This window comes from Leptodactylus fuscus, chromosome 6, assembly GCF_031893055.1.
Source record: "Leptodactylus fuscus isolate aLepFus1 chromosome 6, aLepFus1.hap2, whole genome shotgun sequence".
Lineage (NCBI taxonomy): Eukaryota > Metazoa > Chordata > Amphibia > Anura > Leptodactylidae > Leptodactylus > Leptodactylus fuscus.
In genome coordinates this window covers 144,001,455-144,073,543 of record NC_134270.1, presented here as the reverse complement: position 1 = coordinate 144,073,543, position 72,089 = coordinate 144,001,455, and the positions used below count along the sequence as shown (strand labels likewise).

General features: G+C 43.0%; 1 protein-coding gene across 1 annotated transcript; it reads left to right on the top strand.

Annotated features, from left to right (window-relative positions):
• Positions 1-33,387: 33,387 nt before the first annotated feature.
• On the top strand, positions 33,388-58,865 carry LOC142208770 (BPI fold-containing family B member 4-like). Its single transcript, XM_075277468.1, has 16 exons — positions 33,388-33,436; positions 34,597-34,736; positions 37,557-38,091; positions 38,824-38,928; positions 39,211-39,354; positions 39,439-39,502; positions 40,574-40,634; positions 42,623-42,714; positions 44,410-44,595; positions 47,028-47,081; positions 47,922-48,092; positions 49,102-49,169; positions 52,462-52,504; positions 54,402-54,465; positions 58,576-58,652; positions 58,842-58,865. Exons 2-16 carry the CDS (start codon positions 34,613-34,615, stop codon positions 58,863-58,865), a joined length of 1,812 nt encoding a protein of 603 aa, XP_075133569.1. The 5' UTR covers positions 33,388-33,436; positions 34,597-34,612.
• Positions 58,866-72,089: the final 13,224 nt, after the last annotated feature.

Sequence of the window (72,089 nt, the reverse complement as noted above, 5' to 3'; positions counted from 1 at the left end):
GCGGCACGTAACTCCGTGTGAACCCGGCCTAAATGTTTCTTATTTTTCCACACCTCCCTTTGCCTCCACCTATTATACTCTGGGTATGAAAAGCATATTTCACGGCACTTTACAAATCAGAGAGATTATGTACAGACAAAATTAGACATTATAGAGTACTAAATAGGAACATGTGACACAATGTAGAGAAAGAATATTATGTTATTTATTCTATGTATGTATTTATTCAATGCAAAATTTATTATGTAAAAAATTGGTGGTTTTTTTTTTTATACCCTTCTCAGAAAGGTCTAAGCACCCCAGTAAGGTGTCACTGTAAATATATATAACGTCTACAACAAAACACAACTTCTCAATCAGCTACAATGACATAAAAATAATAAAGTTATAACTTCTGTCTAGAAAAATTGCTGAGCCTTAAAGGGGTTGTGCCTTTAGGGACACTTATTCCCTATCTTCAGAGCAGACAATAAATGTCCAATCAATGGACGCCCGACCACCTGGTCCCACAGTGATCAGGAAGTCCCACTAAATCCTCCTTGTGAATGGAGAGCCAGTGCACTTGAGTGACTGGCGCTGCATTCACTTCTATGGGGCTTCCAGGACTGTAATCTCCAATCACATTAGCGCATTGATGCTCCATTCACAAGGAGTCTTTAGGGGACTTTTGTTCCCCTGATGTGGGACCCAGCGGTTGGGCCACATGCAATCAGATACTTATCCCTTGTCCTATGGATAGGAGAGTTGTTCATGATAGCACAACCAAAACTAGCTGCACCCTTAAGATGATGTCTGGGAATTGTTTTTTATGGCCTATTGATTTAAAAGTGAGCTAAGCTGCAGCAATACCCCCGACCTCTATACAGTGTACAGAGCTATGTGATTATGGCTCCATTTACTGTTCAATACGGGGATCCAAGGCAGCCCCAAACAGCTGACCTATGCAAGGGCCCACAAAGAAAATTCCAGGAAAATCTCTTTAGGTTGAGGCTCCACATTACAGAAATGCAGCTTTTTTTTGTTGCTGTGTTTTTTGTGAGACGAAGCCAAGAATGGTTACAAAAGGAATGGTAAATACGTAGGAGATACTTATACTTCGACCTTCTGCTCAATCCACTCTTGGCTCCTGACTTTGGCTCAAAAAACACAGCAAAATCTGGAACAAAAAAGCTGAATTTTCGCGATGTGGGGCCTTAGTCTTAAAAAGTTAAAGTTAAAACCATGGCAATGAGCTTCACATTCAGAATTTTTTATCATGGTAAGTGAACCTATAACGGATTAAAACAATGAGCACAAGCCTTACAGCGATTGAACAAAAGTTCTCTACACCATTACCAACAGGGTCATGAAAAAGTCATTATGGAGCCCAAACAATAATCCCAGAGTCCCTATTAACATGAAGGGAGAAGCCGACCATGTGTAACTACTATCAATCCTGGATTTAGTGATAATTATATGAATATGTTTATTTTTTAGACTTATACATGTCAATGCTCAAAGCAACAGTGCTTGATATTTCTTTATTATGCTGTAGGTTCTCAATGGAGTATGACAGATGGACAAACGGTCCCATTGCCAGGTTCTAGTTGGACCAAAACTTGGAGTTCTGGCATGAAAGATGGAGCACCGAAAACAATTAACATGGAATCAGAGTCTACTTGGAGTACTATTGAGGATTCTGATGAAATTATTATGACTTATACTTGGGAAACTAATTCTGACAGTGGAATGCTACAAGATGGTTTCACTGGTGGAGAAAGTGAATGGTTTTCATCTATGGGGCAGGATGGAAATGTTGATTCGGCTGCCTGGTTTATGTCTGGAGGAAGTGATTTTAGTATGGCTGGTGGCAGTGATGGTGGATTCAGTACAGGGAGTAGCAAAGGGCATCATGGCAAAGACAAAACGGGTGGCGGAGGTGACCATGTAGAAGGAAACACGCATAACAGCAAGCACAAGGACCATAAAGATTCAGGACATGTATCTGGTGGAAAGAAAGGTGAAACTGGTCATAAAGGTGGTCAGGCAGGTGAATGGTTTTCATCTACGGAGGAATATGAAAATGTTGAGTTAACCACCTTGTTTATGTCTGAAGGAAGTGATTTTAATATGGCTGGTGGCAGTGATGGTGGATTCAGTACAGGGAGTAGCAAAGGGCATCATGGCAAAAACAAAAAAGGTGGTGGAGGTGACAATGTAGAAGGACACAAGCATAACAGCAAGCACAGGGACCATAAAGATTCAGGACATATATCTGGTGGAAACGAAGGTGAAACTGTCAATAACGGTTGGCAGACAGGTGAATGGTTTTCATCTATGGAGGGATATGAAAATTCTGAGTCAACCACCTTGTTTATGTCTGAAGGAAGTGATTTTAATATGGCTGGTGGCAGTGATGGTGCATTCAGTACAGGGCATTACGGCAAAAACAAAAAAGGTGGAGTAGGAGACAATGTAGAAGGAAACAAACATAACAGCAAGCACAGGGACCATAACGGTTCAGGACATGTATCTGGTGGAAAGAAAGGTGACGTTGGTCAGAAAAGTGGTGGCAATCTTCTAGGTGGTGTATTAAGTGGTGAAGGACTGGTAGGAGGTGGTGAAGGAGGACTCTTGCATGGACTTCATAGGGATGCAGGACTGACAGGAGGACTTCTTGGTGGTGTTAGTAATGAAGGGTTTTTGGGAGGAGCTCTTGGTGGTGGTGATGGAGAAATGTTGGGAGGAGTTCTTGGTGGTAATGGAGGACTGTTAGGAGTTCTTGGTGGTGGTAATAATGAAGGACTGTTGCAAGGAGCTCTTGGTGGAGATGGAGGACTGCTGGGAGGACTTCTTGAAGATGATAGAATAGGGGAAGGACTAGTTAGTGTTGATGTGGTGGGAGTATTTCTTGGAGATAATGGACTATTTGAAGGTCTATTTGGTGATGATTTACTGGAAGGTGTTCTTGAAGATAAAGGATCAGTAGGAGGACTGCTTAGTGTTGATATGGTGGGAGGAGCTCTTGGAAATAGCGGAATGGTTGGAGAACTATCTAGTGTTGATATGGTGGGGGGACTAGTTAAGGATAAAGGACTAGTGGGAGGACTAATTAGTGATAATATGGTGGGGGGACTTAGAGATTATGGAATAGTGGGAGGATTAAATGGTGGTGATGTGGGGGGAGGACTTCTTGGAGATTATGGAAAAGGGGGAGGACTACTTGATTTTGATTTGGTGGAAGGAATTATTGGAAATGATGGACTAGTTGGAGGACTAGTTAGTGTTGATATGATGGGAGCACTAGTTGCAAATGATGGAATAATGGAAGGACTAATTAGTGTTGATGTAGTGGAAGGACTTATTGGAGAAGGTGGACTAGTTGAAGGACTACCTAGTGTTGATATGGTGGGTGAATTAGTTAGAGATGATGGACTAATGGGAGAGCTAATTAGTGATAATATGGTGGGGGGACTAATTGGAGATTATGGAATAGTGGGAGGACTAAATGGTGGTGATGTGGGGGGAGGACTTCTTGGAGATTATGGAAAAGGGGGAGGACTACTTGATTTTGATTTGGTGGAAGGAATTATTGGAGATGATGGACTAGTTGGAGGACTAGTTAGTGCTTATATGATGGGAGGACTAGTTGCAAATGATGGAATAGTGGAAGGACTAATTACTAGTGTTGATGTGGTGGGAGGACTTATTGGAGATGGTGGACTAGTTGAAGGACTACCTAGTGTTGATATGGTGGGGGAATTAGTTAGAGATGATGGACTAATGGGAGGGCAAATTAGTGATAATATGGTGGGGGGACTAATTGGAGATTATGGAATAGTGGGAGGACTAAATGGTGGTGATGTGGGGGGAGGACTTCTTGGAAATTATGGAAAAGGGGGAGGACTACTTGATTTTGATTTGGTGGAAGGAATTATTGGAAATGATGGACTAGTTGGAGGACTAGTTAGTGTTGATATGATAGGAGGACTAGTTAGAGATGATGGACTAATGGGAGGGCAAATTAGTGATAATATGGTGGGGGGACTAATTGGAGATTATGGAATAGTGGGAGGACTAAATGGTGGTGATGTGGGGGGAGGACTTCTTGGAAATTATGGAAAAGGGGGAGGACTACTTGATTTTGATTTGGTGGAAGGAATTATTGGAAATGATGGACTAGTTGGAGGACTAGTTAGTGTTGATATGATAGGAGGACTAGTTAGAGATGATGGACTAATGGGAGGATTTAGTGGTGATATGCTGGGTGGATTTCTTGGGAATGATGGACCATTGGAAGCACTTCTTGGTGGTGATGTGGTGAGTGATCTACTTGATGATTTGCTAGGACGTTTTGGTGATGATGGATTACTTTTGGGCACACTTCTTGGAGATGATGGACTATTGGGAGAACTTCTTGATGGTGATTTGCTGGGGGATCTACTTGATGTACTTAGTGGTGATTTGCTGGGAGATCTACTTGATGGTGATTTGCTGGGAGTACTTCTTGGAGATGATGGATTATTGGGAGGACTTCTTGGAGAGGATGGACTATTGGGAGGTCTACCTTTGCTGGGAGATCTACTTGATGGTAATTTGCTGGGAGGAATTCTTGGAGATGATGGACTATTGGAAAATCTACCTTTGCTGGGAGAGCTACTTGATGGTGATTTGCTGGGAGGAATTCTTGGAGATGATGGACTAGTGGGAGGACTACTTGGTGGGGATTTACTGGGAGTTCTTGGAGGTGATTTGCTGGGAGATTTACTTGATGGTGATTTGCTGGGAGTACTTCTTGGAGATGATGGACTATTGGGAGGAATTCTTGGAGAGGATGGACTATTGGGAGGAATTCTTGGAGAGGATGGTCTATTGGGAAATCTACCTTTGCTGGGAGATCTACTTGATGGTGGTTTGCTGGGAGGAATTCTTGGAGATGATGGACTATTAGGAGGACTTCTTGGAGGTGATTTGCTGGGAGATTTACTTGATGGTGATTTGCTGGGAGTACTTCTTGGAGATGATGGACTATTGGGAGGAATTCTTGGAGAGGATGGACTATTGGGAGGAATTCTTGGAGAGGATGGACTATTGGGAAATCTACCTTTGCTGGGAGATCTACTTGATGGTGGTTTGCTGGGAGGAATTCTTGGAGATGATGGACTATTGGGAGGAATTCTTGGAGAGGATGGACTATTGGGAAATCTACCTTTGCTGGGAGATCTACTTGATGGTGATTTGCTGGGAGGAATTCTTGGTGGTGATTTGCTGGGAGATATACTTGGTGGTGATTTGCTGGGCGGTCTACTTGGTGGTGATTTGCTGGGAGATTTACTTGGTGGTGATTTGCTGGGAGGACTTCTTGGTGGTGATTTGCTGGGAGATATACTTGGTGGTGATTTGCTGGGCGGTCTACTTGGTGGTGATTTGCTGGGAGGACTACTCGGAGGTGATTTGTTAGGAGGACTGTTGGAAGGAGACCTAATAGATGGAGTTTTTGGTGCATTAACTGGAGCACTTGGGTAAGTATTATCATTAAATAGACACTATTAATATGTACTATAAATATAATGCACTAATTATTTACAAATAAAACTAAAAATGTATATATTACACTGCATCCACATCTGCACTTTCCTATCTGTTCTTCTGGTCTGTAGCCAAACTAGAAAAATGGAAACAAAAGGGACAGCAATGGATTCCAAGGCACACATTGGCTATGAAAAACCCTGTTTTCGTGCAGTGATTTCTGACAGATCCCGATGTATATGTGGGCATAGCCTTATAGTAGATGTAACTGCTAAAGTATATTATACACTGTAGTCTTTTAGCTATAAGCAGTCTGAATTCATATTTGCCATGTGCTACTTAACAAGTACAAGAGTTCATACCCTGTTGGGAAGGAATTTCCACCTACAGGTGTTTACTGTAAGGGTTAATGACCTCAGTTCTACAGCAGTCTTCATCTTAAGAAATATATATATATATATATATATATATATATATATATATATATATGTGCTCAAAATATAGTTGAATAGTATTGTCTGTATTATGCACTAACCTAATGTAACCTCTGGAAATTATCTTACAGATCTGTTGAAATATGTTTCCCAAGTATTAAATTGACCCCATTGGACGAATGCTTGGGGTTTTTGATTGAGATTAAAGCTAAGGTTTCTGTGGGTGGTGAATCTGGGTAAGATTCTATTATATATGTATAATATGAAGAAATATCATGATTTGAATAGGCTGTGAATTCAGACCCATTTTCTTAAATGGTCATTAACTTTTCAGGCAACTTAGTAACATTTTATAGAACGAGTGATTCTGAACCACAATGTAATTGTTTTAATTAAAAATGAGGCTGCTTTCTGTCTGGAAAAACCTTTCTATAGTTCCCGCCAATGGGTGTCTCCCTTCTAGTTAACTAATTAACATTGTCCAGTGATGATCCATTTTCCCCTTTCCGGAAATGGATCGTCACTACTACTCTGCCGCAACCACACCATCATACTTACCTATCTTCTTCCTGTCTAGGCTTCCTTCCCTGGGGAACGGCTCCTCCTCCTTCCTTGACATCAGCACGCGCATGCGCAATAGAGCCAGATTCCTGGCTTAGCACTGAGGTCGACAGTACATCACTATTGTGCAAGCTGTGAGCCTGTGCAACAGAGATGTAGTGAAGACTACGGCACAGTGCTGTGTGTTCCCCACTGAAGGAAGACAGGAAGAAGACAGGTAAAGTATAATAGGGTAGGGGGTGGCCTGAGTGAGTTGGGAAGGGCTAGCAGTGGGAGGAATAGCTAGGGAGACAGGGAGGGAGAGTTGAGGGGGAGGAGTAAGAGGGAAATAGTGCGAGAGCCTACAACTACAGGAATGCATTGCAGCAGGAAGCTACACCATGTAAACAAATGCAGAAAATGCTAGGTGCTCCCAGAGACACTCAGAAATCACTCAAAACATGGCTAACCTTATATGGGTGCACTTATTAACCCATTAATAGCACTAACAGGCTTTTTTTTTTAAAAAAAAAATAATAATAATTTTTGTTTGGAATATCTCTTTAGGGAGCCTTCACACAGCGTAAGTGTGCCGCTCATTCTGAGCTGTACACGCGAGCGCTGCGGAACACTTCCCATTCACTTCAATGAGAGCGCTCGTAAAGCCGGCGTTACGTGCACTCCCATTGAAGTGAATTGGAAGTGTTCCGCAGCGCTCGCGTGTACGGCTCAGAATGACCGGCACGCTTACGCCGTGTGAAGGCTCCCTTAGGTTGAGGCCCCACGTTGCTTATTTGTTGCAGATCTCCTATATTATGGTCACTTGGGCTTTACTCAGATATTTGTTCACTATTGTACAGTTACTTCTGGCAGAATGGCTGAACACAGTTAGTAATAGTTGGGAGGGGAGGCAGACTGTTTCTTATTGTACACACCTACACCCTAGGAGAGGAATATAAACTGTGCTGCAGCCATAATGGGGATATGAGCAGCAGAAAAACTGATAGGACACTATGTATGAAGGCTTGTGCAGCCATAGCCCAGCAAGACCCTGCATATATTCCAACTTTTCGTGAAAACTCGAGTAAATCCAATGACGCTGCTAAAACTGGCTGAAATGTTGTACTGTATATACCATATTGAATCATTATTATATATTTTTTATTATTATGTCATGTTTTTATGTTTATATATTTTATTTCTTTATAGCGGAGGTTTAGGAGACATGTTGGGTGTCTGTGTTGAAATTGATTCAGAAGTAAAAGTCACCTTGGACGAAATGAAATTGGTTGTTGATAGCTGCGAATGTATCTTTACTGGAGTTCATATAAAGGGAATGTAAGTTTTTTTGGAATGTAATACTTTGAATGTAAAAAAAAAAAAAGTGTTATTTCATGTGGAAAATTCAGTATCTTATTTATAATAATAATAATAACTTTATTTATATGACACCAACATATTCTGCAGCTCTTTACAAGTCAGGACCTGCTAGCGATCAGCTGATCAGAGAAGGTCCAGTATCTGAGACCCCCGACAGTCCAAGCAGAGAATATGAATAGGGATTTGCCTCAGTTAGGACAAGCCTTTGTTAGTGAATGTTCACTATTCACACACCATTTTGTGAACAGATTCAGCATATGCAAAGATGCTGAACATATCGATAGGGCCCCATACACGCAGAATATTTACCGTACAGAAAAAGCGTAGTGTACAGTTCTTTCCTATACTGATTGATATATAATGAGTGAGTATATATACTAGTCCGGATTTACTAATAAAATAAGATAAGATAATAATCCTTTAATAGTCCCACCATGGGGCAATTCAGTGTGTTACAGCAGCAATGGATAATACAATAATAAAATACAAAATACGAGCACAAAAGTTCCAAGGTAGAGGTATTACAGTGACAGTAGGTACAGATAAAAAATAAAGGTAAAGAAGATAGTAGGAGGGAGTGATGAAACTAGGAATGGCGGGGCCCCGTGGCGAACTTTTGACATGCCCCCCACCCCTTCCTGACTAACAGTGAAGACTTCAACCGACCGACCCCCGCCACATTCCTGTGTGATCTATTATGCCCCATAGTGGCCCCTGCACACAGTATTATGCCCGATAGTGGCCCCTGTACACAGTAGTATGCCCTATAGTGGCCCCTGTACACAGTAGTATGCCCCATAGTGGCCCCTGTACATAGTAGTATGCCCATAGTGGCCCCTGCACATATTATTACACCCCATAGTGGCCCCTGTACACAGTATTATGCCCTATAGTGGCCCCTGTACACAGTAGTATGCCCTATAGTGGCCCCTGTACACAGTAGTATGCCCCATAGTGGCCCCTATACACAGTAGTATGCCCCATAGTGACCCCTGTACACAGTATTATGCTCCATAGTGGCCCCTGTACATATTATTACACCCCATAGTGGCCCCTGTACACAGTATTATGCCCATAGTGGCCCCTGTACACAGTAGTATGCCCCATAGTGGCCGCTGTACACAGTATTATGCCCATAGTGGCCCCTGTACACAGTATTATGCCCATAGTGGCCCCTGTACACAGTAGTATGTTCCATATTGGCCCCTGTACAAGGTATAATGCGCCATAATGAACAATTATTATACTCTGGGGTCTTTTCAGACCCCTGAGTATAATAATCGGAGACCCAGGGGGAGAAAAACATAGAAAACCACTGTCACTTACCTATCTCCAGCTCCGCTGCAGTCCTCGGTGGTGTCGGCCTTCTTTAATGGGAGGTCACACAACTAGGCCCGAAGCCTGCCCGGAGCGTGGAAAGGTAGGTAACACGTTTATTATGTTCCTTTACCTTTCCCGGGCCTCCGATCATTACACTCGGGGGTCTGAAAAGACCTCCGAGAATAATGATAGTGCTTGGGGGGCCCACAGCGTCACTTACTGATCCTGGCCCCTGCCAGGATCGGTAAGTAAATAGGGCCCGTTACTGGCTGGAGTAACTCCAGCCGGAAATGGCCTATTAAAAAAAGAAATAAAAACGCAGGGGTAGCATCTGTCGCCGGACCCCTAATGTCCCGGGCCCTGTGGTAGCTGCTACCCCTGCTACCCCGGTAATTACGCCACTGGTAGGAGGGATATCACAACTTAAGAATCTTTCAGTTCTCTGTATGGAGTGATCTATGTATAGCTCGGTGTTGTTTGTACAGCCTAATCGCAACGGAGAGGAAAGACTTCCGATCATAGTTAGACAGTGTAAACGTAAAGTAACATATCTCGAAAGTAGTACATGAACAGATCTTACGCTGCTTGTTAATGGCTCTCTAAGAAATGGGCCCCAAGTAGTGGATGTGGAAAGGGGTAGCGATATGTTTTCACCCAGTATCTAAGTGGTAATAATAAGTATACCTTTATATGCACTCATGAATATTTAACTCATTCATTCTAGAATGCTTGACATGGTCGAAGGCTTGGTCCACGATATGGCACCCGCTGCTGTAAGTAACATGTTATAATATAGAAAAATAATGTAATTTTTCCTTAGGGAGCATTCACATGGAGTTACGCCGTGCTTGTAAAAATACACATTGACTGCCGTAGACGCGAGCGCTACGGCAGGCTGCCGAACACTTCCCATTCACTTCAATGGAAGCACTCGTAACGCCGGCGTTACGAGTGCTCCCATTGTAGCATAGTGGAGGTTTTTTGATGGGCCCCATTTGCTATCTAAATACAGTGCCAGGACAGCAACCTGAATCTTTGCTCCCGGTTAAGAAAAAACTGTATCTGCTTCCTGATTTCCCATAATCAATTTCCTCTCAAGCACATATAATATACACTGTGTTCCAAATTATTATGCTAATAATATTTACTCATATTTTCAAAAATTACATATGTGAATTGCAGTCATTGTAATTTTCCAGTCATCAACTCTTAGAGTACAATTGAAAGGTTTTTGAACAAACTGCCTATGATAACAGTGTATTTTAATAAAAAAAATAAACACGAAATGCACTCAAAATGCATGTTCTAAATTATTATGCACAGCAGAGTTTTCAACCTTTTTATTTTTATAAAGAACAAAAAAATGGTCATTTGTGAAATTCTAAGCATTAGCAGGTTATTACAAACTGCAATCAAACAGTTTTCAAGTCAGAACTTTCTTCTAGGTGATGTTACATTTGCACATAGGACCCCTTGTTCGAAAGAAGCTTCTGAACTCTCTTGTCCATTGAATTTGTCAGGTTTTGGATGGTTTCTGCTTCAATTGTTTTGCATGACTACTGAATACCCTCCTAGAGCTGTTGCTTAGATGTGAACTGCCTCCTGCCATCATAGACACTCCTTTTGATGATGCTCCAGAAGTTCTCAATGGGGTTGAGGTCAGGGGAGCATGGGGGCCACACCATAAGTTTGTCCCCTTTTATGCCCATAGCAGCAAGAGATGCAGATGTGCTATTTGCAGCATGAGACATTGGTGCATTATCATGCATGAAAATGATCTTGCTGCAGAATGTACGGTTCTTCTTCTTGAACCATGGCAGGAAGTGCTGTTTGAGAAACTCCACATACATTATGGAGTTCATCTTTACCCCTTTAGGCAGGGGTGGGCAATTAATTTTCCCATGGGGCCGTATAAGAAATTGAAACTATGCTAGAGGGCCATGCCACGACAAATTTAGCTCCACCCACTTCTACGTTGACTCCGCCCATTCCCAATCATCTTTCCATGTGCCCCCACACAGTATAATCCTCCTACAGTCACCCGTACATTATATGCCCCCACATTATAATGTTCCCTTCCAACTGCCCCACAGTATTAGGTCCCTCTCCTGGTGCCCCAGTATAAACTGGTGGAAACTAGAGGGGACACAAAACTGGAGCAGCTGGAGGGGGACATTAAACAGTGGGGGTAGTTGGAGGGCGGCAATAAATTGACAGCTGGAGCGGGACATGAAACTGGGGGCAACTAGAGGGGGACATTAAAATCGGGAAGCTGGAAGCAGACATTAAACTGTAGGGGTAGCTGGAGGGTGACATTAAACTGGGGGCAACTAGAGGCAGACAGGTCCCCCTACAGCTTCCTCCACGGTTTAATGTCCCCCCAGTCTGTGCCCTCTTCATCTACCCCCAGTTTCATGTCCCCCCCCCTCCATTTCTCCCTCAGTTTCATATCCCCCTTTATTTTCCCCATTTCATGTCCTCCCTCCATCTCTCCCCCAGATTCATGTCCCCCCCTCCATCTGCCATCTCTGCCCTAGTATAACATTCCCCTTCCATCTCTGCCCCTAGGTTACTGAGACACACACACTCACACACACACACACACATAGACAGACAGACAGACAGACATACATATAGACAGGCACACATATAGACAGGCAGGCACACATATAGACAGGCACACATATAGACACATATAGACAGTCACACGTATAGACAGTCACACATATAGACAGTCACACATATAGACACACACACACATATACACACACACATATACACACACACTCTCTCTCTCCACCCTGCAGCTCACCTTACATCTCTCAGTACTTTATGACACGCTCCACATCTCCATCTTCGGCCGGCACTAAGACACGCCCCCCTAGACACGCCCCCTACACACGCCTCCCTAGTCAAAGCTGTGCGGGCCGGACTGAATCAGTCAGAGGGCCGGATATGGCCCGCGGGCCGGACTTTGCCCAGGTCTGCCTTTAGGGATCCTAAAGGGGCCGACAATCTCTCTCCCCATGATTCCAGCCCAAAACATTACTCCACCTCCTCCTTGTTGGCGCCGTAGCCGTATTTGCATGGGGTGTCCATCAACCAGCCATCCTCCACTCCATCCATCTGGACCATCAAGCGTTGCACGGCACTCATCGGTGAACAAAACAGTTATGAAGTCAGTCTTCATCTATTGTTTGGCCCTCTGGTGCCATTTCTGCTTGTGTGCAGTAGATAGAGGAGGTCGACAGGATGGCTTACGCACAGCTGCAAACCTCTGAAGGACCCTGCATCTTGTTGTAGATATAGATATATATATATATTTTTTTTTTTCTTAAAATAGGTATGTCCAGTATTTGACATTGCCATGGGCCTGGTGGGCACAGTTATTGAAATGGCGTCTGGTAAGTTTTTGTGGGGGGTTTTTGTGTGTACAGTGTTCGTTTCACAATTCAAGTGGTTTCTTAAATAAAAGCTAATACAATGTTTTTTTCACAGGCCTTCTACCTACCGACCTGCTTGGAGGAGACTTACTCGGGGGTGGTGGTAGTCCAGGACAAGAAGAGGGCTCTTTGCCTATTGGCTATGATGATGTACCTAATTTTGGCAATGGAATTTTCAATGATCAAGATCTCTTAGGAAATTTGGGATTTGATGGTTTGGGTTTGGATGCAATCGATATGATTTCAGGCATACCTGAACTGCTTGGTGGGGAAACTCTTGGTGACATGTTCAATCCAGATTATGGATGGATGGGTGGTATGCCAGGTTTTGATGATCTCATGGGTGGTATGCCAGGTTTTGATGATCTCATGGGTGGTATGCCAGGTTTTGATGATCTCATGGGTGGTATGCCAGGTTTTGATGATCTCATGGGTGGTATGTCAGGTTTTGATGATCTCATGGGTGGTATGCCAGGTTTTGATGATATATTTAATATGGATCCCTTGTTTAATGTAATAGATGGTATGTCAGAAATGGTTGGAGAAATACTTGATGAGAACTTTATGGAAGAAGTTCTTGATTCTATCATGTATGATATGTCAACAATGGTGGGAGATTTATTTGAAGTCGACACTTTTACAAACGTTCTTGATAATGTAATGGATAGCGTGACAGACATAGTTGGAGACATACTTGAAGAGAGCTTTATGGAAGAAGTTCTTGATTCTATCATGTATGATATGTCAACAATGGTGGAAGGATTATTTGAGGAAGAGACTTTTACAAACGTTCTTGATAATGTAATGGATAGTATGACAGAAAAGTTTGAAGAAATGTTTGATATTGAAGCTTTCACAGGAGTTTTTGATGATCTCATTGGTGATATGGCACAAATGGTTGATATGGAGTCTTTAACAGAAATGCTTGATGACTACAATGACCTCTTTGGTGGTTTCTCAGATATGGTGGACCAGATTGATATGAGCTACTTAGAAGAAGCTGTTGATGGAATCAGTAACATCATGGAAGGTATGTCAGATATTTTTGAAGAAATGGGTGATCTAGAAGGTATTACAGAAGCTATGGAGGAAATCAGTACACTCATGGTTGATATGTCAGAATTGATTGATATGGAATCTTTTACAGAAGCTGTGGAGGGGTTCAGTGACATTGTGGGTGGTGTGTCAGAATTTGCTGGTTATGTTGATGTTTTAACTATAGTTGAGGTGGAAGATACAGATGTAAATGTAGCTGGAGGATATGACTTAGGATTTGGTGAAGTTGTTGATGAGGGTTATGGAATAATTGATTTTTCATCTATACTTGGAGGATCGGTAGACACTGACTATACAGAACAAGGCACCGGGTTGGTTGATGTAGGTGAGGAAGTATTTGGAACAGTAGACTTTACTTTAGAAGGCACTGGTGATGTAGTGAACTATGAAATTGATTTTGCAATAAGTGCAGGTTCAGATGTTTCTGAAGTGGCACAAGGCGCTAATGGAATGGGAACACAGGAGTGGACAGTAATGGCAGATGGTGAATTTAATGTGGATTGGGAATTGTTTGATGGTCAATATGAAAATCAAAAAGGAGAAAGTGGAATGCAATGGGGTAATGGTAAATCTGGAATTGAATGGAAATCGGATGATGGTAAGTCTGGGAGTCTGAAAGAAGGAAGCGGAATGTCATGGGGTGATGGTTCCTCTGGAGGAAGTGGAATGTCATGGGGTGATGGTTCCTCTGGAGGAAGTGAAATGTCATGGGGTGAGGGTTCCTCTGGAAGTCTGAAAGGAGGAAGTGGAACGTCATGGGGTGAGGGTTCCTCTGGCAGTATGAAAGGAGGAAGTGGAACGTCATGGGGTGAGGGTTCCTCTGGAAGTATGAAAGGAGGAAGTGGAATGTCATGGGGTGAGGGTTCCTTTGGAGGAAGTGGAATGTCATGGGGTGAGGGTTCTTCTGAAAGTATGAAAGGAGGAGGTGGAATGTCATGGGGTGAGGGTTCCTCTGGAAGTATGAAAGGAGGAGGTGGAATGTCATGGGGTGAGGGTTCCTCTGGCAGTATGAAAGGAGGAAGTGGAACGTCATGGGGTGAGGGTTCCTCTGGAAGTATGAAAGGAGGAAGTGGAATGTCATGGGGTGAGGGTTCCTTTGGAGGAAGTGGAATGTCATGGGGTGAGGGTTCCTCTGAAAGTATGAAAGGAGGAGGTGGAATGTCATGGGGTGAGGGTTCCTCTGGAAGTATGAAAGGAGGAGGTGGAATGTCATGGGGTGCGGGTTCCTCTGGAAGTATGAAAGGAGGAAGTGGAATGTCATGGGGTGAGGGTTCCTTTGGAGGAAGTGGAATGTCATGGGGTGAGGGTTCCTCTGGAGGTCTGAAAGAAGGAAGTGGAAAGTCATGGGGTGAGGGTTCCTTTGGAGGAAGTGGCATGTCATGGGGTGATGGTAAATCTGGTGGATGGGAATGGACAAGTGGTGACTCGGCAGGGAACTTTGGAAATTCATTTGAATGGGGAAAGGCAAAAACAGGTGGTCATAAAGGGGGTTCCAAAAAGAGTGCTAGCTGGACCTCTTAAATAACTGAGTAAAACTTCCATAATGCAGAATCCACTGAATCTTATCAAGTACAAATCTAACACTAATGTAACAAACTACACTTGATTCTACTTTATCTGTAAATTTATTGTTTCAATGGATTTAGTGAATGATTCCACTCAAGCTGTATCTGTCATTTTATGATTTCTAAATGAATACTGGATAATAAATTCACTTTTCCAAATGGCATTTACTTTGATCAAAAAATAAATTTCATGTTAATCATCTTCCAAAGTTTGGCTTTTATTGCATATACAGAAGTTGTAAACTCAAAAGTTCAGTAGAATTGAATGTACATACAATGAGTTTTGCAGTTGTGTAGTCTTCTGTAACAAACTGTAGGCGGCCATGTACATAAACGCTGTATGAACTTTAAGAGTTAGTGAATTCTATCTATTCAACTCTCATGTTCTTTAGAATACACTTCACAAAATTGATGTAAATAATGATGGAAACTAATGCAGCCTTAGGGCTGCTGTAATTTGGCATCTAAGGGTGCATTCACACAATGTAACGTGCAGCATGATCTGGCACGTATACGGCGTGTGAGAGTTTGCGCGCCGTAAAAGCCCCCATTGATTTCAATGGGAGTTACGAGCGTATACGCCGTGTTATTTTGCGCCCTTGATTTTGCGGCTTCTAAATCATCATGTGAAGGCACTCTAACACTGCGGGGAAGTGACTATTTCATGAATAGTGTTTTCTGCTGGTGCAAGGAACATCTAGATCGGCATAAAATACCCCAATCTTGATGAATCTCCTCCATATTGTTGTAGATACCAGGATAAAATTTGGAAACCTGCATGACATTGGCACATGAGGAACTGAGGTGTATACACTAATACAAACCTTAACTGCTGGACCACACTTTACCAATATACTATCCCCCCTTCCCTCAAACCCCGCAAACCATTAAATAAAACAGGGACAAGGAGGGTTGGATTGAATTGGTCACTGCAGCCATTTTATTAAATACATAAACAGAATAATGATAAACCAGTATTTATCCTTAATAAAATATACATGAAATAAATATGAACAGATTAACCCCCTTAAAACCTTAAACCCCATCATTTAAATAAAATCCTGACTAACTAAGATTGACCAGAATGAACCCACATACCCAAATGAGAGGGAGGTCCTTGGAACTCCAAAAATCTGGCCGCTACTCTGTTCACCCTAACCAAGCAATGCTTTTTACCCCCAGCTGTGAAGACAGGCCCAGGGGCAACATATAACCCAGAATGGCAGTTAATAACACAAATGACTCCTCGGGACACCGGCCCAGTGGGAGTCTACAAAAAACCGCCAGACTAACCAAGTAATTCAAATAAGGAAACATGAACCAGTTTTTCTACCCCCCCATAAATTTTTTCCAACAACTCCAAGGACCCCCCACCCCGCTACAGTGAGCACCACTTGAACACCTCAAGTATGCTCACTCCCCACCAACATAAGAGCGCATTCAATACCTCCCTGCAACCCCAGAGTCCACATGTCAATACTCATGGCATTCAAGTGGACTCTGTCAGCAAGCCAAAATCCACCCCCTAAATCCTCCAATTCAGCATGCCTCACACTAACACTCCCATGTCGAACTACAAAAGAACTAATCACCCTGTTAACTTTGGATCTGGCCTTGTTGATCCTGGGCACAGAGCGGGCACCCCTCCATGCCTGCCTGGGGACAATGTCCAACCAGACCACCACAACCAACGGGTGAGCCACCCATAAACGAAGCAAGTCGTGCTTAACATCCCGAATCAACTCCCGGGAAGGACGAGCAGCCAGATCATTCCCCCCCAAATGTAGCACCAACACATCCGGGGGGCAGTCCAAACGCACGTACCTCGTACTCCTGCAGCATACGGCCCCAAAACATACCCTGAAAACCCAACCACCGCACTAGCACCTCTGCACATGGGAAACCGAGCTGTCAGCCATCAGCATATTGTCCCTCGTCGCCCCCCAGTACACATAGGAGTGCCCTAGGATCCACGCCAGCTGAGGAACCACACCTGGAAAAACAAAACAACAGAACAGAGAAAAACGCCCCAACACAAGAAAACAATAAACCACAAACAATGCCGACTAAACAACACAAAAACAAAAAACGGACAGTCCCGCACCCACTCACCCCATTACAGCAAATGGGGAAGTACATAGGACAAGTAACGACGTGACTCCCACCAACCAATCCGACGCACCACCTCCGCACCCAATCCCGTGATGGTCGCCTCCGTCGCGGCTCCAATGCGAAAAGAGTGAGAGGCAAAAAGACTAGCATCCAACCCCATGCATTCCAAGCACCGCCAAAAAACCGCAGTAAACTGGTAATGAGATAAAAAAGACCCGTCACAATGATGCAGCACCGGACCAGAGTCAAAAACACACAAACCCCGAAAATTCTCGACGCAAACAACTGGACACATACACGACCCACTCACAGTCCCGAGCCACACCAACTTCCCCCTACCCAACTGATCAGTCTTAGAACGACGGATCGTGAACTCTACCCCCCCTTCAAAAATCACAACATCCTCCCACACAACTCCTCCTGCTCGAGACACACACGGCGATACCAGCTCCCCCACCCAAAGAGCCCCGAAGAACGCCCATGAAAAAGCCAACCGAAACAACGCACATTCGAATGACGAAGAGCAAACCTCTTCCAACAGCGACCCCAAACTAAGCAACAACCGGTAAGAGACTGGCCTGCGTTCATCAGGGCGAGACCCACCCCTCCTAAAACCCCTCAACGCCTGCACTACTAGAAAATCCTTTGTAACATTCCGTAAACCCCGGGCCCGAAACCCAAATGCCAATCCAGCCAGCACTTTGGAAAGTTTCGAGACCGACCAACCATACAACAATCCCCGCCCCACTAACACTAGCACCGTTGTCCGACAAACCTCTTCCGACCAAACACCACCCAACTCACCCAAGACCTGGACAAACTCCTTCCAAGAGATCTCATAAGCTGAGCGAGTACCTTCAGCTAATGAGGACCTAATCAAGACGCCTGTCGCCTCGAGACTACGTCCCACAGTTGAACCGGGCAAGGCTGACCACACACGTCTGCGTCCGGAGCCACCAACCGATATCGCTCCCACTGAAACAGAGACAGAGAATCAGCAATAACGTTAGCCACCCTGGGAACATGAACCGCCACCACCCAAGCATTCAAGGACAAACACCTCAACACCAAATACTGAATCAAACAAACAACAGGCAGAGAAGAAGCAGTCAGAGAATTAATAGCCGACACCACAGACTGATTGTCAAAATGAAAGCAGACTTTCTTGTCCCGGAACCATTCCCCCCAAACCTCAACCGCCACAACAATGGGAAAAAGCTCCAGTAAACAGAAATTCTGCACCCACCTCAACTCTACCCACTCCGCCGGTCACCGCTCTGCACACCATTCCCCCCCCAAAGTAAGCCTCAAAACCCACTGAACCTGACGCATCAGTAAAAAGGTACCAATCCACGTTCTCAATCGCAGATGACATAACTAAGGAGCCGCCGTTATAAGGCCCAAGAAAGCTGGTCCACACCTGTAAGTCATCCCGATGCTCACCTGTTAAGCAAATGAAATGACGCGGAGAAGACACCCCGGCTGTTGCACTCGCCAGGCGTCGGCAGAAGACTCGTCCCATGGGCATTATCCTGCAGGTGAAGTTGAGCTTCCCCAACAAAGACTGAGGTCCCTCAGTGTGATCTTACGCAATTTGCGAGCCCTGCCGACCTCCTGATGAAGCGACACCAATTTGTCCTCCGGCAAGCGACACTCCATGAGCTCAGTATCAATAGTGATACCCAAAAAACTGAGACAGGGCGAAGAGCCCTCCGTCTTACCCTGCACCAATGGGACCCCAAAGTGAGACGCCATCCATTCAAACGACCGCAGCAAACTAAGGCAAAGAGGGGAGTCGGCCGGGCCCAAAAACAGAAAGTCGTCCAAGTAGTGGATGACGGATCCAACACCAGTCAGATCACACACCACCCACTCCAAGAACGAGCTGAAGGCCTCAAAATAGGCACAAGAGATCGAGCAGCCCATCGGGAGACAACGATCAACGTAAAATGCCCCATTCCACGAACAACCCAAAAGCCTCAGACTTTCGGGGTGTAATGGAAGTAGGCAAAAGGCTGACTCCACATCTGTTTTCGCCATAAGCATGCCCCAGCCATACTTCCGGACCCAATCCAACGCAGCATCAAAAGAAGTATAAACAACCAAACTAAGGTCAGAAGGGATGCCATCATTAACTGACCCCCCTTTTGGGTATGATAAATGATGCATTAAATTTGTTGGGTTCCTTTTTTGAAATTACACCTAACGGGGAAACAACTAAGTCCGCCAACGGCGGAGAGCGAAAGGATCCATTCGTCCCAAAGAAACTTCCTTATCCAATTTTTCCGACACCACGGCAGGATACTGCCGGGTTGAAACCAAATTCTTAACTCGCAACGACGCCCCCCACTCTAGATGATGGGATACGAAAACCCTCAGAAACCCCCCCTCCAAAAGACGAGCCCCATCCCTATTTGGATATCTATTTAAATAAACCACCCTCTCTAGAAGATTCACCGGTGTCAGACCCATGGCTAGCTGATCCCGCTGACTGCTTTCCCTTTCCTTTCCTAAAACAGCGGGAGGCACCGTGAGTCGCACCCCCGCAGACGGAACAAGTGTGCTTAAACTTGCAAGAGGAGCCGAACTTACATTGGCCCTCATTGTAACGCCAACACACCCCGGATTTTTTGCTGGTAGAGTGACCGGAAGAGGTCTGACCAAAGGAGCCCGACGAGCCGGCTGAGCCCTGAAAGGACTGGGAGAGACGAGAAGGAGCCATCACCCTCAACCAGAGTCCAATGTCCTTCTGGTCCCATCGGATAGAGGGGCGAACCCGCCCTGCATTGACGAAAAAGCTTGTCATACCGCAGCCATGATTGCCAGTCATACACCCGATAAGCTTCACCTATGGCGTCTTCATAGCAAAACAATCCGGAGCAGTGTTGCGGAGTCTTCTCACCAATAACACTGGCCATAATTGAAAAATCCGCGAGGCCTTCTGGATCTTGAAATTAAATGTTAGATTTCCACATGGACTCAATCGCAGAAACGATCTTGACTATATATATTAATACTCACCAATATAGATGTGGGACAGGTCGTTAGTAGCTTTGGATGAGTGCAGACTCTGTTCTTCTTCTCTTCTACATAACATCGCGTATCAGCTAACCATTTGAGTCCACAACACGCATGTGCACTAATAAGTGTTAGATCCGGGCATCCTTTTCGGAGTGTATGCGTCCGATATAGTGCCCTCACGCATGCGCATAATTGACATTCAGGGTAGCACGGAGAATGGTTGGGCTGGTCAATTTTAGACGCATGCGCCTAAATGGGTTCTAATGCGCATGCACAGTGTCTAAAATTCTGAACATAGTGCATAGGGAATTGAATAGCATCCACACATAGTAAGGGCGCGTTACTTCAGATCTGCGTGTCACTCCAGTTCCATCATTCGGTGAGTGTTTACTCTCCGTTATCAGAGTCTTTATATGATAATAGCATTCTATAACATTGTCACAATGTAGGATTTACTTTTTATTTTCCTCCAGCACAGTGCACTTTAAAAATAGTAGGTTCAATCGGGTATGGATATCCGGCAAAAAATTGTCACTCAGGTTTGGAACATGGGTGACACATAGCAAAATCGAAATATCCCGATTGGATGTATTATTCTGCTGTTTACTATAAAATGTAAGAAAATTTATGTATTTTGTGCATGCAATGGTACTAACAAACAAACCCGTAATTATCCAAACTTTTTCATATAAAAATTAACAACGAGGTTTAAGTCTGTACTATCATGAGTATACAGCTATGTATGGCAAATTTTCTGAGGTATTATCATTTCGACACGTATGTGGTTTTATACCCATAAAGGGTTAACGTTGGTTTTAACGATAGTTTTCAGGCATCACAGATGGCGATGATTATACCGGAAGGTATTTATAGCCACGTAAGGTAAAAACAAAACAGGCTACGACTAAGAAGACTTTATGTCTTCGAAACGCGTCAGCGAGTCTATGTAAGGGATGGATATACCTACGAGACGATACTGCTTGTGAACATGTGTGTTTTTTAATTTTGGAATAAACGCTACGTTTTATAAGGACCGTGGATGTAAGCTGGAATCTTTTATTTCCATTGGATTTTCTTGCTACGTGACCCATAGCCGGTGGGGTTGATTTCCGGGCTTCCTCCGTCCTCAAGTCTACAAGACTACATAGAACTCCCAGTAAGAATGTTGGATGAAGATTCATAAGTAAGTGGGCTGCATTTTTTCTCTGTTTGCGTTCATAATTGAAAAGGCCTGTAACCAATTTGTAAATGTCTGAGGAATGAGATGACACCTACGCTTTTCCTCCTCCTCCTTCTTGCTATCGTCACGCTTCCCCTTATCTAAATTAAATTTGGCGAGGGGAAGTAAAGAAAAAATCTCAACGTATTCGTCACGCCAGATTTTTTCCTTAACCTCTTTCTTAAGGTGGGCACCCAGGTGACATTCATAACACAGATAAACCTCCCCCCACGCCCTGTCATCCAGCCGAATACCATCCCCCCTTCCGTGTCGGTCTGCACAGAAACCGCCACTCCCACTTCTTTCTGAACCAAACTATCTGACGGCAGCACTATCAACAGGGGAGGGGGAGGAGAACCCACCCAAGCCGAAACAGGAGACCCGCCGGACCCAGGGGGACCACCCACACGCGCTAACACATCTCGCAAACTACCCAACACCGCACGTAACTCTAATCCCAAACCCCTCTCTCCATCCCCGTCCCCAACCCCACTAGGCCCTGCTACATCCCCCTCCGAAACCGATGCCTGGGTCCGAAAAATAGTAGGGACAGAGTGCGACAAAGACAAACACTCACCTGGCTGCGCAGATGCTGTGTCTCTGCCAGTCGCCATTCCTAAATCCAGACGCGGGGAGCCCGAACGGTCGTCTTCTCCATGGAGCAGCAAATCCACCGATGGCGAAGCAGGGCGCACCCCTGAACAGGAGGGGCAGACGTGACCAGGAGCATGGAACATGCCAGATGAGGACCGGTCAGACGATCTTCCACCAGCATCAGCCTGGGGACCACCAGGCGCCAAAATACGCCCGACCACACTCTGAAGCCAGCATGCAGGACCAGGCAAGGAAGAAGAGTCTATTCCATGGAGAAGAGGAACCCCCCCGACCGGAGAATGGCCAGGCGGGGTCCCCGCAACCACGTCCAATGAAGATGGAGGGGAGTCAAGCTGCAAGGGGAGGGGCCGAGCGGACTGTTGGCTGTTGGGGCGGCTACCCTGGGCAGTGGGGTGCCCCCCACGGTTCTGCGGGTCCCGGGAGGGGCTCCTTAAGCATGGCTGGGACCTAACCAGGTGTTCGGGGCTCAAACGCTCTGAGGGCCTGGTCCGCCTAGGCCTGAGGGATGAGGCCCGGAGCTGGGGAAGAAGCTGGAGCAGGCGATGGCTGCAGGGGAGAGACAGCATCAACAGGGGGCTGCCCAGAGACCGCCGGGACCCGGTCCACCAATGCCCTCACCTGCTCTGTCACCCATGCGGCATGTTCGTTGCCGGCGACAGCCCGAAGCTGCACCAGGAGGCTCTCTAGGTCTGCCATGAGTTGTGTAGAGGAGGGAGACGCAGTGTGCGTGTCCTTCACGATCCTTCCTGCGGCAAAACTGACCGCGGGGAGGTATCGCTGGGAGATATAAGCCCTCCCATGAAAACTTGCGCCGGCTAGGCTCCGCCCCCTAGCAACCTCAGCCTCGACCTCACAGCCCTTTCATGGCGGCCTCCGCGAGCTGCGGCCTTACAAGAGCCTAAAGATAGCAATGTCAATGATGAATAAGGCTCAGTGCAAGAATAAGGATTGTGGTGGTTGGAACTACGGACACTACAATGTATCATTTATTTAGGCAAATCATTGCCCTCTTATTGCACTATATACTCTATAGCAGGGACATAGCAAGTAACCATGGGGCCCCACAGTAAACCTGGTAATGCATCCCCATTCCTCCATAACATCCTAAGTGGCAAGTTGAGATTATTTTGGTTTTCCACATCGGTCTTGATAATCCCTTCCCCGCTGGAGTTTGAACCTAATTACTGATGAGGTCAACATCTTCCCAAACATTAGGACCATCCTCCAGGGTCCGTTCGCCTAAATAGAAATCTTTGCCAGAAAGTTCTTTGATGTCATAGATTACTGGCATCAGTTAGGCTAGAAAATTGGTGTAAAGTATAAATTTGGCAGGGCAGATGGTCCTATACTTGCCGCACGAATCTGCTATACCTCTTCTGTGAAATGTGCCATGAGGAGCACAAAATTTAGTATGTTGAAATTTTTCACAAAAAATATGACTTGCTAAAAAAATTTTTTTTAAAAAAAAGGCAACTTTTTTTTCACAGCTTGTGCAGCAGTTTTCAAATTTGCCCCATAGTACCTTACAGTGATGTCACAGTGCAGGAGTAATGTGCATAGTGGAGTCACAGTACAGGGATAATGTATATAGTGATGTTACAAGATATGGATAATAAAACACAGTGATGTCACAGTACAGGGATAATACACACAGTGATGTCTCAATACAGGGATAATATACAGAGTGATGTCACAGTACAGGGATAATACACACAGTGATGTCACAGTACAGGATAATACACACAGTGATGTCACAGTACAGGGATAATACACACAGTGATGTCACAGTACAGGGATAATATACACAGTGATGTCATAGTACAGGGATAATATACAGAGTGATGTCACAGTACAGGGATAATACACACAGTGATGTCACAATACAGGGATAATACACACAGTGATGTCACAGTACAGGGATAATACACACAGTGATGTCACAGTACAGGGATAATATACAGAGTGATGTCACAGTACAGGGATAATACACACAGTGATGTCACAGTACAGGGATAATACACACAGTGATGTCACAATACAGGGATAATACACACAGTGATGTCACAGTACAGGGATAATACACACAGTGATGTCACAGTACAGGGATAATACACACAGTGATGTCACAGTACAGGGATAATACACACAGTGATGTCACAGTACAGGGATAATATACAGAGTGATGTCACAGTACAGGGATAATACACACAGTGATGTCACAGTACAGGGATAATACACACAGTGATGTCACAATACAGGGATAATACACACAGTGATGTCACAGTACAGGGATAATACACACAGTGATGTCACAGTACAGGGATAATACACACAGTGATGTCACAATACAGGGATAATACACACAGTGATGTCACAGTACAGGGATAATACACACAGTGATGTCTCAATACAGGGATAATACACACAGTGATGTCACAGTACAGGGATAATACACACAGTGATGTCACAGTACAGGGATAATATACACAGTGATGTCACAGTACAGGGATAATACAGACAGTGATGTCACAGTACAGGGATAATACACACAGTGATGTCACAGTACAGGGATAATATACAGAGTGATGTCACAGTACAGGGATAATACACACAGTGATGTCACAGTACAGGAATAATACACACAGTGATGTCACAGTACAGGGATAATACACACAGTGATGTCACAGTACAGGGATAATACACACAGTGATGTCACAGTACAGGGATAATACACACAGTGATGTCACAGTACAGGGATAATACACACAGTGATGTCACAGTACAGGGATAATACACACAGTGATGTCACAGTACAGGGATAATATACAGAGTGATGTCACAGTACAGGGATAATACACACAGTGATGTCACAGTACAGGGATAATACACACAGTGATGTCACAATACAGGGATAATACACACAGTGATGTCACAGTACAGGGATAATACACACAGTGATGTCACAGTACAGGGATAATACACACAGTGATGTCACAGTACAGGGATAATACACACAGTGATGTCACAGTACAGGGATAATATACAGAGTGATGTCACAGTACAGGGATAATACACACAGTGATGTCACAGTACAGGGATAATACACACAGTGATGTCACAATACAGGGATAATACACACAGTGATGTCACAGTACAGGGATAATACACACAGTGATGTCACAGTACAGGGATAATACACACAGTGATGTCACAGTACAGGGATAATACACACAGTGATGTCACAGTACAGGGATAATACACACAGTGATGTCACAATACAGGGATAATACACACAGTGATGTCACAGTACAGGGATAATACACACAGTGATGTCACAGTACAGGGATAATACACACAGTGATGTCACAGTACAGGGATAATACACACAGTGATGTCACAGTACAGGGATAATACACACAGTGATGTCACAGTACAGGGATAATACACACAGTGATGTCACAGTACAGGAATAATAAGTTCTATGGATCCCTACTCGTGCACCATGGTGGAGTGAGGTGTTTCTTATCCACTATCCTTTAGATAGGTTATTCCAATGCAAAATCCATTTGGGCTGGAAAAACCCCTTTAAGATATACTAGAATTATATTATGTGGATTTCATACACAAATGGAATATAATAGGCAATAATAGGAGCACAAAGTAATCCAGTTGTAAACTTGCTCTTGGCTCCCATTCTCCTATTGTGTACTAAGTATTTTATCAGATGTATTGGAATCAAATTTTCAGGAAACCCACTTTTGTGCCATTCTCTGTATTAAATGCTCTGACGCTACTGGATGATGAGTGATAGGGTTACAGCATTAATTCACTTTATGTACATGTGATAGGTGGATTAGGATTAAGAAATGACTGTGAGACTAGATTGCGGAAATATGGTTTTTGGTCAATGTAAGTATATGCTTACGACACAAAAGAGGTAAGACAAGGCATATTCTATTTGTGGTTACTTTATCTCAGGATTAACTAATCCATATCACTACAGGTGACCAACATTGAAATAAATAAATAAATACAATTTCTCGTTAAAGGAACAAGTGCTCTGGCGCCCCCATTATCACTCCATATTTTCAGGGAGTCTGTCAAAGGGATTTAGATACTTAGAGACCTGTTCATATCACTTCTATTACTTATATAGGACTTATAGAGATTATGAGTAGAGATGAGCGAACAGTAAAATGTTCGAGGTTCGATATTCGTTTCAAGTAGCCCCTCAATATTCGACTACTCGAATTGAATATCGAACCCTATTATAGTCTATGGGGGGAAAATGCTTGTTTCAGGGGTAGGCTACAAGCAGACATGCTCACTCGGCTCTGCCCAGGCCCGATGCCTGGCAGAGTGAATGAAGAGCCGGAAGACTCCGTGGGGAAGCTGCACGGAGAAGACTTCTAAAGGTAGGAGAAGAACCAGCGTTGATTGGCCGACTGTATAGCATTCGGCCAATCAATGCTGGTTCTGCATCGAACTTTTACATTCGAATAGCGAGTGGTACTCGATCGAGTACGAGTATTTTGAATACTGTACAGTAGTATTCGATCGAATACTCGCTCATCTCTAATTATGAGTTGATAGTTAAAGGGGTTGCTGGCGTTCCCTGTGCTACAGCCAAAATAACATGACAGCTATGTTCTGTGGGTTTTTACCGTAATACCAGATATACATAGATTTTGTTACACTTTTATTCAATCAAGGAAGGGGGGGGTCATTTTATTTATTTATTTTTAGCCTTCCCTTGGGGTCTTGATCCCACAATCATCAGATCATTTGTGTCATAGACCGCCATACAATTGTACCAAAATGCCTATGTGTCTGTATTGCTATAGGCAACAAAGTCTTTGTGGTAAGGTCGTGGAAGCTGTCCCTTAAACAAAAATTGGAAATACCAGCATAAAAGGGACAGGAGATAAAGGAGAACACTTGATGGCCTACAATCTCTTATGAGGTTGTACTCAACTGTTTTTATCAGCCACATAGAGAATGAATGGAGTGGCAGGGAACGTTCTCGACCTCCACGTCAGTCATTCCACAGCAGCCTAATTCTAGTGATCGGAGTGGGTTTCAGAAGTGGGGCCCTAGGCAAACATACACTTATCACATATTTTTATAGAAACACCTTTACAAAACTTTTTCAATGAAACCCTTGCCAAATTTACCAAACCTACCAACTGCTAAATCTTAAACTCTTTTTTTTTTCTAAGACTTACATATTGATGACCTTTCTATGTGATACCATCCATCATCAATATGTGATCAGTGGGGGTCCGACACCTGAGACCACCACAAAGCCTAACCATAGGTCATCAATAGAGATTAGTGAACAGTAAAATGTTCGAGGTTCGATATTCGTTTCGAGTAGCCCCTCAATATCCGACTACTCGAATCAAATATCGAACCCTATTATAGTCTATGGGGGAAAATGCTCGTTTCAGGGGTAGGCAACGTTTGATCAAATTATACTTACCAAGTCCACGAGTGAGGGTCGGGCTGGATCCTCCGAGAAGTCTTCTCCTTGCAGCATCCCCACGGCGTCTTCTGGCTCTTCATTCACTCTGCCAGGCATCAGGCCTGGGCAGAGCCAACTGCGCATGCCCGCACTACAAGCAGACATGCTCAGTCGGCTCTGCCCAGGCCCGATGCCTGACAGAGTGAATGAAGAGCCGGAAGACGCCGCAGGGACGCTGCAAGGAGAAGACTTCTAAAGGTAGGAGAAGAACCAGTTTTGATTGGCCGACTGTATAGCATTCGGTCAATCAATACTGGTTCTGCATCGAACTTTTACATTTGAACAGCGAGTGGTACTCGATCGAGTACGAGTATTTCGAATACCGTAGTATGCGATCGAATACCTACTCAATCGAGTACTACTCGCTCATCTCTAGTCATCAATAGATAAGTTCTGAAAAACTCCTTTAAGTCTATTACTCCATACTGATGCTTCTTGACCTATTTTCTGTTGACACTTTATAGATAACCAAACTTTCTTTTAGCTTTCGATTAATCTGTTTTTTATTGAATCTCTTCTATACACCATCTTTCTGTAGATGTTCTACAAGGCTTAGTACTTGGTCCCCTGTTCTTCTCTATCTATACCTATGACCTTGGTTAGTATATGAGTTTTTCAATGTCATCTACATGGGGATGACCTAAACCGAACTCTCCTCTCTCCTCTCCTCCTATCTTCTTGACTATCTCCCATGTCATCTTGACTCATATCTTCTTACTTCAGAAAACTAAGGTTAAGCTTATTTAATCTGATGTAAAGATGTCCATACAAATTAGTTGATACTTGACAAAAATTCATAATTCAATTCATTAAATTCGCCAAAGAATGATCATTTTAGACAACCAAGGCCATTCCACCATCACCAGACTGCCCACAAGCAATCCTAACTCGAAAGAACTTTACCAGAAATATAATTTGGCTTCACCCACTATCATTGGACATGTACAATATGGCTAGTTTGAGCAAAGAGGAGTGGCCTAGCTAAGACCTGCCCATGCCCAGCTCTTATTAAAACATTGAGCAGATTTAACTCATTTTGTATGCCAGTTTTCCTTCGAGTCGCCAACATCTTCTGTCAGAAGAGAGTCAGGAATCCCTTGTACATTTCAGATCGTTGGATGGCTCCAATGAAAACAATGGGTGTAACTGTTCTAATGTGTATGGGCACCTTAACAAAAAACACATACATATCAGAGAGGTAGCCATTCCTGACAAAATGAGTAGATTTGGCCAGTACTTATCTAATGTGTATAACCCGCATCCCGATTAATAGAAATAGTCCAGATGTTCTCTTAACTTTATCATCAGACTATAGATAAGGCAAACACATTTGTGATAAGAATGGTGTGCTTCTAAAGGGAAGAATTACCGGGGTTTTTATAAATATACACAGCTTACTTTATCGTCTATGTATCCACAGAGTGTTGTGAGAGGAGAGAGGACCTACAGTAGGTGAGTATTGTTTATATTGGCACCTTTAAATATTCACCCAGGGACTTTATGACCTGAAAATAGACATATCTTTACCCAGGACAAAGATTATAAGGTAATGTATTTTTTTTATTTAATGGGGCCTTGAAAAAACTTCTCTAAAATTTTTGCCACTAGGTGTCTCCATTCTTGCTATTTTTCTATTCATTCTTTGTTACTAGGGAAATACTGTCTTTAGAAACTAGCAGGCATTTCCTCAGAACCTCCACATGGCTACATATATCTTTCCTTGTCTGTACACTGCTCAGAGAGGAGTCTGCAACTTGTCATCACAGCTCACAATTAGAGTAAGGAGAGTCTATTATGATAGGCAGAGTGCTGGAGTCACAGTATATCTTCCCCAGATTTCTGACATACATGTGGTCCAGATGGGTCTTGACTAGGCCTCAGCCCCTGGTGTGAGTCCTGGGCTCCTTACTGGGCCATAAAAGGCTGTAGCACCTGGACTTCAGGGCAGATTCTGGGAGCGAGAGGAGGAGCCTCGGTCTGTCTTGACACCCTTTGAGTCTGGAGAGTACTGTATTGTACTCTTTTTGTTGATTTGTGTGTCTGGTAGTAAGCCACCTGTACAGCTAGTACTTATTGTTTAGCTCGTACGAGCAGGGTTTTGTTTCACATTCTTTTTATGTATCTGTCTTGAAGGTTTATTTATTTTGCTGGGGGTTTTTTTGTTTTTTTTTATATAAATAAACCTGTTTGCACCAGTTTGTGTCCTTGTCTCTGACTGGTTGGGTCCGCACCATTGCTGCTATCAAGCTTTCTTCCCCAGATTATCTTCTTCTCATTAGCTACTAAATATCAAGTAGCTTTCCTAATTGTGATCAGATTGCTCTTTATTTAGATGCATCATAACCTGGATATCCTGCATTATGGTCACTTGGGCTTTTCTCAGCTATGTGTTTGCTATACTACTTCATTTCAGAATTACATGTAACTAAACCAGTATTAGTAATAATGGATAGGAGAAAACTGCTCTGTATTGTACATGACCTTTGCCTTGGAGAGAAATGAAAGATGTGCTGCAGCCGTAATGGGGCTATTAGCAGCAGAAAATCTGATAGGATATCATGTATGAAGGCTTATTAAGCCAGAGGACAGACTGCCTAACATGATGTTACTGATATTTAAAAACTTTATATGACCCTAGGTTGCAATGTTATCTGTATTATTTCAAGAGATATCAGTAGGTGATATCTCTGGAAATAATATAGATAACATTGCAATCTTAGGCTAACTTCACACGGAGTAACGCCGGGCTTGTAAAAATCCTCATTCACAGCTGTAGACGCGAGCGCTGTGGGAGGCTCCCAAACACTTCCCATTCACTTCAATGGGAGCGCTCGTAACACCGGCTTTACGAGCACTCCCATTGAAGTGAATGGGAAGTGTTCGGAGCCTTCCACAGCGTTCGCGTCTACGGCTGTGAATGAGGATTTTTACAAGCCCGGCGTTACTCCATGTGAAGGCAGCCTTAGTGTCATAAGAAAGAAAAGAATCTCCTCCTTCATATTACACCAAAATCAAAAGTTTGTTCGTTTTATAACACCCAAGATATAACTGTTTATAGACTCCCTCCCCTACCATGATTTTCTCTACATGTTTCACAGCCCTGTACTCCGAGCCCATAACAGTAACATTGAATGAGAGACAGGAACAGCTCTCAATACAGATGAAGGGGAAGAGTGAAAAATGCAGGATTTCACAGAAAGGAGCCAAAATGTGTTAATAAAGTATATTACAAAATGACACAAATACTGCCAGAAAATCAAAAGTTGTCCGAAAGTTTAGTTATGCTTTAAATGTATTATTTATTATCATTATTATTATTATTACTTACATTTATTACTTAGAAAATAATGTTCAATAATGAGTAGGAAAAACTTACGACAAAGCAATACATAATATTTCCCGTAATATACATAATCATATTGTGGGAAATATCAGCATCCTTCATTTCATCTATTTGACAGTAGATTGGTGGATTTCAATCTCTGGTTTTATAACCTTTTCCAGGCTGCTGAGCATTAATCTTTTGAGCATCTTCTTTTGAGGTCCACAGATCTCTCCTTTGTTCACAACATGATACACTAAGGGCCCCTTCACACGATGTAACGTGCCGCGCAATGTGGCAGGTATACACGTGTGAGCTGATTGCGCTCCGAAAACGATCCCATTCATTTCAATGGGAGTTCAGAGCGTATACGCCGCGCTATTTTGCGGCCGTGATTTTGCGGCCGCAAAATAGCGCGGCGTATACGCTCCAAACTCCCATTGAAATGAATGGGATCGTTTTCGGAGCGCAATCTGCTCACACGTGTATATGTGCCACATTGCGAGGCACGTTACATCGTGTGAAGGGGCCCTTACACACATGTATTGTGAAGATCAGATCATCCACTCATAACTATTTGTCATTCCATTGGTTGAAAACACCTAAATTTACTTTCATATGTAAATTATCTGCTAAACCTGAAAAGAGTAACTCCATATACCTATCCCTAGTTTAGGGTGCATTCACACGGAGTAAAATGGAGTGTAATTTGGAGTGTAATTTTTACACGTGTAAAAAATGTACACGTGTATTTTGGAGCGTTTTTTTTACATGTGGCGTTTACGGAACGTTTTTTGGAGCGTTTACGCGTGTAGAAAAACACGCTCCGTAAACACTCCAACAAATGCTCCGTAAAAGCTCCGTAAACACCACGTGTAAAAAACGATCCAAAATACGTGCGTAAATTTTTTACACGTATAAAAATTACACTCCAAATTACACTCCATTTTACTCCGTGTGAATGCACCCTAAGGGTGCATTCACACTGAGTAAACGCTAGCTTATTCTGAACGTAAAACACGTTCAGAATAAGCGGCGTCTAAAGCAGCTCCATTCATTTCTATGGGAGCGGGGATACGAGCGCTCCCCATGGAAATGAATGGGCTGCTTCTTTCACTCCGTGCAGTCCCATTGAAGTGAATGGGGAGTGCCGGCGTGTACGCTCCGGCATGAGCAGAGCTTGCCGTATACGCCGGCACTCCCCATTCACTTCAATGGGACTGCACGGAGTGAAAGAAGCAGCCCATTCATTTCTATGGGGAGCGCTCGTATCCCCGCTCCCATAGAGATGAATGGAGCTGCTTTAGACGCCGCTTATTCTGAACGTGTTTTACGTTCAGAATAAGCTAGCGTTTACTCAGTGTGAATTCACCCTTACGCGTGTAGAAAAACACGCTCCAAAAAACGCTCCGTAAATGCTCCGTAAATGCCACATGTAAAAAAACGCTCCTAAATACGCGCGTAAATTTTTTACATGTGTAAAAATTACACTCCAAATTACACTCCATTTTACTCTGTGTGAATGCACCCTTACGCGTGTAGAAAAACACGCTCCGTAAACGCTCCAAAAAACGCTCCGTAAACGCTCCGCAAATGCCACGTGTAAAAAAACGCTCCAAAATACGTGCGTAAATTTTTTACACATGTAAAAATTACACTCCAAATTACACTCCATTTTACTCCGTGTGAATGCACCCTTAAAGGGGTTGTCCAGGCAAAATTGGACAACCCCTTTAACTTTTAAATCAGCTGGCTTCAGCGGAATTCCGGAAGAGACTCGTTCAGCAGAAGGACCGGATTGCGACGGGAGGACACCGGAGCATCAGGGACAGGCAAGTATGAATTTTTCTTTTTATTTTTTCAATGCCCCCTGCTGAATTAGAAGTAAAAGGGTTTGTCCATTTTTGCCTGGACAACCCAGAATGAGGGATAAGTATATGGAGTCACTCTTTTCAGGATGGTCTCTCTGATACATAAAAGGTGATAAGACCCTATTAAATGAGGGGCTATCCCCATGTCCTTTAAGGTTTGTGTGATCTGTTTAGCAGCTAAGTCAAGACACTCGGGTCATAGTGAACCAATGAGGTCATGAGCAGTAATAAAGGTCTGGACAATACATTGATGTCCTAGTGTGTGGATGACATCACTGGCTACAGTCCAGAAAAACACCCGACCTGTGATGTTGTAATGAGTCTTAATTTCCCAGTTATTTATCTTGGAAACCACACGTTTCCCCACTAGATTTTATCTTGTTCTCACTAATAAGGATTATACGTTGGATCTGGGTTCAGGATATAAGGCTCTCTGTCAGTTCTTTGCTCTTTGGACTAGAAGATGAACACAAAGGCTTGTGAATTTTGTGCATGATTTTAAAAAGGTAAGCAATATAAAGGCAATATAAAGGCAATGCTTACATTTGGCTAAACTACTTACAGGGGATGTTCCATTACAGACACTTATACCCTATTCATAGGATAGAAACCTCATGGAAGTGAACGGAGCTCCAGTCACGCAAGTCCAGTGGTGCTTCATTCATTTTAGTCTTACGTTCTCCTGAAAGCTAGGGACCCAGTGGTCAGACCCAATAATCTGACATTTATCCCTATCCTGTGTGTAGAGGATAGGTGTCTGTAATTGGACAACCCCTTTAATGTGTTAACTATAATGTGGCAAAAAACATTAACTTAACCTTTTCAATGGCTTTTGCTCTGTTGTTACGTCACGTACAGTGTCAAGCTAAAATTTGCCACATCTGTAGCATTAGTAAAGAAAGTCAGGAAAATGCCACTGATACCAATAAAGGGTATTCTCCAGGACTATGATATTGATGTATTCAATTAACTGCAATATCAAGCACAGCCACTAAACAATGTATGGCGCTGTGCTTGGTAAGGAGTGAAGAACACTTGTCCAAATGCTGCAGCCTCTTTAAAGGTTGATCAGTGGGGGTGCTGGGTGTCGGACCTCCAGGATCAATATTGAGAACCTAAGGATCAGTCATCAATATCATAGAGCTGGAAAAACCTTTTAAATACAAAACTAAATGAGAATGCAATCCTGGTTGGCGGCATGTTATAGAGCAGGAGGAGCCGAGCAGATTGATATATAGTTCTGCTAAAAAATATTCATTTATCTTGGGTCTATCTAGAATTCTAGTCTAGTCATGTGATGACAGCCGTCCTTGTATGTCTGGTATACAAGATATACTGAATCTATCCCAAAAAAGTAATATATCGACCTGCTCAAATAGATAGATTGATAGATATGAGATAGATAGATAGATAGATAGATAGATAGATAGATAGAGGGATAGATAGATAGATAGATAGATAGATAGATAGATAGATATGAGATAGATAGATAGATAGATAGATAGATAGATAGAGGGATAGTTAGATAGATAGATAGATAGATAGATAGATAGATAGAGAATAGATAGATAGATAGATAGATAGATAGATAGATAGATAGATAGACGGATAGAACAGCTAGAAGGTAGACGGCCAAATAAATTAACCTTATTATCTATTTTGTCAGATAAATTGATCCGAAGATGCTCGGGCAGTGGCGTGTCTGCTTCGTATGTATATTGCTTATCCAGGCTCATAGTCTTAGTAGTGCTGCTAAAAAAAACCATGGGGCTAAACTTCGAGTATCTAAAGATGCCTTAAATAATGGTGAGAAGTTAATGTTATAATATATTGAATGGTTTTATATTTTATCTGCTACTACTGTATAGAATCATGTAGACTTTTGAGAAGAAATCTCCAGCTATAGAGAACTGAGGCATGTACATGTCTAAATGGATAACCCTTTTAAGTTAAGGACACACGGATCCAGGGTACTGACTCCCAGATTGTGGTCAGGAAGGAATTTTTCCCCCAGCATGGGGCAATTGACATCAGCCTCGGGAAGGGGGGGGGGGGCGGGGTTGTTTTGTTTTTCTTCCTTCCTCTGGATCACTGTAGGGTTATAGGTTGGACTTGATGGACCTGTGTCTTCATCCAGCTTCATCTACTATGTAACTATCCTGTGCTACTGAAAACCTCCTTATATTTACCTTTAAGATTCTACATAAGGGGTTACGTTTTCAGTCTCCATTTCTCATCTGTTCCTTAGATATCACACCCCAACCCTGAGTACTGGAATACAGTTCTTAAGAAAAGTCATTTTTACTTTTTGTCCAACATACATATAGAGAGATGTAGTGCATTTATAGAAATCTTGGCTTACTTTAGGTTTAGTAGTCCAATGGGTGGTTCCACTTTGTGACTGATATCTGTCTCAGTATACTCATACAAGGAAGGTGGTGAATCCCTGAGTAGGACCGCCCAGTGGTCTCCTAAACCAAGAAAGAACAGAGATTAAAAGGAGTCTACCGCCAGAGCCCAGAATCAGATAGATAGGTTAGGGTCACCTGAATCAAACAGGGGTTTTCTATCGTGAATCGCTGCCTTCATGGCCAAGATATCAGAGTTTTTGTCAGAATTAACCCCTATGCGCATCAAGACTTACATGTACAACCTGGTGCACGTGACTAAGCATGGCGGCCGCTCTGAAGCAAAGCGGCCACAGTAGATGCTAGGTCTGTGCTGTTTCATACAGCAGAGACCCGGCAGCATTGACTGTGATCAGAGATGATGGGCATTTAACCACTCAGATGCCTTAGTCAATTGTGACCACAGTATCTGGTTCCTTTCACTTTTCTTATCATGTTTGGTAATGGGTCACCCCCTTGCCTTTCTCATACTTTGACCCTTAGCTTGCTGACTTCACTGCTGTCTTGTCTTGTCTTGTTCTGTGTGTCACTTATTCAGAGAAGGGACCGTTACCAAGTTGTTCCTGTCATTAGGACAGTGTGGCAAGTAGTTAGGGACAGGGGCTGGGTCAAGTTTAGGACTCATTGTCTCTATCTGCCCTGTCTGCACAACTAGCAATTCCCTTACAATTCCACTTCATTCTAATGTTTTCCCTATTTCCCAATACACTGTACAAAATAATTAAAGGTACCAATTTTGAATTACAACTTGTCACACAAAAATGAAACCCTCATAGGACTATGTAAAAAGAAAATTGAGGAAGTTATGGCTTTTGGAATGCAGGAAGTTGAAAACCTAAGCACAAAAATAAAAACTGTCTGTGTCACATAAGGGTTAAAACCTTTTACCTCTTTGGAGCAACAGCAGCACTCTTGTTGCCCAAAGGGCTCATTTGAATATTGACAAAAACAGTGATATCAAAGCAATGGAGGAAGTGATTCATAAGGGGAGACCACGGTTTGCTATCTATCTGCGGGGCTGGGTTACAATGCTGGGATGTTAGTGAATTGTTAGTTTATAGCGGGAATTACTCATTTAAGATTGCTATCATTTATCTGGAGTGATAAAAACTAGAGATGAGCGAACAGTAAAATGTTCGAGGTTCGATATTAGTTTAGAGTAGCCCCTCAATATTCGACTACTCGAATCGAAGATATCGAGCCCTATTGTAGTCTATGGGGGGAAAATGCTCGTTTCAGGGGCAGGCAACGTTCGATCAAATTATACTTACCAAGTCCACGAGTGAGGGTCGGGCTGGATCCTCCAAGAAGTCTTCTCCTTGCAGCGTCCCCGCAGCATCTTCTGGCTCTTCATTCACTCTGCCAGGCATCGGGCCTGGGCAGAGCCGACTGCGCATGCCCGCACTACAAGTAGACATGCGTAGTCGGCTCTTCCCAGGCCCGATGCCTGACAGAGTGAATTCAGAGCCGGAAGACGCCGCGGGGAAGCTGCACGGAGAAGACTTCTAAAGGTAGGAGAAGAACCAGCATTGATTGGCCGACTGTATAGCATTCGGCCAATCAATGCTGGTTCTGCATCGAACTTTTACATTCGAACAGCGAGTGGTACTCGATCGAGTATGAGTATTTCGAATACCGTAGTATTCGATCGAATACCTACTCGATCGAGTACTACTCGCTCATCTCTAATAAAAACATTTGTATCCTTTACCACTTACGACAAGGTTCCTCCATGCATTACAGCAGATTGTATGCAGTCCCAGTAGTAGGACATCCTATGACTGGCTTGTATTCAAGGGATCCAAAGGGTTGTCCAAAGTAGGAATGTTGTAAAACAGTTTATAAGATTCATAGATTTTATTATGTCCAAGGGTGCATCCACATCTGCATTGTTTAGTCCATTATTGTGGTCTGTGGCAGGACCAGAAGAAGGTAAAAAATGGTCCCATTGATAACAGAACAATCTATCCCAAGAAACCCCATTAACTACAATGGGTTCAATTGAGTATCCATAGTTATCACACTGATGTCACCAGAAATAAAAGTCCAGCTTCCCGGGACTTTGTCATATCAGACAGACTCTGTACCAGATGAACTACTGCCGCAGATGTGAATGTTCGCTTACCTACCATATATTATTGTTATAAAGGTAAACTCTATTTTACGTAAAACATTGATTGGTATATTAAACATATATTTATATGTATTTTATTCACAGCTGTCTCAGGACAAATGAAAGGAAAAAGTTCGCAGAACAATTTGAACATGCCAGCCATGGGTAGTGGGGGCGGTGGGGGTGGGGGTGGTGGTGACCTTGTTGGGGGTTTGGTTGGTGGGCTACTTGGTGGTGGAGGTGGTGGCGGTGGAGGAGGTGGGGGTCTTTTGGGTGGTGTTCTGGGAGGTGGAAATGGAGGTGGTCTTTTAGGTGGCGTACTCGGTGGAGGAGAGGGTGGTGGAGGAGGACTTCTTGGTGGAGTTCTTGGTGGAGGTGGAGGGGGAGGTGGAGGCGGTGGTGGTCTGCTAGGTGGTGTCCTTGGAGGTGGTGGTGGTGGACTACTTGGAGGTATTCTTGGTGGTGGTGGGGGGGGTGGGGGTGGGGATGGGGGAGGTGGTCCCCCTGGTTACACCAATCCTCACATTAATGGTGGCATCCTAGGGAATGGTGGTTTGCTTGGTGGATTGCTTGGAGGAGGAGGACTTCTTGGAATACTTGGAAATGGAGGACTTCTAGGCACAGTACAGGGTCTAACTGGGTAAGATATGCATTATTCATGTTGACATGGCATCAGCAGTTAGTTAAAAAAACAAGTGCATTTCACATATTTGTAATATTAATATTTTCTGACATTTATCCAACATTTTTTGTAGTAATATGAGTACTCAGGAACTATTGAGGGAATGTATATAAAATTGACAAATGTAGAGAGGAAAGGAGAAGCAAAGAGAGAGCAATATTTGTTTTGATATACTTGTATATATGAACAATGACCAAATGGCCAAAGGCTGTTACCAATAACCTCCAAATGGCTGACAATTATTGTAATACCTTGTCCTAGTTAATATAGTGAAAGCAGTTCTCGAGCAAATTCTTCCAAATTAAATACTGTCTACCATCATTCTCGCCGTTATACCACTATGTGTCATACTTTTTTTAATTTTATGGACGTAAATTAGCTCTAATCCAGAAGGACAACCTTCTCCTTATAGATAGGTACCCTGTAAGTTAATGTCTGTCCTATAAAACAGCCGTATCAAGACACTTTCATGGGTCAGACATTGACTTAAAGGGTAAATCGACCTCCAGATGGCACCAGAGAGATCTAATTTGCCTATTTTTCCCATGGAGCATTGCCAACCCTCAGTGTTATCTCCTCAATGAGAGTCATTAATTGATGACTTTAAGGAGAAATTCTCTTTAATAACTACAGTACAATTTACAATATTTGGTAACAAATAAGTCCGGGCCGTTGTGCTATTTCTTTCAGACTACGAATTATAGACCTTACCCTTCCACAAGTATCTTTGCATCTTTTGCCCGGTATTGGAGTTCACCTTCACCTCTACACCAAAGTGGCAATCAATGGTAATAGGTAAGAGGACATATTTCATTCATCACATGATAACAAGGGTATATTCATACACAACAGATTTCTTGCCAAATTTTCTGCATCTGGCCCATTCTCCTGAAAGGGGTTCACCGAAATCTGAGCACTACCTGCAGAAACGGCCCTATTCATAAGTATGGAATGGATTCTCCAGTTGCAGTAATTTTTGCAGCAAACTGCCCAGTGTGAATATTACACATTTCTACTACTGGAATAGATGCTCATGAGAAGATGATATTGAATCCCATCCTAATGTGTTATCCTTAGTCTGCTAGGGTTTCTTGATATCTTGGTGGAAGTAAATATTACAGCAAGAACCAGACTGACCCAGGAGACTTCAGGAGTTCCCCGTTTGGTTATTGAAGATTGTCACGCACTACTAGGAGGAATAAACATAAGGCTACTAAGAGGGTGAGGAGCAGATAGAAGACACTTCTATGAGTCTGAGTATACATTTTTTTAGAATTACAAGTCATTCTGTTCTTCATGATGTAGATTACTATCTGGGATCCTGGATGGACTTGTCAGCAACGTTCTTCGAAATATCTTACCGGGAGTGGTAAGTCTCAAATTAAGATATTCAGGTATGGGGAACTTCATCTAGACCTGTACTCCAGACTGGTGGTTCTGAAAAGTCACAATGTAAAGTTTGGGAGCCGATTGAAGCTAAAATTTGCAACATTTTGGATTTTCACACCACCATTTTTGAAAAGTGGTTGGGAAATTGACGTGGTTAGACTGTCTAGCTGTCCGTATCCATATTTATCAGCCAAGACTTGTTTAAAAAGTCACAAAAATTATCATAAATTCACTCAAGTGATTGGGTGTCATCAGAAGTGGAGGCGCTTCTCAGGATAAAAGTGTTAGATTTATAGATGCATCAAATTTATCAAGCATCATGTCACATCTAATAAATTGGGTGAAGGAATATATATTGCTCTTAGTGCCACCTTTTGGAAGGTAACTCCCTATAGATTAATACTTGGTTTTCAAAAAACCTAAGGGCATAATCTAAGAATAATAGCCAAGCCAGTATAATTTCTCCAGAAGGAAGATCCCATCTACAGACAGCTGTCTCGAGGTTTTTGGCTTTCATCAGTGCAGAGATGAGTAATGGCCGGCTGTGTGAGAAGCCTAGATGTGGGTCAGAAGGGGTAAAGTCTCTCATTAGGGGGATTTATTAGACCATCCGTCCTGCTAAGAATTCTTGGCTCTTTATATTCTGAGATGACTAACTTTTGGAAACTCTGTCCTGAGATGTCTATTCTATTTGTGTCTATCTATGGCTGTCCAGTGAAATTGAAGCATTTAACCAAATTCTATCTAAGTTGGACATCTCGCTATAATTTATAAAAGCCTGGATGGGGCGCATGAAAAATTGAAACAGCAGAATGCTATAATCCCCCTCACCAGTATGCTGTCATCAATGTCTAGTCATAGTGTCAGACTGAGGTTCCTTGGGCCTACCAGATACAATTCTGAAGGACAACCCTCCAATAGCCCCTTAATAGACCCTAGTACCAGTTAAATATGGATGACTTCTGCTGGACCATAATATTAGAACCCGTGGGAATGAAATTGAGTGGAAAGGGCTGTAATTCATCTGCATATCTTATTATTATTCTTACAGTTGTGTCCAGTGGTGAACATTGTGCTAGACCTAGTCAACGGCCTTCTTCTTACTGTCAATTGTAAGTAGACTGAATCTGTACAATATACCTAGTATTCTGCATGAAGAGCACACTGGTATCTATATGCAAAACCTTCAAGTGAAGCAGCTACAATGGAAGTGGGGCTTCCAAAAAACATTCTTTATCATTACATAGAACGGTTAAGAAAAAGACATACGTCCATCAAGTTCTGTTACGAACCTCCAGATGCCCTGGTCACAAGTTTTCCAGGATCAAATTTTTAATAGCTTTCTTTTGTCAATTAAGTCAATTTTGTCGCTTTGAAACAAAAAAATGAAGAAAATGAAGAAAAGAGGTAGAAGGTAGAAGGTAGCTCTTAAATCCCAACAGTATTTGGTGGGACCTTTGCCCTTTGCCTTCCATCAGTTCTTCTCGGTACTTGCAGACAGATTTTGAAGGAACTCGGCAGGGAGGTTGTTCCCGCCATCTCGGAGAACTAAGCACAGGTCTTCTGTGGATGTAGGCTTGCTCCAATCCTTCTGTCTCTTCATGTCATCCCAGACAGACTGGATGATGATGAGATCAGAGCTAAATCTGCGAGGGCCATATCATCACTTCCTTGGGGAGTTGTGAACCCAAGTCACAACTCTGTACGCAATGACTATATAGCCGGAGGACTCCTCCTTAGGTGAAGCAGCAACGTTCTTAACACCTCACAGGCGTATAAAAATGAAGTAAAAGGATCAACCACTCTAAGGAACTGCGCTCCCCTTGTTTGGTAGATAAACACGGTTTTATTGGCAACAAACTCACACAACGCGTTTCGGGCGTCAGACTACGCCCTTCTTCAGGTGCAATAGTTTCTTTACCGCTGGGCTGATTGTATCACAAAGGAATGCAAGGTAATTTCCAAATAACTAAAGGCCTTTCTGGCATCACCTAATGTTGATGTTCACAAGTCCACCATCCTGAGAACACTGAACAACAATGGTTTGTATAACTAGATTGCAAGAAGAAAGCTTACTTGCTGCTCTCCAAAAATAACATTACTGCCTGTCTGCAAATTGCTAAAGATCATATGGACAAGCAAGGCTATTGGAACCCCAGATGATAATAGGAGGAGGCACAGGGGAGGTGAAATAAAAAATTCATACTTACCTTCTCTTACTACTTTTGGGCCTACATGTGGAGTTTGACACTCTCTCTCTCTCTGCCTCCTCGGTGACCTCATGTGCCTGGGGTCACTGCTGAGGCCTGTGATTGATCCTAAGTGGCGACACCTAGTGTCATGACATTATGACGCTCAACATGCTCATGTGACCACTGGTGGCCCAATAAAATAACTCAACAGTGACCCCCGGGTGCCTAACGTCCCCAAAAGAGCACCAGACGCTGCATGAAGGCTCAAGAAGTAAGGAAGATGAGAATGAATGTTTTTTTGTTAAATTTTTACCCCTCCCCTGGACCTCCTCCTATTATATGTTGGGGTATGAAGAGACCCCAGAGCATAACGTGGCAGCCATTTTAGTTCACCTGAGACAAATCACAATTTTTTCCGTTTCCTAAAAAAAACAAAAAACTGTTTAGAATATTCGAGTCAAACCAAGCTTGGTAAAATTTGGTTCACCCATCTCTATTCGCATCTAGACATAGTAAAGTGGTGACTATGTGACTCAGAAGATAACACAACCACATTCCCATAATGAGTTGTGATATAGCAGTACAACATTACAGTTTTAATGTCACATGGTCAAAGTTACCATGTATTCCAAGCCATTAGGGCTCAAGCCTGTTTCACATCTGCATTCGGTATTCTGTTCGGGGAGTCTGCTTGGGGACCCCCTGAACAGAATACTGAACGCATTGACAAGTGGTGAGCTTATGAAAGCACACGACCTCATAGACTATAATGGGGTCCGTGTGTTTTCCGCATGCGGAAAGGAAAGTAGTTCATGAAGTACTTTTCTCTCCGCATGACTCGTGCGTACAAATGTAATGTATCATTTCCTGACATATACTGTTGTAATCTCTTTTATATTTCTCTGCAGCACTCGTCCCCCTTGGATTAGTTGGCAGTATCCAGTATACGGTATCCAGTCTTCCAATAGTAACTGGGCAATTCATTGAACTGGATTTAAATGTAAGTCAAGTCAAGGGTACCAACCAAGTGATGTTAGGCTTCCGAAAGTGACTGCAGAAGGTTAGGTCTATGATGAGTATGATGATATTACTGGAGATGCCTCTTGGTCTTCAAAGCCCACCTTACCACCCAACCTACAATTTTCTTCCACTACAAGTTTCATAATCACAAGCTGTCTCACATTTCCAAGTCTCCATTGCTACCAGTCCAACATTTCATCCATGTGGTGAAATTTTTAAGGCAAATGTAACTGAGAAACGGCTACCGTGAGCGTTGAGTGCAAACCCCTGTGAGAACTCAGCAATAGCCATGTTCTCCCTGGAATTGTAGTTCTCACACTATGTGAATTCTTCTGTTCTTGTCATGTTGGACTGTTGATGTTGATCCGGGCTGTTTCTTACTGCTGAGCATTTGATGTTAACCTGTGTTGTACCGAAAATCGTGTACCTTAGTAAACGCTGGTCATAATGTGCTGTGCCTGTAACACTTATACATGCAAGAAGCAGGGATCAGATGGTCGAAGTATGGGGAGGTGCATCTGGCCTGGTGTGGAGTAGTCAATAGTGGGCTGTGAGCCCTTGATTCCTATATTGTTACTACCCAAATGACAGTTCAAAAGTAATTTGCAGATAGGTCACAGTTCATTGCTCACAATGTTTATTTTTGCAGTCAGGCTACATTAGACATAGCATACACCTACATGGACATGTTTAGAAACATAGTAAATTTCCGTAACAAGGCATAATGATGGTCATTTAGGGTCCTGACATATTCACTTCAATGTTTTGACCAGTGGCGTAACTAGGAATGACTGGGCCCCAAGGCAAACATTTGACATGCTTCCCCCCCCCCTCATCCAGACCCAAGCACCTCACGCACGCCGGCACGCACACACACAAACCGTATTCCTGCACACAGTATTATGCCCCATAGTGGCCCCTGCACACAGTATTATGCCCCATAGTGGCCCCAGCACACAGTATTATGCCCCATAATGGCCATTTTACACAGTATTATGCCCCATAATGGCCCCAGCACACAGTATTATGCCCCATAATGGCCATTTTACACAGTATTATGCCCCATTGTGGACCATCCATGAACAATTATTATACTCTGGGGTCTTTTCAGACCCCAGAGTATAATGATTGGAGACTCAGGGGTTTATGCAAACATAAAAAACAATGTTACTTACCTCTCCTGGGCTCAAGCGCACTCCCCACTGATGTCGGTCATCTTCAATGATGGATCAGACGTCACGTGAACCGGGCTTGCGTCGCAATGCATTATATTGCAGCCCCGGCCCACATGACGTCTGAAAAGACCCCCCGAGTATAATGATAGTGAAGTTTGTGGCCTTACTTACCGATCCTGGTTCCTTATCACAGCCGCCTCCTCAGAAGGGGAAGTGTCGGTGGCCAAGCAAGGATCAGTAAGTAAGTGGGTCCATTACCTAATACTGTTACTCCAGCAGGTAACAGCCTATTAAAAAAAACAAAAAACATCAGGGGCCCACTGGTTCCCAATCACCCCGGGGCCTGTGGCAACTGCTGCCGCGGATACCCCAATAGTTACGCCCCTGTTTTTCACATATACTTACAGGGGCATTGGTACATTGGTAACTTTACTTGATTTTCAGAAAGTTGAATATTGTGCTACTTTATGCTCATCTAATGGTCCTTTATTTTACCATAGACAGTCGTAAGTCAACTGGGTGGTGGTCTTATCGATTACCCTCTGGGCCACCAAGAGCAGATTACCTTGCCTCCAATGAAGGAAGCATCTCAATCTCAGCTTGGTATCTCTGCCAATTTCCTTGGATGTGTTTTAACAGCTCTGCAAAAAGAGGGTCTGATGGACATTGAGCTAGCAAATGGAGATGTAAGTACATTAGAAGTAGTGAATTTTATCATTTGAAGTTTTATGATAAGATGAAGCTCCAGTTTTATTGTAAATACTTCTGATAAAATGCATGCTGGGATGACGGAAATCATTCCCTGCCCCCACGATTTTGCATTACTGGGCGAGTAATTTTGAGAAGCTTTGGTGGCACCAAGACCCCATGTGAAGGGACTCTACGACAATGGCAAACATTTCTAATGCACTTTTCTCATGGAGAGTCAAGGCGCAGGTAGGGTTGTGGAGTAGGGGAGACATAGGTGGCATCCCCAACATCCACAAGGGTCAGTTGTTTTCAAGGGAAGCCAATTTACCTATTAGTATATTTTGGCATGTGGGAGGAAACCCACACATACACAGGGAGAATATACAAACTACATACCATGACCATGTGCTGCGGAAAAGCTACAGGGTTTTTTTTCTTGCAGATTTTGTTATGGTTTTGTTAGGTAATTGCTAGGACAGCAATTCCCCAGTAACTGTTAGAACCCTAGGACGGGACACAAGAGACAGTGAGCCCTAAGCTGAAGCTCCCAACTTTCCCTTCCTATTGCCAGGCCCTATCCTACGTAATAGGCGGCAACCACGAAGACAGTCCCTTCCTGTATAGGTGAGACACAAGACGGACAACAACAAACAGAGGTCAGCTAAGCCAAGGGTCAGTAACAGTCGAGTGATGCAGTGCCAAATCGGAGTCCAAAGAATAGTCAGTGAGGAAAGCCAAAGGTCAAGGATAAGAAAGCAAGCAAAATAGGGACAGTAAGGAGCAAGTATGCACAAGGCAATAGCAAGCACTGGTGTGAATGAGAGCCAAGGTTAAATAGGGAGGAAGAACCCGCCCCTGGAGTTGACAGGAAGGCAGGCTGTTAGGGGCCACACGGTGGCTCAGTGGTTAGCACTGCAGCCTTGCAGCGCCGGAGTCCTGGTGTTCAAATCCCGCCAAGGGCAAAAAAAACATCTGCAAGGAGTTTGTATGTTCTCCCCGTGTTTGCATGGATTTCCATCCCATATTCCAAAGACATACTGATAGGGAAAAAATGTACATTGTGAGCTCTATGTGGGGCTCACAATCTACATTTAAAAAAAAAAAAAAAAGGAAGGCAGGCTGTCAATCACAGGCAAGACAAAATTAACCACTTAATGGACAGAGGCAACAAGGGCAGAAGACGGGTGTGGTGCAAATACAATCACAGAACTAGAGCCGAGTTCACACAGTGCGACCAAAAACTTTAAGCCAAGAACCAAACTGCACCCGCCTTCTGCACCGCAGCACGCGAGCAGAGGGTGGTGCAGTGACCCGAACAGGCAGTGATGTTACAGGTTTGTTTTTTTTAACGCTAAGTCTGAGGAAGCCTCCCCCCCCCCCCCGACAGTTCTCATCCATAGAATAGTACTGGGAGGGGGTGCTCTACACCGCTCATGAAAGGTCCTCTTTAAGGTTTAGGTCAATCCTCATAGGACAGGTAATTAGCTGTGAGATCGGGGAATGAAGATGGGAGTGAAGCGTCTTCATCATCTGTTGGAACAGTTAAGTGAATTTAGGCTCCCATGTGTATGTCACCATTGACTCCAATTATTCGACAAAAAAAGACACATGATAGACGTTATGAAAATGTCCATTTTACACATTTCTGTGCATGGTGCTAGGACTAGAGTTTGCCAGGTGTTCTGGAACAATGTACAGTACTTTCAAGACAATACAAAGATACTGTTAGACCAGGTTGACATCTGCGTCAGATTCTCTGTAGGAGACTCAGCCACAGATTCCAACAAAAATGTATGGAGAAAAAAGTCCTGCACAGTTTCAGTAGAAAAATGGCAGAAACGCAATGGACACCCAGCAGACCACATTATAGTTTTAGTGGATGGGCTCTTTGTTTTCGGGTCCCCCTGTGGACCCGAATGGCAGAGGCCGACACAAGTGTGAACCTATCCTCAACTAGAATCAGACCAGTTCTCTCCGGTGCCTCATGGATGCCTAGGAAATTAAGCCTCCAAGGGTGGACTGAATGATCTCCAATCAGATCTAACATTGAACTAGGAGGTTTTATCATGTATAATATGCTGCAGCTTCATTTTTAAGTTTCGTCTGTATCATAGAAGAGTTTTTGGTACAAGGTCACATGTCTTATGTTGTCATTGAACATTGTGAAAATTTATTTATTTGTCAATATTTGATTTACAATGTACAAAATAATTATATCAGGTCTATTGTTTTATTAGTCTGTAATGCTGCGGTCCTTTATTGTAATGGTTAAACATCCAATAAGATGCGCATCGTATTTACCGTCAGCCTTATGATCAATTTTAGAAATGTTTCCAACCATGACGTTACATGTCAGAGAAGGTTTTGAGTAATGGAGTAATGTCTGAATGAGATATATATTATTGAACTTACGTATTGTCACATGCAGGTTCCCGGTCTTCCACCACTTACTACAACTGTTCTCAGTGGAGTACTTCCAAAGGTAGGAAAACACTGCAATGGTATAAATTAATGGCTAGATTAGATAAACATAGTATAACACATCTACTGGGTTTCAAACTCAGGTCATGTTTTTACATGTATATGTATTACATATGTCCTTAGCTATCCTTCCTATTTACCAGGCTTTTCCAGAAATGTGAGTCTTGGGATAACTAGCTTTTCAAGATAATATTGTTGTATCAGATATTTCCGTATATATATGTATATGTGACTGCCCAATGGTTGTGCTTTGAACTGTTGCCTTTAAGATTTGTTTAAAAATGTTGCAATATTGTATCAAATTGGTTTCTTGAACAGTTGAGTCTATAACCTGACCATAATTCCAGCTTAGTTAAGGGTGGACACATGTTCCATATTAAATAGATATGTACAATTTAGGCATATCATGGAAAATGAACTATATAAAGAAATAAGAGATAAATAAGGTAGTCCAAAAAATCAAGGAGCTGCAAAGTGGCAAGTCTCCATATGCATAAAATAGCTTGGACGGCCAACTTTGCTTTTGAATTGGTGGAGAGAGCAGAGTGAATGGAAGGTCTCTTGATAAGGGCTCACAATATTTGGTTGAGTATCCAGGTCACACACCCTTACTGGTGACAAATAGGTGACAACACACAACATGGATAATATATATATATATATATATATATATATATATATATATATATATATATATATATATATTAATTAGTGTTCTAAATTACATAAAAAAACCTCCATGTCTTCTTCTCCTTCTAGATTGTTGGCTTCTGTTTGGTCTGTTTGCTTCATGTCAAATAGCACATGATCTGCATTATTCACATCTGTCTTTGTATTTCAGGTAGCTACTATGTTTAAAGAAGAAAGGCCATTGGTGTTTAAGATTACTGTTCCTGGTCCTCCAACTGTTAAGCTGCAGGACAAAAAAGGTCTTGTGATAATGTATGTCAAAACAGAAGTCCAGGTCTCCAATGCAGACTCCTCAAGAACCTCAATCTGTGTCATTGGTGTTGTAAGTAAAACGTTCATTAGACTTCTTAGACTTTTCAAATCTTCACTGTCTTACATCGTTCTCATCTTACATTATTCTACTCCACTTAGCTAAACAACAATGTTTAAAATGATGGATTTCAATGCAGCCAAAAAGATCCAATTCACTATAATGAGGTTTGTTGGGATTTTTTCCCGGCATCCATCATTTTGCCAGACAAAAACATCCTGCATGCTAGACTTTTTCATCCGTAATTTTTAATGTATTCTACAAAGGCTGCTCCTATTTTGGTCAACTGGTTCCACTGAAATCGGCAGGTTTGGATAATTTTCCCCACGTACCTTTACTCAAAAGAGTGCATATGATAAAAGACGTGAAAGATGGCTACAAGCTCAGATCATTTGGTTGCATGCCCATCACTATTTTAGACAAGACCGTAAGGCTTCAGGCACACGAGCACCTGCAGTCTACACAGCACGGATGATACATGGATGGGTATCTGTGTGTCATCCATGGTTTTCACTGGCCCATACATTGAAAATGAATAGATAGAACCGCACGTATGGACCGCTATAGGATCTGCTCCATATTTTGCGGCTCTTCAATTCGGCCCAGACAGTTCCAAAAACTATGGTTGTGTGTATGAGCCCGTAGAGATATATGGGTCCGTAATTTTATAAAAAGTACCGCCATGTATACGAGACCTTAGTGGACTAGTACATTTATTAGACTAACACAACATCATGATGCCGATGTGTTTTTGTTCCAGATTTTGCTGCAATTTTTTTGAGCCAAAGCCATAAAAAGAGAGAAGTATAAGCGATTCCTTTATATTTTTCATTCTTCCTATTTTCTTCGAAGCCATTCTTGGCTTTGCTCAGAAAACCGCAGTAAAATCTGCAAAACAAAAAATTCACATCTGCAAGAAAAACTACAGCAACACTACATCTAAATGGACAATTTATTACCGCATGCTGTATTATATTTTAAGTTTTTTCCTCACTCTCCAACTGAAGATCTCTCATTCTAGGACGCGCAGTTAGGAGCCCAGTTTTCTGTAATAGGGGATAAACTGAAGATCACCATGTCTGTGGACAGGTAACTAAAACATTGTATAGGATATGTTGTGTACAAAAGCAAAATAGATATTAAAATGGCGCCAACTATGTATCACACAGACACATCAGCAAGGAGTGAAAGCCAATGACAAAATTATCAGTCCACCAAGCAATATTAAAAGGGAACCAGTATACGTTGAATATACAGTCCAATCTGCTGGTGGCATGTTATAGAGCAGCGGGAGCTGAGCGGATTGATATTGCCTATATACATTGTGGGGGGAATTTACTATCCCTTCTAAGGCCGGGTTCACACGGAGTATTTTGGCTTGTGATTTGTTTTCAATGGGAGCCGGTACCGTATACGCGGCGCTATTTTGCGGCCACCGCAAAATCACGGCCGCAAAATAGCGCTGCCTATACGGTACCGGCTCCCATTGAAAACAATGGGAGCGTATACAGCCCGTAAAAGCTCCTGCGGCGTCTACGTACCAAATCACAAGCCAAAATACTCCGTGTGAACCCGGCCTAAGCCAGTTTTCTGGGAATAGTGGTGCTGCATCTTTCCTTATTCTGTTCCCCACTTTTTATTACAAGCGGGACGAAGACCGAGGCGGGCAGGGCTGGAGATAACTCAGCCCCACAAATTTACTAACAATGGGATGGACATAATTCAGACTTTAAAACTAACCTCCAGTTAGGTGACAAGTTGGTAGATTTATATTGCCTTAGATGCGGTTACGATTCGATTCTTACCTCCATGGCAGTGGCATAACTACCACCATAGCAGCGGTAGCAGCTGCTACAGGGCCCGGGACATTAGGGGCCCGGTGACAGCTGCTACCGCTGCTATCATTATGCTCGGAGGTCTTTTCGGACCCCCGAGTATAATGATCGGGGCCCCCTGTTGGTGGAATACTTTCCACCAACAGGGGGCCCCGAAGCTGCAGCAACGGCTGAGACACAGGAGCTGCAGCTCTGGCTCCTCTCAGCGCTTCAGGACGCTCCCCCTCTCTCCCCCCTCCCTTTCTCTGCTGTCCTCTGCCCACCAATGAGAGGAGGAGGCGGGGCTTATCCCTGCCGTCCTGCACTGAAGGAAGAAAGGAAGAAGGAAAGTGAAACTAAAGCTACACAGGTACGTACTGGGGTTACTTATTACTATCAGTCATATGGGGTGATTACTTGTGTTTTAGTAACTCCATGTGCCTCATATTAATAGCAGTTAACCCCATCATCTCCCTCACATTAACCCCTGTTTGCCTCACCATAAGAGTTACTGATATGTGAGACATATGGGGGTAATAGTAATGAAGATACTTTATTATTACCTCCATGTCTCTCACATATCAGTAACTCTTATGGTGAGGCACACAGGGGTTAATGTGAGGGACATGATAGGGTTAACTGCTATTAATATGAGGCACATGGAGTTACTAAATTGTAATGCACATGACCAGATTTTTTATCCACAATTTGTCCTGGTATAGCGGTCAGCGGGTGACGTGACAGTATTTAGTCCTGTAGGGGCCACTATTGGGTATAATACTGTGTGCAGGGGCCACTATTGGTTATAATACTGTGTACAGGGGCCACTATGGAACATAATAGAGCGCGCAGGAATGCGTAGGAGGGACTCGGTCTAGATCTTCGGTGTCGGGGGGGCCCCATGTCAAAAGTTCGCCACGGGGCCCCGCCATTCCTAGTTACGCCACTGCTCCATGGTGTCCCCTGCAGCAGCTCTTCTACTTCTCTTACCTCACTAGTGACTACCACTAAAGCATTCCCTGTGTGGCCTCTATATATTAAAGGGGTTGTCCGGGCTAAAATTGTATTTTTTTACCTAGATCGAGGTGTGTTGAAAAAAATAAAAAATCATACTCACCTGTCCCCGGTTCTCCAGTGCCTTCCATCATGGTCTGGTCCTGCTGTCCTGTCCATTGTTGTCTTCTGACGGAAGTGTACGGTGTACGTGACGCTTAGGCCTCAGCAAACCTAGGACATCAAAGCCAAAGAGGAATTCGCCTGCAAGAAGACAGTGCAACAGCAGGACCAGACTGCGCTGGGAGGACACCGGAGCACCAAGGACAGGTGAGTATGTTTTTGTTTTTTCATCTCCCTAACTAAAAACTAAAATGTAAGATTGAACAACCTCTTTAAGATTACATACCAGATCATCTATGAGTATGTCTGAGAATATGAACAAGGCTGTATTATTGTGCTGCGACTTGCTTATATTTCCTTCAGATTTCAGTAAGGACAGTAAGGTTGCGGGACACATTATTATAATAACTTAATATTATATATCATTATTAGATATATTATAATTGTTCTAATTATTTAGTAAAAACACAAAGACGTGTTGCAATGTGTTGTACGCCTAGAAAGGTTGCTTCTAGGGGTGAATAGGTTGCCTTATGACGGCATTAAAGGGAGGCACAATGAGTGCATATGGTTTTTTTATATGGACACATTTGCCATTATACGAGGTCAAAGAAAAAGCATTTTGGTAAGTTTTTATTGTTTGTCCTGATGGAATCTCAGGCCCGGTTCACATCTGCGTTCGGTGTATTCCGTTCTCCTCTCCACATGAAAAATGCAGATAAAAGCCCTTTTCTCTCTGCATTTCTTATGCGGAAACCACAGGGACCCCATTATAGTCTATGGGGTCAGCGGGTTTCCTAAGCTTTTTTTTATGCGGATAAGGTTTCCATTCGGGAGGGACCCACAAACAGGAACCCATGTGCGGATGTGAACTGGGCCTCATTCAGTTTTCGGCAATAAATATACAATCCTTAAACCTGATTCTCAGGAATATCATTGTATTGTAAACTCACTATATGACAATACAATACAGACATTCCAGATCATTGCAAGTCAAAGTCATCTGTTGATGGATAACAAAATATTCACATTAACAAAATGTGACCTATTACCCAGTATAACCACATGGTGTCAGTGCAAGCTAAATCTTAGGGCTAAGAGATGAGATATGGGATAACTTGCTGTAACATTAGGAATGGTTATTCTAGACCTCATATCTAAGGCTAGGTTACATCTGCGTTGGAGTCTCCATAGTATAACGCCGGTGGAAATCTGACGGACGCCTAGCAGACTCTGTTATAGTTTGTGGGGTGGCGGGTTTCTTAGATATCCACTTTTTAAGCGGACCGGCTCTTCGTCTCTCAACTCCTTATGTGGACCTGAACAACGGAGATCCGAACGCTAGTGTGAACCTATCGTATGAGATTGCTGGTCAGGAATCCTGTTAAAGATCTTAGACTATGAAATCCGATTATGTACTTTCAGATGACTTACCTTTCTTATTCTTCTAGCACACATCTTAACTTAATTTCATCTTCAGTTGGAAAATTTGATGTAAGTATTATTTATTAATTATCTATATGCAGAAACGTGATGGAGGGAACCCGGAAGCTGAGAGTAGTAGTGCTTGAAACCTGTTACGATATCTAGAAATTAGAACCATATGCTCAAGGTTTCTCCCTGCCAATGCAGAGCTGGTGGAACCTACTGATGGTGCCCTAATGGGGGTGGTAATCTCTCCCCCAGCGTATGTCCTCATGGTCTTCAGGACACCTGAGGCCTGGTTCACATCTGCGTTCGGTAAGCCATTCGGGGAGTCCACATGGGGACCCCCCGAACGGAATACCGAACGCGTTGGCAAGCGGTGAGCACTGAAAGCACACGGACCTCAATGGGATCCGCGTGCTCTCCGCGCGGTCTCCGCACAAGTCAAGCGGATAAGAAAGTAGATCGTAAAGTACTTTTTTGTCCGCATATTCCGTGCGGACACCGTGCGAAAGCACTCATACCCTATTATAGTCTATGGAGTCCAAATGCTTTCATGAGTTCACCGCTTGCCAATGCGTTTGGTAGTCTGTTTGGGGGGTCCCCATGAGAAGTCCCTGAATGGATTACCAAATGCAGATGTGAACCAGGCTTGAGACTGATGGGAAATGGAGTGCCTGTGATGGTAGGGCAAGAATGAGACTCAGGAGACTTAACTGTGCTAAAAAACTGATAACATAACTTTACTTGAATGAGATAGCAAAGCAAACATAAGTTTCCAATGATCGAGGTCCAATACTTGCAGTGCCTGATGTCAGTGAGTTTGGGGTGAGCCGGTAAATGGTGATGCCAAAAGCAGCCATCACTTGTCTCTAAAAATAATCTCCATTTTAAACAGGCGCCAGTGTCCTTATCTCTTGGAACTGTTGCACCATGTGACTGATGAATGCAGCATCATTGGCCCATGGAAGAAGCTGCTATGCTTGTGATGAATAGTCAAATAGTCAGGTGTCAGACCCCCAACCAAACCCATATTGATGACCTACCCTAATGACAGGTCACCAGTATATAATTGCCGGAAAACCCCTCTAGGCTAAGGCCCCACGGGCCGGAACTGCCGCGCTAAAGTGCTGCGGGAACAACTGCGGTGTGAACGCGTTGCGGTACTACCCGCAGCGCTTTGAACAGAAAGTTCACAGAGTTTTCCTCTGTTACAATTATATCTATGGGAAAGCCACCGGTGTTTCCGTAGATATAATTGACATGCTGCGATTTTCAAAATCGCTGCGCATGAGTCCCATCCACTTTGCAAGTACTGCACAACACCACAATTTTTCCAGCGGCGCTTCCGCCGCGGCCAAATTGTGGCACTTCCCGCCCGTGGCGCCCCAGCCTTAGGCTGAGACCTCCTTGTGGAAACACAGCTTTTTTTATTGTGGATTTTGCTGCAGTTTTTTTTTTAGCTAAAGCCAGGAGTGGATTGAGCAGAAGGGAGAAGTACCTCCTATATATTTCCCATTCCACTCGTGGTCACTCTTGGTTTAGCTCTAAAAAAACGCAATAAAAAAGCTGCATTTCCGCAACGTGGGGCCTCAGCCTTACAGTTCCTACCTCTACAACTGTGTCAACAACTTAAAGCAGTGTTCCCATCTCGTATACAATATCCAATAGATGCAAGTCCCAATTTCGGTAACTGCGCCTGTTTCGAGAATGGGATACTTCAACAGACATCTCAAGGCCACTGTCACTGAATAGCTAGCCACGCATCTGCATCATTCTCTTTCACTGAATTGAAAAAAAACCTTAACTATTGTATTTTTTGAACTTCCTCAAAAGTGAACGGTGATAGCTGAGCACATGATGCCGTCTCTCCCGCACATACGCCACAGGACTCTGATACAAGAAAACCCTATTATTACCCCTTAGAGGATTGGATGTTATACATGTGTTCACTTCTCTCTCCCAGGTCTCTATACTAGAGGGATTGGTTGGCAACACGTTCACCCTTGCGTTCCTGCCATCAATAAACAGTAAGAATCTATTATCTTACATATTGAACTTATGGACCATTTCATTCAAGTAGAGGATTAACCTTACGCCCCTAGACCCACTTTAAAACATGTAAAAGTAGGTCGACATCCTTGTGCCAGTCACAATACTAATGTCTTCTTATTGTGGGGAAGTTAGCTTGGTAGAAACAGTGGTGTGGACCCAAATAGTCAAGACAGGGACACAAAATATTCAGCAAACTAGTTTATTTAGGAAAAAACAGGAAAATAAATAAACAAAAATGAGCAAAACAAAATTACAGCCTTAACTTCAGGCAAAAACAAAATAAAATCCTGCTCGTCTGAGCAACTAACTCAACAGTAACGTTAACCTAACTACACTGTGTCATCAACTCTTAGAGTACAATTGAAAGGTTTTTGAACAAACTGCCTATGATAACAGTATATTTTAATTAAAAAAAAAAAAACAACTCAAAATGCATGTTCTAAATTATTATGCACAGCAGAGTTTTCAACCTTTTTATTTTTATAAAGAACAAAAAATGGTCATTTGTGAAATTCTAAGCATTAGCAGGTTATTACAAACTGCAATCAAACAGTTTTCAAGTCAGAACTTTCTTCTAGGTGATGTTACATTTGCACATAGGACCCCTTGTTCGAAAGAAGCTTCTGAACTCTCTTGTCCATTGAATTTGTCAGGTTTTGGATGGTTTCTGCTTCAATTGTTTTGCATGAGGACTGAATACCCTCCCAGAGCTGTTGCTTAGATGTGAACTGCCTCCCGCCATCATAGACACTCCTTTTGATGATGCTCTAGAGGTTCTCAATGGGGTTGAGGTCAGGGGAGCATGGGGGCCACACCATAAGTTTGTCCCCTTTTATGCCCATAGCAGCCAGAGATGCAGATGTGCTATTTGCAGCATGAGACATTGGTGCATTATTATGCATGACAATGATCTTGCTGTAGAATGCACGGTGGTTCTTCTTGAACCATGGCAGGAAGTTCTGTTTGAGAAACTCCACATACATTATGGAGTTCATTTTTACCCCTTCAGGGATCCTAAAGGGGCCAACAATCTCTCTTCCCATGATTCCAGCCCAAAACATTACTCCACCTCCTCCTTGTTGGCGCCGTAGCCGTGTTTGCATGGGGTGTCCATCAACCAGCCATCCTCCACTCCATCCAGCTGGACCATCAAGCGTTGCACGGCACTCATCGGTGAACAAAACAGTTTTGAAGTCAGTCTTCATGTATTGTTTGGCCCACTGGAGCCGTTTCTGCTTGTGTGCAGTGGATAGAGGAGGTGGACAGGATGGCTTACGCACAGCTGCAAACCTCTGAAGGACCCTGCATCTTGTTGTTCGGGGGACGTTGGAGGCACCAGCAGCTTCAAAAACGTGTCTGCTGCTATGACATTTTTGCAGTTGCTCTTAACCTGATGTAATTGTTGGAAAGAGTCCTCAATTTTCCCTTATCAGCACTCACACGTGTGTGCTGTGAATCAGCTACATACTTCTTGATTGTGCGATGATCATGATTAAGTGTCTTGGCAATGTTGATTGTAGTCATTCCTTGACCTAAATACTCCACAATTTGTTGCTTCTCAGCAGCCAGCACATCCTTTTTCTTTCCCATTTTGGCTGTAAATGTAGGCTGCTTAATAATGTGGGACAGCCTTCTTAAGTAGTCTTGCCTTTAATTGGACACACCTGCCAAACTAATTAGCACAGGCATCTGCAATTGCTTTCAGTGATATAAAGAGCCCTGACACACATCACCATCAATGAGATTAACTGACAAACAAAAAAATTCTTACCTTATCACTCCTAAACACTTTTTGCATAAGAATGTGGAACACAGTGTATAGGTGTGGATTACTATCAGGCAAACGAACAAAACAAGCACAACTTTGTCTCACCGGACTCAGGGTTACAGGACAAACCCACACAGCTTTTTTCATGGCCAGTAATGAGCCAAGGACTCACACCTGGAGCTGAGGTCTAAACAAGAGCCACACTGGACCACAAAAGTTAAAAACCTGGGGAGATATAGCGATATTCCAGTACTCTGCCTGTCACCTTCTCACATTATGTATATTGTATGCTCCAGTAGGTTAGCAGTGAGGGGAAAATATTTGAAATACTATTTTAGGCCAAGGCTCCACGAAGCAAAAAAGCGCTGCGGGAAAAACCACATCGGGTTTTCCCAGCAGCACTTCTAACACAAAGTCTTTAGAGTTTTCCTCTGTGGACTTTCTTCTTCCATTATACCAATAACGAAACCACCAGCATGTCCATAGGTATAATGGACATGCTGCGATTTCCAAAACCGCAACAGTTTTGGAAATCGCGGCGTGGACACTGCACACATTTTTGCTAAACTGACATCCACCTTGCAATGACTGTTAAACGCCATGGTTTTTGCAGCGGCATTTACGCCATATAAGGCCCCTGCCTTAGTAATACTTTGCAAGAAAAATAGAAAAAATGTGAAAAACTATTCCCAACTTCATTCTTACATTTTTCAAGACATTATCAAAAAATACTAAAATAAAAAAATTTAAAAAATAAAAGCATTACATATCGCATAAAAAGATGCAAAAATCACCTGAATAATTGAACAAAAAAACAAAACAAAAACATCTTTATAGCTTGCAAAACCGCATTTACTTAAAATAATAATAATAATAATAATAATAAAAACTTGTCTGGTCACAAAAGGGGGAAAATGGTCCAGTCTTGAACTTGTTAAAGACAAATAGGAACTCAAACATTGGGGTAGTTTTCACGTATTATTGAGGGAAGGGGGGGGGGGGGGTTACTTCATTTTAGGGAATTTAAAAATAAAAAACAAAAATAGTGTATAAAAAATATGAAAATCCCTGCATACATTGCTTTATTTCATGCCATTTTTTTTTTTTACTTGAAATTTTTAATTTCATTTTTTTCAAATTTTTTGCCCATTTTTTCAATACACAGTATGCTGTTGGTCTGGCGTTTTTTTTTTTTACAGATGTTTTTCTATTAATCTTTTTAGAGGAAAAAAATGCCAGAAAAAAGGCATTAAAATATGGTGAGAATAAGAATGTGGAGGTGGGGAATGCCCAAAAACAGTCAAAGGAAAATGTTTGTTCTCGTACCGTGTTAGCCAGTGGATAGGAAATATAAAAAAGAAAAAAACGGAAAACTTGATAGTCTTCAGTAGTAGAGATGAGCGAACACTAAAATGTCCGAGGTTCGAAATCCGATTCGAACAGCCGCTCACTGTTTGAACAGATTTCGAACCCCATTATAGTCTATGGGGGGAAATGCTCGTTTAAGGGGTAATTCGATAAAATTATACTTACCAAGTCCACGAGTGACGGTTGGGCTGGATCCTCCGTGCAGTCTTCTCCTGGCGCAGCGCCCCCGCGGCGTCTTCCGGCTGGAATTCACTCTGCCTAGACATCGGGGCCTAGGCAGAGCCGACTGCGCATGCGAGGGTATGTCCGTGCATGCGCAGTCGGCTCTGCCTAGGCCGGATGCCTACGCAGAGTGAATTCCAGCCGGAAGACGCCGCGGGGACGCTGCACGGAGAAGACTTCTAAAGGTAAGAGAAGAACCAGCGTTGATTGGCCGAATGTATAGCATTCTGCCAATCAACGCTGGTTCTGCATCAAACCTTAAACTTCGAACAGCTAGTAGCGTTCGATCGATCGAACACTACTCGCTCATCTCTATTCAGTAGTTGATACCTTTTTAATGGCTAACTAATAATGATGACAGATTACAACGTTTCGGAAAATGTTTCGGCTCCTTTCTTAAGTAAATTTAAAAACCTTTTCTGAAGGATGCATATTTATGTACAGAGAGACACATAGGGATAGAATTCCAGGAGGGTTATTACTAATAACCCTCTACCCCCCTTCCTCCTGGAATTCTATCCCTATGTGTCCCTATCTGTTCCTTTTGGAATAGAAATACTAATTTGGCAATTAAATCCGCATCATGATATTAGACTTTTTAACTGAGTCATGCATGATGTTAAGGATGCTGCCCTCTAGAGGGCGGCGTACAGAATGCACTGTTCTCCTAATTACATCCTGAGAATGTCATTTTAACCTGAATATACGTATTTTTACAATATTTCAGCGGTTGTAGGGAATGGAATACCTTTACCGAAGCTGATGGGCATAGACCTTACTAATGCAAACGTCGATATCCTGAATGTGAGTATTACATATTATTTGGTTGCAGTATGTTATTGCTGTATTTGTCACTATGGTCTCATGTCTGTTTCATGATGGTTTTTGATGGGGTAAAGTGTTCCCTGTTCTTGTTATGTCTGGGGATATCTAAAGTAACGTACATAGTACTTGTGGTCCATTCTAAACATTTATTTGTGTTTTTATTCTTAGGATCTTGTTGTCTTAAATGCATGAATAAGGTAAGATAGCAAATAACCCAGAGAAGATATACACCACTGACTAGGACCACTTCTATAGGGGGTAGGGTTGAGCCGATCTTGAGATTTCAGGATCAATTTTAAAATCTGATTTCCGATCATTTTCCAGCCGATCCCGATCGTGAAATTTGCTCGATCGCCGATCGGAATCCGATCTTTTCCGATCCCGATCCTCAACCCTAGTCAATGCTTCTCTATGGGAAAAGTCACTTTTAAGGTTGAGCAACTCTTGAGATAACCTCCGACCTCGATCCCGCTGGAAAAGATCGAGATCGGAATTCTGGTCACGATCGTGAAATTTACTCACTCCCCAATCGCTTAACCCTAATAGGAGGCTTAATATTTTGTCCTTTGGAAGGGGATAAATATTTTATATTGTAGCCTAAGGCCCGGTCCTCATGTGCGTTCAGGCCATTCCTTTCACCTCTCTGCATGAAAAATGTGGAGAGAATTCCTGCAAGCAGCACTTTTCTCTCCGCATTTTTCGTGCGGAAACCACACGGACCACATTATACTCTATGGGGTCTGCAGGTTTCCTAAGGTAAACGCTTTTTTATGTGGATTAAGTTTCTGTCCGGGGGTCCCCAAGCAAACACCTGAGCGGAAACCCATGTGCAGATATGAAGCAGGCCTTACTCACCCAAGTTTGGTGAGGAGGAGTTTGGGTAATACATTAGTCTAGTATTATTACTACATCTTCATTCACTGTCCATTTTAGCGAACAATTGTATTTCCCATGACTTTGGATATGGGATGTCCCTCACTCCTTCCTAAAACCACCCAAACTACAGTAAATAATGACTTTGGAATAAATGCACAAAACACTTTATTTTGGGTGTCAAAATGGCCACAGCTTTATTAAACTTACAGAAGTAAAATAATGACAGAAGGAGTCAGGTGAAGTGCTAGACCATTGGGATTCACGAATACTGTGAGATCCCCAGCTGTCTGACATACAGCACCCGGCCAGACAGCAATAAATAAATAAAGGGGGGCAGCACGCTCCGGCTTGCAATTCTAGCAGAGCCAGTACACTTTAAGGGCACCAACGACCCTGTGCTTAACTACTGCGCCAGCCCCTGGATGACGTTACTATTACGAGATCCTTCAGGCTGGCCATTTCCAAAGCTCAGCCTGTTCACCACCATGAGGTTTAACCTCCTCTATTAGTTAAAATAAGTCCACAATAATCATCAAAGCCATCTCATAATTGAATATATAGAGCCAGATACACAATTACAGTAACAAAGCAATGATATAATAATACATTAGACAGAAAAATGTGGAAAAAAACCAAAAAAAAAAAACCGAGTGTAACATAGCGATGAAAAGAGGTCGGGTGGGAAATGCTTCATCCAGGTCTTGTGATGAGAAAGAGGATGAAGATGGAGGAGACAGGAAGTGATATCTATTCCTAACTCCTCCCTCCCTACAATAACACACTAAGCACCATATACTAAAGCAGAACATACACAGATATATACTCCTAAAGCTGAATATACACAGATATATAAACCTAAAGCTGAATATATACCGATATATACTCCTACAGCTGAATATACACATATATACTCCTACAGCTGAATATACACATATATACTGCTACAGCTGAATATACACACATATACTCTTAAAGCTGAACCAGTCTGTATAAATCTACACAACTACTGCACAAAGAAGAAGTTGCAGGAGTTATTGGTTCCCCCATCCCAAAGTCATGTCCCCCTTTGCTGATGGCTTCGGGGGTGTCTTAATATAAAAAAACTGGAGCATCTTTTCTTAGAACTTTGGAAATGGGAAATTATGAATCATTTGACGAGTGGGCATTACCAATGTGGGGCTCTCGCTGTACTAGAAATGGGGGGCCTGCTAAGGACTGTGACTGAGCTTCAGCAGTCACATGGAGCATTCCAATATCATGACGCTGTGACTCCACCCAAGAGATCAGAAGAAGACCACAATTAAGCACCTAACATCAGCATGTCCCATGTGACCGCTAAGGTCCAATCAAAGGCCTCAATGGTCCTCCCTACTGATATAATTCAGGAGGCCGGAAGAGGCCTAAAGAGGACAAGGACCCATACAGGATACTGTGACTGAGACCGGTCTGTATGTGCTTCATCCTCAGTATATTCCATTCTTTTTTTATTATGGGGGTCTTCTACTTCCTAATTGAGTTGTTCCATGGCTTTTCCCCTTCACAATAATGACATAATGACTGAAACATCTCTGAATTATGATGAACTGGTTTAATAGATGGTTGGTCATGCCGAAAGTGAATTACCAAGGGAAAAGCAGGAGAGCTCATCCTGGACATCTTATAAGTAAGGGACATGTCATCTGTCATAGGATTAGACCAACAGACATTTACAGTAGTGAAGCCACCCCATCTAGTAGCCCCTTCCTTCTATATCCATTCATATTGATTCTAATAAAAAAAGAAAATGATGGACTCTTTTGACATTTTTGAATACTTTTGGAATGGAAAAAGTAGTCTTGCACGTAGGACATTTTTTTCCATCACAAAAGTTTCAGACATGACTAGAGAAATCTTCCGTCATGTTCTTTAATCTGAGAGTGAATGCAGATGGACGACAGGGGGAGATCGATCTGAATCTGAATCTGTTAATTTCCATTGCTCTCATCTGATGATAGATGAGTAACAATACTAATAATGTTATTGTGAACCTACCCTAAACCTGTATATAAACTAGTCATCTTCTCTAATTCTGACTATTTCTTTATATTTTTGCAGAAATCAGATTATGGTAATACCACCAAAGGTGAACTACATGCATCCACAATAGACCATGTGGCCTTGTACAAACCCATAAGTGCTTTGCAGATCCGGCAAACAGTATATATTGCTTTATCTGTCAGATGAAAGAACAAAGACTGTCTAAGAATTCCATCAATAAAGAACTAACAGTCTCTAAAGTGTTTCTTGAAGAAAGGTTGTTATTTTAATAAACCACAATCGCTGTTGGACTGGGTGGCATCAATGGGCATAACTCTGCTTAATATAACATACTTTCCTATATAACACCTACTTCTGAGACCTCAAGAAGTTACCCACTGCCACCTGTCTTCTCTGCGCCACCATTCGGTATAAATCCCGGTTTTCGTAGGTATGCAAATGCGTTCTCTCGCAGCACTGGGGGTGAGCTTCAGCGCTCAAACAGCACTGGGGGCATCCCCAATGCTGTGAAAGAACTCTCCAGTGCCGCCTCCACCTTTTTCAAGAATGGCCTCTTTACGTGCCTTCTTCCGACACGGGCGGTCACACTTCTAGGCCTCGGGCAGAGCTGATTGTGCATGCCCGCGGCCACAAGAAAAATGGCCGCTTACACAGTAAGTAAGCGAAGCGGCCATTTTCTTGTGGCCTGTGGGCATGCGCTCTGCCCTAGGCCCAAAGCCTAGAAGTTTGACCGCCCACGCCGGAAGAAGACGCGTGAAGAGGCCGTTCCTGAAGAAGATGGAGGCGGTGCTGAAGAGTTCTCTGGCAGTAGTGGGGACGCCCCCAGTGCTGTGAGAGAACTGATTTGCATACTGACGAAAACCAGGATTTATACCAAATGGTGGTGCGGAGAAGACATCTATAGGTAGGAGAAGAATAGCCTTTCTTAAGGCTATTCCTACGTGTCAACGAGAAAAAATTTGATTTTAATCGTAGAATCCCTTTAAACAGCCACGGTAGTATGTTACTAAATGTTATTGCCATACAACTGCTGAATAATATTGTCCTACAGGCACTGAATAGAGATGGGAGAACTGATTCTTTATGAGTTAACCGAATATTCCAAATTGTTTATAACTAACCCAAATAATTGGACATTTGTCTCGAAACGATATATAGGGGCGAGGGAGAATATCTGTGCTGTGTGAGGCCTGACTGCAGCATTAATACAGTCAGACCAAGGATAGTTCAACCTTTCATTGCCAATAATCTAAATTTTGTCTAAGGCTTTTTTGCAAGAGTCATAGTCAACATCATCGCCCTGGTTGATGAGTGAGGATTTGGGTCATGGTCATTATGGTGGAGTAACTGGGACTTGTAGACTGGAAGAAGAGGAGACAGACTCTCTTTTTGATGAATGGTGGGGCTTGATTGGTCACAGGCACAACCAGGGAAGGAGGCTGACCCTCATTTATTTCAAGAAGATAATAACGATGACGATGACCATGCTGGTCAAGAACACCAAAGAAGGCAGGCCCTTGGGTCTTTGCATACGCTGGCAAGCATGGCAGGCCGTATGCTCTTCTGCTTACACAGCAACAAGCATATTAGTAGCATCAAGAAAAAGGATGAGAAATGGATGTAGGTGCTATAAAGACAAAGTGGGGGAATCCTTCCCTGCCTCCCAAAGTGAAGAAAAATTGGAATGCTATCAGGCTGTATATTTAGAGGGACCACCGCAACTGCCAGTCATATATGTATCCAGGTGACCCCAGTCCGCCTCATTTAGCCAGCACTGCACCTTCCTATGCCAGCGCCATAGCCCAAGCATCAGGAGGAGTAAAAGAAGCAGCAGGAGCAGCAGCCAGGCCCTGTGCAGTTTCTGGAAGATGATGAACCAGAAATTTTTCAGTTTGTAGCACCAAGTAGGGTCAAAGCAGGCAAATGACACCCACCGGCTGCACCAACAGGTATAGTGGTAGCTAGAGTGCTCCTATAGTCCAGTAGAGAACTCTGACCCCAGAGTCTGGGCCAATAGCTTAGAATAGTGGAAGTAGCTGGCCCAGTTTGTCATGGGAGTTTTATGTTTTCCATCCTCAAGAGTAATGGCTGTAGTGTTGGTGGTGTTGTAACACCGAAAAGGATGAAACTGTTAACCATAAGCAGGAAAAAAAATTAGTTTTCTCAAAATGAATCAGGCATGGATCAGAGAGGATTTTTACACACGTCCAGCTTATACGTCCGAATAATGGTTTCACTGTTTCCCTCATGGTCCATTGGCAGCTACACCTATACAGCTACCACCGCTGCCACCAGTCAGCCAGACATCCCGAGGCCTGGTCCATCAAATAATTTCATTGCGTACTGATGCTCATCTCCATAGCTACCACCACTGCCACCACTCAGTCAGACATGTCCATCGGTCTGGTCCATCACATTCTACTAGTAAGGGAGCCTTCACACGGAGTTATGATACGCTCATTCTGATCGTAAAACTCGTTCAGAAAGAGCGCATAAAAAACAGATCCCATTGATTTCTATGGGTGCCGGCATACGCGTGCTCCCCACTGAAATCAATGGGAGGCTTTTTTACCTATTGCTTTCAATGTGATACACGCGTATCACCTTTCACTCTAAAAATGAAGGTGTTTTAAAGCATATAAGCAAGTGTCAATGCAGTGTATGGTTAAACTTGGAGTTTGTATCCTCTCCTTACCATTCGTTTTCCCATAGACATACATACCACTTTTCACTTTGACATAACTTCGGCTGTGTTTGCCTTAGAGAACTACAAATTTTAATAAATAAGTTTCTAGGAGCCCTGACAATGTTCTACGCTATGTTTTATAGATAGGTTCCTAGGAGTCCTAACAGTATTCTACACTATGTTTTATAGATAGATTCCTAGGAGCCCTGACAGTGTTATGCACTATGTTTTATAGATAGGTTCCTAGGAGCCCTGACAGTGTTCTACACTATGTTTTATAGAGAGGTTCCTAGGAGCCCTGACAATGTTATACACTATCTTTTATAGATAGGTTCCTAGGAGCCCTGACAGTGCTCTACACTATGTTTTATAGAGAGGTTCCTAGGAGTCCTGACAGTGTTCTACACTATGTTTTATAGATAGGCTCCTAGGAGCCCTGACAGTGTTCTACACTATGTTTTATAGAGAGGTTCCTAGGAGCCCTGACAATGTTATACACTATCTTTTATAGATAGGTTCCTAGGAGCCCTGACAGTGCTCTACACTATGTTTTATAGAGAGGTTCCTAGGAGTCCTGACAGTGTTCTACACTATGTTTTATAGATAGGTTCCTAGGAGCCCTGACAGTGCTCTACACTATGTTTTATAGAGAGGTTCCTAGGAGTCCTAACAGTATTCTACACTATGTTTTATAGATAGATTCCTAGGAGCCCTGACAGTGTTATGCACTATGTTTTATAGATAGGTTCCTAGGAGCCCTGACAGTGTTCTACACTATGTTTTATAGAGAGGTTCCTAGGAGCCCTGACAATGTTATACACTATGTTTTATAGATAGGTTCCTAGGAGCCCTGACAGTGCTCTACACTATGTTTTATAGAGAGGTTCCTAGGAGTCCTGACAGTGTTCTACACTATGTTTTATAGATAGGTTCCTAGGAGCCCTGACAGTGTTCTATGCTATGTTATATAGATAGGTTCCTAGGAGTCCTGACAGTGTTCTACACTATGTTTTATAGATAGGTTCCTAGGAGCCCTGACAGTGTTCTACGCTATGTTTTATAGATAGGTTCCTAGGAGCCCTGACAATGTTATACACTATGTTTTATAGATAGATTCCTAGGAGCCCTGACAGTGTTCTACGCTATGTTTTATAGATAGGTTCCTAGGAGCCCTGACAATGTTATACACTATGCTTTATAGATAGGTTCCTAGGAGCCCTGACAGTGTTCTACACTATGCTTTATAGATAGGTTCCTAGGAGCCCTGACAGTGTCTACACTATGTTTTATAGATAGGTTCCTAGGAGCCCTGACAATGTTATACACTATGTTTTATAGATAGGTTCCTAGGAGCCCTGACAATGTTATACACTATGTTTTATAGATAGGTTCCTAGGAGCCCTGACAGTGTTCTACACTATGTTTTATAGATAGGTTCCTAGGAGCCCTGACAATGTTATACACTATGTTTTATAGATAGGTTCCTAGGAGCCCTGACAATGTTATACACTATGTTTTATAGAGAGGTTCCTAGGAGTCCTGACAGTGTTTTACACTATGTTTTATAGATAGGTTCCTAGGAGCCCTGACAGTGTTCTATGCTATGTTATATAGATAGGTTCCTAGGAGCCCTGACAGTGCTCTACACTATGTTTTATAGAGAGGTTCCTAGGAGCCCTGACAGTGTTCTACACTATGTTTTATAGATAGGCTCCTAGGAGCCCTGACAGTGTTCTACACTATGTTTTATAGATAGGTTCCTAGGAGCCCTGACAGTGTTCTATGCTATGTTATATAGATAGGTTCCTAGGAGCCCTGACAGTGCTCTACACTATGTTTTATAGAGAGGTTCCTAGGAGTCCTGACAGTGTTCTACACTATGTTTTATAGATAGGCTCCTAGGAGCTCTGACAGTGTCATTCACTATATTTTAGGACCGTTGTAGACCACTGTGGTGTGCTATCCGTATATTTAACGGATAGAACACTGACCCATTTTTTTCTATAGGCCTGTAAACACGACCATGATTTTCACAGTCACGTGTGCGGGCCGACAGTCCGGGCCGCATCAGATAGGACAGGTCCCATTCCTGTCCTATTTTGCGGCACGTACTTCCATGACTCCTAATCATTTAATGAAAGGAACACATGCCCCCCGTGTACAACCTGTGCTTTTAAATTATATATTTAGATTCCTAGGATCCCTGGCAGTGTTATACACTATGTTTTAAGCCAATTTAAACTGTGTTTCATACCGAACTTGTTCAAACCGAAACAAATCTTGGGACTGAAACAGAAATGAATTATGAGAGGTTCAACCATCTCTAGCACTGAATATACCATTATAAAAATACTATTACTACACAACTACTGAGTAATATCACCATATAGCTACTGAATAATATTGGAACACCGGCACTGAACAATACCACCGTACATCTACTGAGTAATATTGCCATACAATTACTGAATAATACCACCATATATCTAGAGAATAATACCATCGTACAGTTAATAAATAATACACCATACTGCTACTGATAGTCATATACCTAATGTACAATACCACCATACAACTACTGTATAATACCGCCATACAGTTATTAAATAATACCACCATAGAACTACTGCATAATACCGCCATTATTATAGTCACCCAGCTTCTGTATAATACCGCCATTCATCTACTGAATAATTGTAATCCTCTTTATCATCTGTTTTGTTCTGAATTGTTAAAAAAAAGGAACTGCTATTTTGAATCTCAAAAAATTTCAGATTCACTGAAATCTGAAACTTTTGAGAAATTTATAAGAAATTCAACTTGTGCCAAATCGATTCAGTCATCTTCAGTCATCTCTAGTTGGATCAGAGCAGCAGAAAAGAGATTCAAGTCAAAAGCCTTCTTTGGTGGGTAATCACTTTATGCATGGTATGTGATGGAAGACAATGGCTCCACATAGCAGGCGATAGTCTAAAGTCATAAAAGACCTTCAGGTAACAAAGTAAAGTCAAACATATAAAGTCACTGAGCTTTAGGTGTCAGATTTGCTTCCTCTTTAGCTCATTGATAAGATCAGCGCTTGTTTTTATTGCAGTTTTTTCTGGTCACTGCTCTAATGACTGATATTTTTTCAAAGGAAGTAACTTCATGTGACAAAGAGGGTGCTGTATCAAGACAATGCTTGTAACTCTTTCAATGACTTAGATTTACTAGCAATTATAATATGGCAAGAGACACTGCAACACAAAATGGAGCATGCTACATAAAACACTGAACCCAATGGAACACCAATCCATGGCTGTCCATGATGTGGGGTTACTCCCATCTCAGCAATAGGCCTGTCTCCACCTGCCTATGGTGGCTGAATGCAACAGCTCAATTCCTATTTCTATAGCTCCCATAGACGTAGATAGGAGTTACAAAAACAATGTAGAACAGTGACCTACTGTCTCCATCAATCCTATTTGGGAGCGAAGGAAACAGTGTAGTACAGCCGTGTTCAGCCCAACTGCAAGTGCCACAACCGGAATGAAGGGAACCGAAGAATGGTAGTAGTGACGGTGGTGATGTCACAGGGTAGGCCAAGTACACTCAACCAAACTCCTCCAGTCCAACTCCCAGGCCGGACACTGATGGTGGTGGTAGTTGTTCCCTGGGGCATCCCAGGGATAGGAGTTGCCTTCTCTCACCCTGAGCCACTTGGCTCAGAAGAACCCTGGACTCAGGAGGTAGCAGTACAGATGAACCAAAGTGACCTTTACTGTGATAACCAGGTAACTCTAAACCAGGGGTCCTCAAACTTTTTAAACAGTGGGCCGGAGGCAGAGCAGGTCGCACAGACATCGGGAGCGGTGCCCTCCAATAAGTAAAGTAAAGTGCACTCCATGGCCTGGCCCGAGCTCCCCAGGAGATTCATTATAAATGCACGCCTGCCGGCGTTGTCGGCGGGGCCAGACAGAAGTGCTTGGCGGGCCGCATGTGGCCCACGGGCCGCAGTTTGAGGACCACTGCTCTAAACAGTGAACTTGGGCAGCTTCCCAATAGAGGTAGTAATCTCCAACTATGAGCTTAAAGGGGTATTCCCACCTCGTATACTCATCAGTCTTTACTGCTGTAAAATCTTCTTTCTTCCTGGTTTCTTGCATCATTTGGTGGGCGGGGTTTCACATGCAACCTGCCGTTTAGCTCCTCCCCCAAATTTGTGTGTAGCTCCGCCCACCCATATTGGACTATGAAGTACAGGCAGCAGCAACTCCATTCTGTGTTACATACCGAGACTGCCCATAATAATACCAATTGAATTAGCTAGCCTGATAACTGGGAGAACAGAAGAAATGAAAGCAGCTCCTCTCCCCTATCTGATAGCAGGAAGCTAGGTCACATGGTGTAGACACAGGAATAGCTAGAAACACAGGCTCGCTCCCTGCACTTAGCCCCTCCTCCCTCCTCCCTGAGAGCAGCAGATACATCACTTGACTCATGAGCAGATAAGTCAGGGCTGTGGCCACAAAGAATTGAGTAAAGTAAGATAGTGGACAAACAAAGCAGTTTTGCTGAAGCAATGTATTTAGGAAAAGTCTTACATCCATATTAACAAGCAGTATAGATAGGATTCTTGTGATGGGACAACCCCTTTAACCCAGATATGGGATGAGGCATGCCCAGACTGTGGTGGTGGGGATGATGTCCCTTTATCCACTCCAAGTAAATAATACAGTTTGCCCCACCCAGTATATGGATCTGGGGGCAGAAAAATGCAAGACTCTAACAGCTCACCAGTGGCCAATAATTGGCTATGGCTGTACCAATGCCAAAATAAATAAATAAAGAACAATAAGTGCTCGTATTTTATTAAAGGTACGTAACCTATTGTGATTAAAAGACTAAGTAAATTAAAAAATACGCTATTGCAGCGCCTGCTACTAACAATTATTGATGGGTTAACAGCTTGGTGGCCAATGCTAATGGATTTAGGAGTTCATATAATGTGTTCATTCATTTTATCTTTTACACATTTCCTCCTTCAAACCCACATTGTTTGTCTTTAACACCTTGCTCCCCTGCAGGGATTAGAGAGATAAACTTGGGAGCAAACACTCAGTATCTGTTCACACCCATCTAATCCCTCTGTTTGTGCGCTCATCTAAAAGATGTCCTGCTATATTCAAGGCAGGACTTAACTTATGCACCTAATCTGGTGGCTAGGATCATGCCAACTGATCTGGGGATCAATAACCCTTTTGAATATGCCCAGATGAGGATATAAGGTAACCACACTCCATCTGATTCACGGCGGTCACACAGGCACCGATACAGACAGTAGGCGGTGGCCGTCTGCTGTCTGCTCCATCTATTTGTCCCTAATGAACCCGTATATCTGGAGCCTCTGAAGAGCTATATTTAATGGCGAAACATGTAGGGCAAGAGGGGATATGACAGGGAAAGTTATTTTATACTTGAAGGATGGCAGGGTCTTTGAATAAGCAGGCAGATAACAAGAGGAGACTGGTTACAATGGACTGGTTATAATCGACTCAAGTTCCTGCAGTGCAACTGTTAGTGAGGGAATATACTAACCCATGAATCATATGGAGTGTGGTTACCTTATATCCTCGTCTGGGCATATTCAAAAGGGTTATTGATCCCCAGATCAGTTGGCATGATCCTAGCCACCAGATTAGGTGCATAAATTAAGTCCTGCCTTGAATATAGCAGGACATCTTTTAGATGAGCGCACAAACAGAGGGATTAGATGGGTGTGAACAGATACTGAGTGTTTGCTCCCAAGTTTATCTCACTAATCCCTGCAGGGGAGCAAGGTGTTAAAGACAAACAATGTGGGTTTGAAGGAGGAAATGTGTAAAAGATAAAATGAATGAACACATTATATGAACTCCTAAATCCATTAGCATTGGCCACCAAGCTGTTAACCCATCAATAATTGTTAGTAGCAGGCGCTGCAATAGCGTATTTTTTAATTTACTTAGTCTTTTAATCACAATAGGTTACGTACCTTTAATAAAATACGAGCACTTATTGTTCTTTATTTATTTATTTTGGCACTGATTAGTTGAAAGGACTTTAGGAGGTGATACTATCACACATCCTCCTGTTTTTGTTTTTATGGCTGTACCAAGCCTAAACTAGCTAAAAGGGTAGCCAACAGTAGGGATAAACTAAAGGTGAAACACAATAGGGGAAGCTGCAAATATAAAATACACAGATTTACAATCAGAGGCACATAAGAGAAAAGACATTTTAAGCACTGTCAATCTGGGATGCTGCACTAAGGAGGAGTGTCGTCCTCCCAACTACACCATGTTTGGATAAGGTAGGAATACTCCTTTAACATTCCACAATTTGGTTAAAGGTGGTCTATTACCTGAACCCAGCATATTATGCCAATCCTGCAGATAGATAGGTTAGGGTCACCTTAATCAAATGGTGTTTTTCACTTGTGAATTGTTTCCTCTACTACCATGATATTACTGTTTTTTTTTTCAATATGTAAATTAGCTCCTTGGAACAATGAGGGCATTGTCATTGCTTCAGAGACGTAAGTAAAAGGGGGCATTATAATTTATAAACAGTGGCTATTATTTATAAGGGAGCATTATTATTTGTAAAGAGGGGCTATTTTTTATAAGCAGGGAATATTATTTATAAGGGAGCATTATTATTCAAGCCCTTCCAAGGGGACCACCAGATTTATGAGTAGGGAATGATCACTGATGTCACCCCCTGATATTTTAATTGAAGCAAATGCACACAATGATGCAGCAAGGCGTGGAGGAAGAGTGGCTTTCATAACCAGTGCACAAGAAGTTCAGCCTTGTCCAGGCTGTTCCCTTTTGTCAGCATGCCCCCCCCCCCTGTTACATAGACTGCTGCCCATTACCCTCATGTGTTACATAGACTGTTCTCCATTCTCTGACTGTTACATAGGCTGCTCACCATCTGTCTCTGTGACATAGACTGCTCCCCATTATCTGTCTCTGTTACATAGACTGATCCCCATTACCCTCATGTGTTACATAGACTGCTCCCCATTATTTTCCTGTTACATAGACTGATCCCCATTATCTACCTCTGTTACATAGACTGCTCCCCATTACCCTCCTCGGTTACATAGACTGCTCTCTGTTACCCTCATGTGTTACATAGACTGCTCCCCATTACCCTCATGTGTTACATAGACTGCTCCCCATTATTTTCCTGTTACATAGACTGATCCCCATTATCTACCTCTGTTACATAGACTGCTCCCCATTACCCTCCTCGGTTACATAGACTGCTCTCTGTTACCCTCATGTGTTACATAGACTGCTCCCCATTATTTGCCACTGTTACATAGACTGCTCCCCATTATCTGCCTCAGTTACAGACTGCTCCCCATTATCTGCCTCTGTTACATAGACTGCTCCCCATTATCTGCCTCAGTTACAGACTGCTCCCCATTATCTGCCTCTGTTACATAGACTGCTCCCCATTATCTGCCTCAGTTACAGACTGCTCCCCATTATCTGCCTCTGTTACATAGACTGCTCCCCATTATCTGCTTTTGTTACATAGACTGCTTCCCATTACCCTCATGTGTTACATAGACTGCTCCCTATGTCTATGTAACAGAGGGTTGTAATGGGGAGCAGTCTATGTAACAGAGGAGGGTAATGGGGAGCAGTCTATAACAGAGGAGGGTAATGGGGAGCAGTCTATGTAACAGAGGAGGGTAATGGGGAGCAGTCTATAACAGAGGAGGGTAATGGGAAGCAGTCTATATAACAGAGGAGGGTAATGGGGAGCAGTCTATGTAACAG

What these genes read in the sequence shown, in the direction of transcription:
- LOC142208770 (XM_075277468.1), top strand. Translation starts at nt 34,613, where the DNA reads ATGCTCGGGCAGTGGCGTGTCTGCTTCGTATGTATATTGCTTATCCAG. An exon ending in ACAGTACAGGGTCTAACTGG is followed by an intron (nt 38,092 to 38,823) that starts GTAAGATATGCA and finishes TATTTCTTTCAG; the next exon opens with ACTACGAATTATAGACCTTA. An exon ending in CTTCAGTTGGAAAATTTGAT is followed by an intron (nt 52,505 to 54,401) that starts GTAAGTATTATT and finishes TCTCTCTCCCAG; the next exon opens with GTCTCTATACTAGAGGGATT.